The sequence below is a fragment of the Phragmites australis genome, chromosome 1 (assembly GCF_958298935.1).
Source record: "Phragmites australis chromosome 1, lpPhrAust1.1, whole genome shotgun sequence".
Taxonomy (NCBI): Eukaryota; Viridiplantae; Streptophyta; class Magnoliopsida; order Poales; family Poaceae; genus Phragmites; species Phragmites australis.
This window is the reverse complement of record NC_084921.1, coordinates 34,253,710-34,325,798: the sequence shown is the minus strand read 5'-3', so window position 1 is coordinate 34,325,798 and position 72,089 is coordinate 34,253,710. Positions and strand designations below refer to the sequence as shown.

At 43.8% G+C, this 72,089-nt stretch overlaps 3 protein-coding genes across 6 annotated transcripts; 1 reads left to right on the top strand and 2 right to left on the bottom strand.

Moving 5' to 3' along the window:
* The first annotated feature begins 6,684 nt into the window (after positions 1–6,684).
* Positions 6,685–10,343, top strand: LOC133916230 (transcription factor bHLH144-like). Of its 4 annotated transcripts, none has more exons than XM_062359835.1 (4): positions 6,685–7,029; positions 7,581–7,693; positions 7,791–7,980; positions 8,590–10,343. In XM_062359835.1, exon 4 carries the CDS (start codon positions 8,877–8,879, stop codon positions 9,606–9,608), a length of 732 nt encoding a protein of 243 aa, XP_062215819.1. In that variant the 5' UTR covers positions 6,685–7,029; positions 7,581–7,693; positions 7,791–7,980; positions 8,590–8,876; the 3' UTR covers positions 9,609–10,343. The 4 variants fall into 4 exon arrangements, with proteins under 4 accessions (XP_062215819.1, XP_062215828.1, XP_062215810.1 ...); XM_062359844.1 differs by having other exon boundaries at positions 7,565–7,693; XM_062359826.1 differs by having other exon boundaries at positions 6,685–7,046; positions 7,565–7,693.
* Positions 10,344–32,241: 21,898 nt separating this feature from the next.
* LOC133916220 (WRKY transcription factor 71-like) lies at positions 32,242–35,018 on the bottom strand. Its single transcript, XM_062359806.1, has 3 exons — positions 34,337–35,018; positions 33,396–33,539; positions 32,242–33,161 (listed from the first exon to the last, which is right to left on the bottom strand). The coding sequence occupies exons 1-3, from the start codon at positions 34,861–34,863 to the stop codon at positions 32,771–32,773; spliced, it is 1,062 nt and encodes a 353-aa protein (XP_062215790.1). The 5' UTR covers positions 34,864–35,018; the 3' UTR covers positions 32,242–32,770.
* Positions 35,019–42,887: 7,869 nt separating this feature from the next.
* LOC133916213 (beta-adaptin-like protein A) lies at positions 42,888–53,366 on the bottom strand. The gene is made up of 11 exons (XM_062359794.1): positions 53,167–53,366; positions 52,562–53,078; positions 47,785–47,909; positions 47,500–47,698; positions 46,929–47,157; positions 46,660–46,826; positions 46,337–46,546; positions 45,691–45,801; positions 45,413–45,589; positions 44,047–44,505; positions 42,888–43,625 (listed from the first exon to the last, which is right to left on the bottom strand). Exons 1-11 carry the CDS (start codon positions 53,220–53,222, stop codon positions 43,338–43,340), a joined length of 2,538 nt encoding a protein of 845 aa, XP_062215778.1. The 5' UTR covers positions 53,223–53,366; the 3' UTR covers positions 42,888–43,337.
* Positions 53,367–72,089: the final 18,723 nt, after the last annotated feature.

Genomic DNA, 72,089 nt, shown 5'->3' with positions numbered 1-72,089 from the left:
ACCCGCTCCGCAAGGGCGGAGAAGGCTTGCTCGCGGGCGGTCAGCTCGGACTCTCACTTGGCGGCCCGCTCCTCCTGAGCGGCCGCGGCCAGCATCGCCTCAGCGGCCTCCGTTTCCCAGAGAATCAGCAGTTCCTCTGGGCTTCCAGGTCCGTCGTCGTAATGCCGACGTCGGTCTCCCTGATGGCGACGTCCTCCTCCCGGCTCTGGAGCTCCTCCTCCCGGTGTTGGAGTTCAGCGCGGACCTGGTTAGCCTCGCCTTTCAGGTGGGCCAATTCAGCCTGGGAGGCTTCCGTTGCCCTCTCACGGGCCAGAACCGTCTAATCCCGCGCATGCGCCTGCCTCTCCCTGGCGAGCGCCTCGGCAGCCTGCTGCTGCGATGCCTCAGCCAGGCGGGCGGCTTCCTCCCGTTCTTGCGCGGCCTTCGCGCGGGTGCCCTCTAGGGCCTTCCGCTCCTCCTCTAGGGTGCGCCGCTCGCCCTTGTTGGCGGTGCGCGCCACGGTGACGCGGGCCTCAAAAAGGTGCCAGCCCGCGATAAGTCGCGCCCTCTCCACAGCAAGGGCGGCACGGTCCGCCTCAAGCTGCGTCATCTCCCCCGCCATGGCCACCTCCAGCCTCTTGATCACCTCCTGGGCGCTTCCCAGCACGACTGGGAGGGGGTCGGCGGGCTGGCTAGGCGACGGCTGGGCGCTGGGTCCCCTACGAGCCTCCTCTGAGGGGCTCGGGGTCCCCGAAAATTGCCATGCAGGCACCGCCCACGACGAGGTGGACTCAGCCGGCGCTGACTGATCGGGCACGACCGCTGCCACCCGCTCGGGGCTGGGCGGCGCCTGTGTTCCCGTCTCGGCCGGAGCGCTCAGCGGCTCTGGCTCCGCTGGCGCGCTTGGCTCAGGCGCGCTCGGCTCGGGGGCTGGAACCGGCCTCGGTGCCTTCGCCGGTGGCCTGCAGAAGAAAAATGAAGGTTAGTCTCCAAAGCCGCTCTGGGCGAAGTATACTCACAAAGGAAAGGGGGAAAACTTACGCAGATTTGGGTCCTCTGTATTGCCATCTCGATGCCGGGATCCTGTACCCCGGGCCCGATGACGTGGGCCCGGAGTCCTCCCTCCTCCTCTTCAACGGGGGGCTCTGCGGGGCCGCCGTGCGGTCTTCGGGCTCCAGACCAGGCCCAAGCAGATCAAAGTCTGGTTCCAGAACCGCAGATGCCGCCCCCGCCGACAGCCTCGCGCTGGACGACTGACCGCCCCGGCCTCCCTCCTCGCCAGGCGACGGCGACGGCGGGGACGCCGGCGCAGGAACAAAAGTCTGGGGGCGCTTCCATCTGTCCCACGGCGCTATCGCCGCCCCGCTGTCGGTGGTGCCTCCTCCTCCGGTCTGGCGGCTGCTGCCCGCTGCAGCCCCACCGCTGGCCTGCGGCTCGCCGCATAGGGCGCCCGGGCCACCAGTCTGCGCCGGATCATCTTGCGGCCTCCTCGCCGGCCGCCTCGTCCGCTCCAGGGATCTGAATGGTCTCGGGGTTTCGGCGCCCTGGCCTGTCGACCAGCCCCTGGGCGTTGAACTCCGGCAGCTTCGCCTGCAGCGCCACCCGGTCTGGATTGGCGTAGAGTGCCATCTCCTTCCACGGGAGCTCCGCCCGGCTCAGGTCATCCACCCCGATCACCACCCGGAGCAGGCCCTTCAGCGTTGGCCTGCCCAAGTCCCACTCCTCGCCGATCTGGGTTCGGGTGATGTCCTGGGGGCCGGTGTAAAACCAGCAGGGCCGGGCCCGCTCCCGCAGGGGTGCCAGGAGGCGGCGCAGGTAGTCCGCCACCACCATCACCGAGGTAAGTCCGGCCTGGCGCAGGAAGTCGATGCGCTCCAGGACCGGCGCCATCCACGCGTCCATCTGCGGTGGCACCTCCCAGGTCGCCTTCTAGGGTTCCGCCGCCATCTCCGACAGAGTCAGACGGTCGTGGAGGCTGACGTCGACGTAGAACCAGTTGCGCCACCAGTCCTCCCACTTGCTTCGCAGTACTTGGGGAATGTATTGCTCCCCCAGGCCGTCCCGCAGCCGGAAGTTGCAGCAGCCGGCGACGTCCGCGGTGGAGAAGCCCCTCTTCTTCCCGGCCAACCGCAGCACAAAGAAGTGCTGGAAGAGCGTCACCGACAGTGGCACCCCCACGAACATCTCGCAGAGGTGGGCGAAGACCGCCAGGATGACGACGGAGTTGGAGCTGAGATGCACCAACTGGATCCCAAACGTCTCCAGGACCTGAAGGAAGAATGTTGATAATGGCGGCACCAGCCCGGCCGCCACGAAGGAAGTGAAGAGGACGATGCACCCCGGACGGTTTGTCACTGGCGGGAAGCTCGCCGGCGTCACCACTGAGGCCCCCCGCTGGCTCTCGGGGACCATCAGCTTCCAAACACTGTCCGCCGCCTCCTTGTTCACCAGGCGGGACTCCGGCAGTATGCCGTCGGGAGTCCTGTCACGGCGGCTTCCTCCTGCTCTTGACATCTCGTCGGGGTGAGGGATGATCTAGACGGTGGGGAAAGGAAAGTGCTCTAATCGCCTAAGGAAAGTCTAGGGCTCAGGAGCGCAAAGAGGGCAAGAGCTTGATCACAAGATGGCGTAAAGAGGGTGGCAGTTCGCTCCCCTCCTCCTTTTATACCCCAGGGGAATTCAAACGTCGCCTGCCACAGAACACTCGGCGGGACGGTTTCCTCGATCAACGCAACCGCCAGGCGAATCTCCCACGGATCGTGCGGTGTAAGCAGTTGCCAGGCGTATTTTCCTTGATTTGAGTGGCTACCGCGCGTGTCGCCTGCTCTGTCATCACGCGCCGCCAGTCCTGTTGTCACACGCCTCGGGAGTCGTTTGGACACGCGTCCGTTTGGCTCCCCGTTGGGCCGTACCAGAGGCCCAGACCGGAGGGAGCACCTACTGAAAGCTCACCACGTGGCGTCAGTGCCGGCTTCGGCCTCGTTCGCGATGAAGGGCCCATCCGCAGTCTCTGGGCCATTGCCTACCAATGGGGCCGGGGGCTGCTGTCGGTGTATCAGGAACCAGGGGTCCCCGAATCCCGAGGCCAGACCAGCCATCCGCCACATGGCACCATCCCGCGGAGTCTCTCCCGCAAGATGAGAAAAGATCAAGTGCCAGGAGAAGGCGCTCGGGGCTGCAGTCCGTGGCCCCCGAGTACCCCAGTTCCCCGATGATCAACGAAATCTAAGTACCGGGAAGAAAGTGCTGGGGAAGGTGTACGGTGACCCCTGAGCACCCTAGTCCCCGGACGACCAGGAGAGCTAAGCACCGGAAGAAGCATGCCCGGAGCCGCCGGCAGTGGCCCCTGGGCACCCAAGTATCCCGAGGACTCACTGAAGGAAGTTCCAGGAGAGAGTGCTCGGGGCTGCGTGCAGTAGCCCCCGAGCACTCGGTTCTCCGAGGATCCGTACAAGTGTGCCCGGGAGAGAGTGCTTGCGGAGGTGAACAGTACCCCCGAGCACTCGGTTCCCCGAGGACAAGAAAGTGCATTCTCGGGAGAAGGTGCTCGGGGAGATGAACAGTACCCCCGAGCACTCGGTACCCCGACGACCCAGAAAGCCCCCTGGTGGAGGCCCCCGAGGGGCCCACCAATGAGGTGTCAGCTAGTCAAAGGCCCGATGCCGTATTTAAAGAGCGTGCATGGCCTGTCACCTCCAACTGCTCCCGCCGCGCTCAGCGTCAGTTCCTGCCACGTTCTGGCAGAGAGGCGTGGGTTATTAATTGCACGGGTCCCGTCCCATGCCATCCGGCCCGTCTCAGGATAACGTCGTGAGGGCCGAGGCGTTCCGTCTACCGCGCTGCTGTGGTAGGGGAACAAGACAAGGCGGGCACGTCGGGCCGCTCTGCGGCTGCCCGGTGGGCCCTCTCCACGGCGCCCATTGCCAGGCCATTTATGGTGACGGGTGACTGAGCGTGTGCCGCATTTTCCACCCCCGGTCACTTCTCCTAGAGGAAATGATGACGCCCTTTTCATTTATGGTGTCTCAGAACTCGTGCCCCCCTCCCGTTAGGGGCATGTTGCTACTGGCGGGTATTTGAAGCAGCCAGCGGCACAGAAGCAAACATCTGGAATAGATCCTTAAGCATAGGCAAGAACGCAGCACAAGAGAAACACGACCGAGAAGTGAGCAGCACGAGACATGCCGAAGAACAAAGAGCCCCAGATTCTAAGATAGACCAACATTCTTGTAACCAGCAACATCCTTGAGGGACTTCCTCAGGGCATTTATAGTATCCATACAGGAGTAGGGTGTTACACCCCCGTGCGGCCCGAACCTATCTAAATTCTGGTGCATTTACTTCTTTTTGCACTAGGTCATTCTACCACCACTGGCAGTTGCATTCATTCCTATTTATTTCTCCGACAAACATACTCAAGATCATCCCCCGGCCGAATCTCTAAAAAGGGGTCTCTCGGGATCCCTGCGACTGGAGTTAATCCTCCGACAGCGGTACATGATAGGATGATCGGGGCAAAGCGGGGTGCTTAGTGCCGAACGATCAAGGAGACCAAGCGGAGTCAAAGGTGATCCTAGCTGTACACGTAGAGGGCAAGTAAAGCATGAGATGGTGGATGAAGACAACGTGTTCACAAAGTCAAGCAAAATAGATGCTGGTGCAAGTGACAAGTCAGTTCGAGGGATTTGGAGTGGGAGAGACTTGCCGGCAGTCGATATCACAAGATGGAGTACACGCGTCGACATCGGGTGGCTTGCTTAAGATGTAAGCAAGTGGCAGGTGAGTCATGCTTTGAGAAGCGTGCAAGGCAGTTTCGCGGTTTAGCCTCAAAACCGTGGGAAAGTGTGAAGTACACGTGGCATTATCGTGAAACTTGCGTCGAGACGAATTTAAGTCTTGAAGGCGCCACGACTGTTCAATGGACGAGAAAAAAGATAGACGAAAATACCATCGGTAGTAGGTAGGAGTGTATTGGAAGAGATGAACATTTTGGGAACCATCAAGTAAACTTAGAGATTAAAGAACCTAAGCTATAAATAGAGGGGGATGGCTGGTTGAACCCTTTTAAGCCAGCCATTTGAGATTATGTGCTAAGGTTTTTGAGGAGAATAAGAGGACAGCTTAGCCTTTGTGTTAGTTTTCATAAGCAAAACTACTTTGTAATCCGTCGAAATATGACGTTCCTTTGCAAGAAATGAACTTTATGTTTCCTCTTTGTACTTGTATTCATCTACTTTTAGTTTCTCTCTATTGGGTTTCCTTACAAGTTTGCAAGTCTTTCAATTTTTTATTATGATTTTCGTTTTTGTTGAAGAGCTAAATTTTTCCATCACGTTGGAGTTGTTTTCTTATGTTGCTACAGGGGTAAGAATCATCTATGAGTCAATCTTAAACCATCCCTTACCTCTAGATCATCAACTTGGAGACTCTCTTCACCCGGTGTCTATTTCTTCGAATCTAAGTGAATCAAGTTGCAAGTTTTTTTTTTTCTTTTGCTATGACTCTTGGAATTGATTTCTATGAAACCTAGAGTTCATATTCATCCATGAGAGTCATGCTTTTTTCAGAGATTTTTGTTGTGTTTTATTTCTCTCGATTTTGTTCCTTCCACGTATTGATTTGAGGTGCGTTGGGTAAAAAGATTGAGATAGGCCATACAAGATTTTGATGAGGCTCCTATTTAACCCCTCTAGTCGACTTTCTCAGTTCTAGAACACCGATTATTATTGCAACACTCTTTCATACCAATCATGGAATAGGAAGTGGATGTGATTCTTTTATTGAATTGTGTCAACCAAGACTCAAACTCAAGTTCTTTAGCTATATAAAGTATTGACTTGCATTCATCGACTAATTGACCTTGAAGCTTACACTGATGAGGAAATAATGGGCAACAATTCACTTATTCAACATCCTGTTTGTATATTAATTACTCATTTTAAATCATGTGTAACTGCATAATTCATATTTTAATCCATTTTAACAACATCCAATAGATGACTAATCAATCTCAATATAAATGCAGAGTAAAAGAACAATTTAGACTTGGAAAAAAGTCAAATAACTTACTCATGACTTACAAATATAAAAGAGAAAAAGTATTGGTATTAAACAGGTATTATGCTCTAGTTCTCTACCTACGCTAATAGCTTAAAACGAGTCTAAAAGTGTTTGAAATATGTGAATTTTATATGTAATACTTTAGTTCTTATGGGGATTAACCTCATTTCAAATGGGCTATCAATGGCTCGTAGCAATATGTGATTACTCAAACGTGCTACCGATGACTCGTACAATCTATTTTTTTCTATGTCTCTAAAGTCTCAACCTATTATTTTTTCTCACCCTAGGCGCCCCTACCCCACTGCTTCTCATTACATCACCATTAGCACCGATAGGCACGTTGCCCCACTTGCTGCCACCACCCACTGTCATACCGACCTCCACCGAGGGCTACAAGTATCTAGGAAGTAACACTCTTAAAACTATAACCCTGTAAGTATTTCTACTTAAGAAAACACACAATTACAGACCTTTACACCTCACAGTCTTCAATGTTCACATCCAAAGAAACGCATGATCACATCCATAAACGCACATACCACGAAAACAGGCAAAGTTACAAAAGCAATTACACTTGGCAAAAAAAGAAGGAGAAGAAAAAGATAAAGGTTGACATCCACCTAGGCCTTATTATACGCCCATGCTGCAAGCTTTGCAGGCAGCACTAGCTTGACTAGCCTCAACCCCAATCTCTCTTGCACTGCACTGTGACCGCACAGTCATCACGCACGCCCCTTGCTAAGTCGCTCATAGTGCTGTGCGCGGTGCGCCTGTGCGTTTGTAGCCTTCCTTTTTGTTCCTAGTCTCCTCATCGGCCTCCACCCCCCAAATCAGCTCGTCCCCTTTCTTGGTGCTGCAGCACGAACGCCTCCAGGTCGCCACCTCGGGATCGCACCCAAAATCCGATTTTGAGCTCCCCGGCGAAGAGTTCGGGGCCGCCTCGTCAAGACCCGCCTAGCAGATCGCCCCATCGCTCTCGATTCGTTTGTAATTTTCTCTTCCTGGTACATGGCTTCTTGGACTTCTCTTTGATCTTATTTTCCCTTTTGTGACTGTGTGTTACCTGCTCTGTCTGGGGAGCTTCATCATGGTAGACTTGCGATGTTTCGGTTATGCGTGATCAGTGTCTCCTTAGCGGCTAACCTGGTTGATTTCCCGATAAGATACTACTAAGATAGATGCTTTCTTTCAACCTTGTCGGGCAATGGTTAAGGATAATTGTTTACCTCTATTTGCTGAACACGATTTGGTTCTCAAGTTAATTTGTTTTACCAAACAAAGATCCATGTGCATAGTCTTGTCTAGAATTCTGCTCTTGGGAATCTGAGATTGGTTTTTCACTTTCCCTCATGAGAAATCCTTTTGAAATTCGGGGATCTTTTAGTTGGTTACTAGCAGTAAGGATGAATTGGGTCTACTACCAAACGTCATACTTGAGGGGGTTCCATTGAGGGGTGTTATATTTGATGATAAACAGTTGTATAAGTTTCTCCCTGTCGCTAATTCTCAATGTTAATAACAGATTTTACTATCACCAGGAATATAACAGAAGTTCAGCATTGAGCAACAGTATGCCGTGGACTCCCCTGTACTCGTTTTACCGCTCTAGCCGAAAGTCTGTCCGCCTTGTTGTGTTCTTCCGCGTGATTTTGTATGACACTTTTTTCTCCTAAGAGCACTTCTTATGTTCATAATCTGAATATTCCCTAATGTAGAATGCAATCTGAATTGTTTGGCATGCGCTGCAGGTAAGGAGGCTGCATTTACAGAAGATTCCTTTTCCTTTATTGGTTCTCTATTTTTGACAACATAAGTGTGAAAAGATTGAGAATGTATGTGAAGATTGAGCTTAAGAGATTCCGTGTTGTGAAGGAAGTGGGAAGAATAGTAATGAACGTTAGGATCTTTGCTTGCTACCAGTTGATTGAAGTGTGCCAGGTGAGCTATTTATTTATCGTCCTAAATAATCCTGTTTCCAAAATAAAGTATAAATGTATAATTGTTCTAAAAAAAGAAAACAAATATAGTTTTCACTGGCTCAGTTAATGATAATTTCTTTTGCTCTATCATGATAATCTTGGTATAGCAGTAAAGGTATCATCCATCAATATAGATGGGACCCATTGTATATCGTCTAGTTATTGATAGCTAAATTAGTTGGCTTCTGGAATATATTTTGTTGAACACTCAGGGTCAAAGAGATTTTATCCTGAGATACAAAATCCTGACTTCCCTGAATTACACAAGAGAATGTGTTTAATCAAAATTTCTTATTTCCATTTTTTGTGAAATGCAGTATTTTCTATTGATAAGGATGTTATCTGGCAATGTTATTTTATCTAGTTTGGCTAATAAATGGATAATTAAACGTTCTGTTCATATGCTCCTTTCAAATATTTTCAGTGATATGTATCTGAATCAAATAGATTTATCTATAAATTCAATTTACATGTTCTTTTGATATATGTCCTTGGTTATTTCACACATCTTTCTACACCTTTATGTTGTGCGCTTTGTTCGTATTCTAACAGCTTTTTTAATTTGCAGGCTGAGTACTTCCGTCAATTGCTTAAGCCTGTCACGTAGTCTAAACACAGGACCAGGGTTTAGTTTTTCATCTGTTATTTTAGCTTCTATTTTGATAGAAAGTTGCAACAACAAATCAGTGCAGTCGTGATGATGGCTACCTTGTGGTAGGACATATTTAGTCTCCGTTGTTGCATACTGCAAGCATATTTTAGAATCTTGATTGTTTTGGGCAGTGTAGCCACTGCACCAAATTAGGTAGATTTACAGACATAAGTGCATTGGTGTCCAATATCTGCCATCGATCCATGCAGAGGGATCCAACAGATTTCACTGGAAGCCCCTCCGCTTATGGGCATGAAGCTGATGGTTGTATTGCAAATGGACTTTTGGGTGGCCAATGCAACTACAGGGTTCCTGTTTCACCTGCCTTAGATGTTCCTTCAGGCATGGCAAGCCCTCAAATCCGAAGCCCACTTGGTGTATTTGAGTTCCAGCCTTCCAAGGTATGCCCCAGAAACTACATCATCTTTGATCACACTGATAACAAAGGGTGCATCGTGTATCATCCTGCCTTGGAGAACAAGCTGAACCCCACAAACATCGATGTGTTCCCGTACCATGGTGAGGTAGTTTGCAGGAGTTCTGGCCAAGACAGTGGCAATATGGAAGAAGAGTCCTCATCTTTCAAGGAGGACACAGAAGAGATCGATGCACTGCTGTGCTCTGATGAAGAAAGTGATGAAGATGATGTCGTGAGTACGGGGCGTACTCCTGACCCCTTGGAAAGTGGTCCCTTCGATTCAACTTCACCGCCCAGGTTTAAGAAAACGAGGCATTTTTCTGGAAAGAGTTCAGTTTGCCATAGATCCATGGAAAATCTTACTCATGAAAAGATCAGGAAGATGGTAACAGTTCTTAGGGGAATAATCCCTGGTGGAGACCAACTGGATACTCCTGCTGTGCTGGAGGAAGCTGTTAGATACCTGAAGTTCCTCAAGATGGAGGCGAAGAAACTCGGCGTGGAGGGGTCTAAATAAAATCTTAAGTTCTTAACGATCCATGCTGCATGTGTGCGTGTGTATGGACTTAAGTAAAGTCACTGTCATCATTGTTACTGGATTGGCTTTTTCTGGGTGTGGAAGAAAGAGAAGGCATCCAGCTTTTGCTTCTTTCAGCAAGCCTGAAAAGATTCTGTTTATGGGATTCTGATGCTTGGTTTTCTGGTACGGTCTTGCCGTTGCCGCACTGTGGCTATCCCTGCCCCTCAAGGTGCGGTTAGATCGTGCAGCGAAGCTTTGGATGGTGCATCATGTTGGCTAGCTTCCTTTTGCCATCTGTGACGTGGAACTTCACCTTTGCTGTGATCAACCTTGCCTTAGTGAGCACACCACAGATCACCATGGGCAGACCCAGCTTAGAGGGAGCGGGGGCACAAGCCCTTGCTCAAATTCTTGTTTTTCAATGGACTTCAATGAACTTAGTTTTTTTTTTTTTTTTTTGAAGTTGCAAAGGTCCAATCACTGCTATGCCTTCGCTCATTTTTTGGGTTTTGGGCTAGATCTGCCCCTGCAGATCACTGTACCTTACTGAAGGTTACCAATGTATGCCTTTTCAGGCTCTCGCCTTGACGCACTTCTTAAAATATGTACAAGCTTGGTTTGCTGCTATTGTACAGAACAAGGTCATATCACTGTATACTACTGTATGAAATGATGCAGCTTTGGCTTTGTGAATTGTGTGAGGAAGAATATGTCTCGTTTGTTTGCTTTGGAGATGCTGGTGATGATGTTCGCCTTCGGTTAAGCATAGAGATGATTGTGATGATGGTGTCCAAAGGTATCAGGAAGTTCGTGCTTTGATTTATTCGCGGTGCTTTTTGCGAAAGCTTGAAAGCTATGAAAGCGAATCAAGCACTGGCATGGACGTGCAATCTTTTGCAAAGGCCAATTATGCTGGAGTGAAGGGTGGTGTTTTCTGGTGCTTTTGCCTCGGCATTGCTTGGCCCTCGATTTGGGGGATCTTTGCTGAACACTTCATCGTTTCTGGAAGGGGCTGCTTTTCTTGAACTGCTATTTCGGATTTGTTTTGTCTTAGTGAGGACGGCATTAGATAGGATCTTTTTTCTCATGGAACAAACTAAAAGATTGTTACATGACAGTAAATTCTAAATGCATAAACTCTTGCTTAGCAATTTTAGAAATGGCTGTATTACTGTATATATGGATATAAGTTCTACTGCTCTGTTTCCACATCCTTTCTTTCGTTGCAGACCCCTTGCTGTTGGCAGGTACATGGTTTTCCGGGTGATTCTTGCAGCCTCCATCTACCTCGCGACTCTAAAATAGTTGTCAAATTTGCTCGTGGTTAATGGAGCTTTTTTCCAGAGACCCAGACCGGCTCAAGGCTTCCAGTTCTGGCTGTGCTCAGTTTGACGGCCCAAGCCCATGCTCCAGATCTGCAACTACAAGGTTCAGCCAACTTCCCTCTGCAGCACACCAACTACAAACTGGTTTTTGATGCTTGAGCATTGCTTTTTATTATTATTTTTATTTTTTTATTAAAAATTTAAATAAATAGATTTCCTGCAGAAGAATTTGTAAAACTAGGCGCCTGCAGCCCTCTCAGAGGGCGGTTAGAGGCATTTTTTTCCTCTAAAAAGTTTTTTTTCCATTTTTTCTTCTAAAAATGTAATTTTTGTGTAATTAAAGAAATAAAAAGGAAGGGGTGTAAGAAAATTAAGAATTTAAATTTGGAGTAGGTTATGTAATAGCCGGAGAATAAAAAATCAATAATTAGTAGTCGCAGCATTTTACGTGGGTATGGGGTGCGAACGAGGACAAATATAGTATTTAACATAAGATGAAAACATTACAATACACTGTAACCGCGATTACACGATGATGAAACAAAGGTGGCATGTACGGTTCGCACTAAGATCTACTTATTAGTGCGCTGATCCTAATCATAACATGCCTTAGGGAGGGAAAGTATGTCGGGTTACATTAGGTAGTCTCTACTGCATGCATCGAGGATACTTTTCCTTTCGGAGGGCATCGGGACCTGCCGCCTTAGCACGGCGGGCTCTTTCCCGCTTCCTTTCCCTCTCAGCCTCCCGAGCCTGAGCCACGGTGCGGTCGTGTGCCGCCTTCCTCATGCGCTCTTCTTCCTCCCGCTTGAGGTGAAGTTTCTCTTGCTGTTGCTCGTACTCCCGACGTGCGTACGCTTCCCTTCTTCACCTCATGTTCATGTCGACCCACTGCTTCTGTGAGTCATTTTGCTCATTGTCGAGCCACTGAATAAAATCACAGAGCGGTGGAGGAGACTGAACAAATGGAACAAGATGAGCGGTTAGTAAAAGGGGGTGCGAAATCGGAAGAGATGAGGCGGATATCTATTACCGTACCGGTCGATAACCAGTTGTTGCATGGCGAGGCTTGTCATACTCGTAGTTGGCACACATGAAGAAGCGCAGCCCATATGTGTATGAGATATCCTGCGACTCGCGGAGCTTACAAAGGTCACCACAGAAGCACATTAGTGGTTTGAGACCTTCAGGTATGGTAGTCCTCCAATGTCTCTTTGGTGGGCTTGATGGAGCTGAGGAATACATTGCACTTGAGAGATATGAGAAATGAGCGATGCTTCAACGTAAGGAGGTTCGGCTATTTATAGTTGGGGGAGGCAGGAGCATTGGATTCGTCGTGAAGAAAGGAGTGAGGGTAGGGCCGTAGCTGGTGGCAGGAGCATCGGATTCCATCTTGAAGAATGGGAAAGTTGTGTCATTGCTCATGGTAAGAGATTCCACATTTATTGGTGCCCGTGTTGTCATTTATTGATTGGAAAAAGCTGGGTAGTGTTGTCACATCTTGTTTAAAGCCTGCGGCAGGAGGCATGTGTTGTCAAGTCATGGTTAAAGTTTAGTGGTGTGGTCACTTCTTCATTGAACGTGTCTGAATATGGAATGCATTTACGAAATGCTAAGTCGAACATACAAAGTAAACGTGTCTTAATACATAGGAGTACATCACGAAGCTAATATGCATATGTTAGTTACATAAAATGTAAAATTCTACTCATGCCTCCCTCGTTGCCGTCGCCTGTGCGCCCCATCGTGGTCCCGATGCCGCTGGTTAACCCTCACGTGACCCCTAGAGTAGGTGAGGGGGTCGGGTGGACCGACGTGTCTGGTAGGCCTAGTAGGGATCACCGGTGTCGAGGGCTCGTCCTGCGTGGGCTGTGTCCGAAGGAGAGCACTGGAAACCTAGGACCGCTGGAGGACGTCATAGTCAGGTGTGCCCCTGAAGAAGTCACGGACGATGTCGTATGCGGCGTCGGGGCCAGCCTCATCCTCCTGACTAGGGTAGGAGGACTGTGAAGGCTCCGCTGGCGTCCATGTGTACTGGCTGGAGGGGCCTACGAACAAATAATCACGTTAGATACGAACAATATGGTATTGAAAGTAGTAGTAAAAAATGTATAATTGTACCTGCATGGTACGACAGTGCAGCAGAAGAAGGCCACACTGACGTGCCGTAGTATAGCTCGTACGTTGCAGGCGGGGTTAGCCGTGGGGCCGCCGAAGATGGACCGGCCTCGTCACCGAAGTAACCTGAGCACAATATTAACTTATTTTGCTGAAAGTATTAGAAACTAGGATGAAGGGTGCCCGGAGTACCTGAGGGAGGACGCACAGGGCTCGATCTATGAGGCTGCGTCGAGACTTGTGCAGGCGGACATAATGAATGTTTAATAATAATAAGTAAAGGATATTGTTCAATATTATTCAAAAGTATAATTCGTACCATGTTGCTCCGAGCCTCCATGATGTGGTAGAAGGGGTCGTGTGGGTGCCGACACGGAAGAACGTCGGTGCACATCTGACGGCCGAGACGACTCAGCGTGTACATCACTCGACCTGGGAGGCGGCCCTGCTACATCTGTGGTAGATCGGCAGGAGGTGAGCTTCAAGGCGCGCGTCGTCTTGTCGAAAACCCGTTTAATGAAGCTCGCAACATCTGACGCACTTAGGTGGTGCCCTTGCCGGACACGGTCCATAGCAGCAGCTGCATCCCTATTTACATTATAAAGGATATCTGTCTGCGGATACGAACAGAAGTGAACAATTACAGTATACGGTTATGTTCGTTCAATATGGACTACGGACTTCAAAAAGTTACTTACTACTAATACGGCGTCCTCGTCCCAATGCACCGGGTATGCCTCCGTTGTCGACGCGATGTGGGGCCGGACATCCTCAGGGTTGTAGGTGACACGGGTCCGCGTACGTGGTACATACCACCGTAGGTACTCCCTGAAGTTCCGCTCGCTGTGGAGACGAGCCTCCTCCACGATGTCCTGTAGCGCTTGGGCCCATGTTGCCACGTAAGGGGCCAAGCTCTCTGCCCAGAGGTTGCCAGCTGGCTGGCCTTTCCGCGTGTACCTGCATTAAAACAACAGTAAATATAAGTCACAGTGAAACGAAGGTTGCTAAAACTATAATTTTGCAAATGTACCTGTGGACTTGCACGGGGATGCTACGGATGTAGACGAGCGGGAATGTCTGGTGACGGCCAAACTGCCGCATGACGCGGTGCGGTGAGTACTCTTCGACGTAGGTGTCGAAGACAAGGGGCGCCTTCGTGAGCCAGTACTCCTCGTCGCGGGTTAATGTAAAATACGTACCTGACGATGACACCATATCGAGGCCATAGTAGGCGCATCCTCGTCCGGCTCGCCGTACCATTCCTCTGGGTACGGGGAGCGGTCCACCACCGGCCTGCCTATGGCGAAATGCTCGTACGACCGCAGCTGAAGAAGAAGTGGACACCTAGCGAAAGTGGCTAGTGCCTTCTTCTTTGTGCATGCGTTGCAGAGCGCCCGATACGTTGCAGGAAGAACAGCGGATGCCCAGCTGAACTGCGGTACGTCCTCCGCATCAGCGTCCGCTATCGACCGGGCGTACGGCACAAGCGTCTTGGTAACTAGGTGGCCTTGGCCACTAGTGAACATTACCCACCCAAACAACCAAAGCAGGAAGGCCTCCAAATGTCTCGAGACCGCGTATGTGTTGGCGTGTGGGTGTATGTACGCCGGCTACACATATGACTGATGTCAGAAAGGATCATTACGACATACTATATTAGTATTTGATAGGTTGTATGTTACCGTACCTGGAACTGTAGGATCCACTTCTTCGTTGGCCCTCGTGCATCGGATAAGAACTCAGGCACGTAGGGGAGTGCGTCCGCCTTTCGCTCCACCGGGCCAAAGCGCTGATGCATGTTGTTCATCCAGTCAGCCTGCATATCGATGACCCCAATCGCTGCTCCCGTGCAAGGAAGGCCTAAGAGGTAGGAGACGTCCTGCAGGGTCGGGGTCATCTCGCCGCACGGGAGGTGGAACGTATGTGTCTCCGGCCTCCAATGGTCGACCAGTGCTGCTATCAGCGACTGATCGAAGTAGAAACGATGGGCCGCAACCTCGGGGTTCTCCGTCGATCGGGCCTCGACCAACCGGCAAAGCGGTAGGAGTTCGGCCGCTGCCAACCTATAAGTTTTGCAGTATGTCAATAATATGGAACAACAGCAGTGATATGGCAATTTCGTATCAAATTTTTGAAGTACCTGTGCTTCCATCACTCGTCTATCGTCAACAGCTCTCCAGGGCCTCGTGGTCGAAACACTCCTAGCTCCGTCTGGTGCTCGGCGGATAAGAAGCTGGGATGCTTCTTGTCCACGGCAGGGTCTAAAAGCTCGGGGGTCACAGGGTGAGCCATATATGCATTTGAAAGATATGTACATTAATACATTGTTAAATAAATACAGTAACAATATACTTTAAATGCAAATTAACTATATGCGAAATTAACGAATATTAAAATGGTACAAAACAAGCACAACGCACATAAAACTCACCTAGACAACAGGTGCATCACCGCATGCATTTTTGGGACAATATTTATAAGTGTGACCTACTTCATTGCACTGACTGCATCGCTTAATCCTAGGGCCAGCCTTGGATTCATCCATATCGTTGCGAATCCGACGAGTTTGTCTTCGGCCTGGTGCGTTCTTCATCTTTCCCAAATCAGGCACATATATTCTTGTAAGCCCTGGGTTACTTGTAAAAGTGTCAACAATGCCGTAACCATACAGCTCCTGGTTCCAGGTGTTGAGTATTTGATCTTTCATAAAATACTATGACACATATTGCCTGGGAAGCATGTGGTGCTCCGCGCACACAGCTATGACGTGTGTACAAGGTTTGTGGAGTAATTGTAGCTTCTGACAACTACATATGCATGTCCCACTCCTTAGCACACACTCTTGAACATGCCGCTCACGTCTGCCCTCTCTCCGACCCTTATCCCAACACAGGACACTGAACCTGTGCTCTGCAGTGCCCTCTTGATTTGCGCGATGTATGCGGGCCTTCTTATTAGCCTTCTCCATATACTTACATAGCATCCGCCCATAAAGCATACGATTGTCCTCCATTACAACTTTAGCAGCTGCATACTGATCAATAAAGTACTTACATGTCCCATGCAAAATGCCTTCTACAATTCCAACTAGTGGTAAGGATCTCATTCCTCGCATGACCCAGTTATAAACCTTTGCAAGGTTTGTAGTCATTACTCCATACCTTGCACCACCATTGTCGTACAACAGAGCCCATTTTTCATTCGGCTCATTGCGTATCCACTGTGAGAAGCTCCTAATAGATGAGCCTGATCTCCTTACAATCTACGGAGTATCGGTTGGGAGAGGACCGAGAGCTTTTGGTTCATCACCGTTAGGTGCAGCCTCCGCAGTTTGTTTTAGAGTCAGTTCATCAAGTCTTGCCCATAATGCATTGAACTTACGTTGCTGGTTCTGACTGCACAACTTCTTGAAGAGCTTCATTAACTCTTTGTTTAAACTGTCTGTAGAAGTTCGCACCCATATGGCGCATGCACCACCTGCTTTTGAGATCGGGCCACTGTACTGCTACACCCCGTCGCACGCTACCATGTTGCATATCCAACATAGCCTGCAACAATCCTGCATGTCTATCATGAATGAGACACATATCTGGTCGGTCAAGAACAATTGCATGTTTAACCCGCTTTAGGAACCAATACCAGCTGTCCCCGTTCTCACTCTCCACGAAAGCAAACCCTAGTGGCAGGACTTGGTTGTTACCGTCGACCCCTATTGCAGACAAAATCTGCCATTTGTACTTCTCAGTCAGGAATGTTCCATCTAGGCATATGATGGGTCGGCAATATCTAAATGCTTTGATAGTTGCAGCGAATGCAAAGAAAGCACGCTGCAACACTCTTTTTCCGCTGTACTCCACATCAGTAGAGGGGTAATGCTTGATATCATAGTAGCTGCCTGGATTTTTTTGCACAAATTGTGGCTAATTGACGAGGTAGATTGTAATATGAATCTTCATATGTACCGAACCTCATCTCAATAGCCTTTTGTTTCGCCTTCCATGCCTTCGTATAGTTTATTATGTACTGGAACCTTTGCTCAATAGCACGAATTATTGATCGTGGCTCATACCTTAGGTTGTTCACAATCTCTCCGTACATAACATTTGCAATAAAAGTAGAAGACAGGTTCCGGTGGGCGAACTCTATTTCCTCAATGTGACAATTATGTTCCTTAACTATTGAGCATTGCCAGTAGTCTACCTATTTCCCTCTGAATACGTGCACCCGCAAAGGGTACTGAGGCACCAAGCACTTCACATCGTACTTTCTTTTACTTGATTTAACAACCTTGAATTGCCTACGAAGAGACAACTATCAGAATTTCACGGCATCAATAACTGCCTCTTTTGTAAGGTACATAGCACCCTGTGACACCTCATTCTGATGGTACTGCCAACGGTGTCCGGTCAGCCTCGCTAACCACCAACTTTGAAAATTCATGATCCCGCCACTCTGCAGGAACTAGAGCATTAGTCTCCTCATCAGACGAATCCCCATCGGCAAGGCCTTCCTCCAACTCTTCATCCTCCAAATCCATATCTTCAATGATGCTAGGGATGTGCTCCCCTTCATCAGCTACACCCATCGGTTGCAGCTCTGGAACATCACCAACTTCCTCCCTGGACCCTACATTAGCCGCCTCTGACTCATCTTCCACTGCCTCACTTGATCCTGCTACTGCTTCTGCAAAGTTCACCTCATTTTGATCTTTCAGGTACGCCTCAGCTAACAAAACAAGCGGCAGGCCACGTTCACAGCATATATCTACATACTGTCTCCAAGTTGATGTGGCTTCGATGGGAACAAGCTCACCAAAGTATCCATGACTAGCACGGCTCAGGATAGCTTTCAACTTCAGCTCATATTGCTGCGGATCCAGTTGGAAAAACCGTATGAACCATTTATACACACCCACAATAGTCCTCTCATTAGCTTACTAAACCCCTTCATGATATAACGAAATCCAAACAGATCTACACCGTTAGGACCGTACCTAATTTCACCCTCACCATAATATATCTGAAAAATTAATTTATCTGCCATCCCTAGAAACACCCGCAAACATAACCCATGTTAAGACAACAAACTATATTTCTGATTATCGTATAAAATAATTTCTAAATGCTACCCTAGGTTCACAAATTATCATCTACTGCTGCCTTCTACGTGCACAGATACAAATAATATACTAAAAGTAATATACTACAAATAATATACTAAAAATAATACACTACAAATAATATACTAAAAATAATATACTACAAATAATATGCTAAAAATAATATACTAAAAATACTATTCTATATTGAACTGCTATCGTACCATTTTCTAAATAAATTTGACAATTTTTTAAACCCTATATCATAAATATCTAAAATCTATGTCATATACTACTACTGCACTAATTAACAACAATAAAAAGGAAAAAAAGACTTACCCGAAATTTTGCTTCAAATCCGCGGCCCAAATGCAGCAGGGTTTCGCCGACCTCTCTTCCTCTCATCTCTTCTCCTCTCTCTTCTCAACTTTTCCTTTTTTCCGGATTTTTATGAATTTTTGGCCATTTTTCGGCCTTTTTATAGCAGAGGCGGCCGGGCGGGCACTGCGGCGCGGTGGGTGGGGAGGACCCCTTACCGCCCCTTGAGAGGGCGGTAAGGACCTCTAACCACCCTCTCAGAAGGCTGCAGGCGTCTAGTTTTACAAATACATCTGCTGGGAATCTATTTATTTAAAGTTTTACTAAAAAAAATATAAAAATAAAAAAAACTCTGAGCATTGCTTGATATTTTCTGGCTTGAAAGCAAGCCCACCTATTGGCCCGTATGCAATGCAGTTTTGAACATGTTGGGTAGTTTTTGTTACTTTGCTGATGGTAATTTAGTCCAGCCCGGGTCCCGGCCATGGCCCGTTTTCGTGTCACCCAAAAATGTTATGGAAAAGCCCAAACTGAAAAGCCCGGATCCACTCTCACAGTAATAGCTCTCGGTTACACTAAAAAAAGGGTAATAGCTCCCAGTTTGCTTCTATAGAAGCCTCCCAGGCTAAACTTTGCTCCCCGAAGCTGAGCCTGAGATATTGCTTATCTCAAGAAAAAATTGACGGAAGAACTGTGGGGCTTCATCTTATATTTGAATTTCAATGCTACTTCTACAAGGATTGAAATTTCAGATTGACAAGAGTGGATTCCATAGTGCCCGCTGCACAGGCTTCACGTTGTTAAAAATTAGCAAAACCTTTTAGGAGAAGTAAGCCCGATCTCTACTTGATTGATTTGTTGCCTAATGAAGTCTTACAAGATTTGTACTTTTAATTTTTTTTAACAATTTTTCAACAGTTTACTACGAGATATTTAACAATTTCCAAGAGTGAAAAGGCCGTCAGCCACATTTGTTAATCGCCAGGAGATCTAGTGGCTGAGGGTATCCCGTCGGTGATGCTTGTTGGATTAGGTTAGTCAAAGATGCAACAAATTACCACGAGTGTTGGTAATCATATTGTCGGCAAATTACTTTGAACTATAAAAAGTATGGTCACATGCTGATTGCTGAAAATTTTAACTCGCGGCAGTTTATACCTCCTGTCGATAAAAATTTGATCTTGTAATGTGTTCACTACAAATTCCTGTACTTTTGCTTTGATGCATCCAATAAAGGCCAATTGAAGAATTCCTATGTTTTCTTTTTCCGTGGGGTTATTGCACAATCCGTGTTTTCCAATTCCAGCATGATCATTATGATGCCCAAAGGAATCTCGCTCGCTCTTGTTTGATCCATGGGCTATGGCTGTGAATTTTCGTCAGGACGTCCTGGTGTTGTGGGAGCTGTTTGGATTGAGCTCACGCGCCCCGCCAATAACTGGCTTGCATAAGAATTAACGAACAATTTCGCCGCCCCTGTCTCACCCGCGTGTGAATGCAAAAATAAATGCACGAGGGTACACTGGCCTGAACGAGCCAATATTTTAACGCTCAACCAAACTACCACTACGGTATCAGCGGTCATATTTTAGCGAGTTGGCTATGACATCAAACCAAACATATCCTAAGTTCCTGTTGCATATGGGCTCTGTATGCCTCCATGTGAAGACCGTACAGGCAGACCCTACTATCAGGAAGACTTTTTGTTCTTCATGTGGTTGTCTATGACTCCCTGCAAGCGTCCAAGACCGATTTGTTGAGTGAATCGTTGAAAGTTGGAACTTGAAAGGGAGGCTTCACCAAGCTAGAAATATTCAAACATTTCCTCTCGAAAAAGGAAATGTACAAAGCGGTAGCACTCAGAGTCGCCATCTAAAGCCACAGCCCAGAAAATTGATGTTTTGTAATTGGTAGTTTCTCCTAGGATTTCTAATTTCTACATGTGCTTAGATGTTCAAGCATCTTCCAGGAAACATGTCGCCCGACCACATTATCCTGTAAAGTTCTGTGCGAGATTTCTTGTATCTTCCTCTTTTTTCTTCTTCTGAATGTGAAATATAGCACAAAGTCCTGAAAAATTGGTGATTTTGTTCCACTGTTACCCTCGCAAAGCCACGAAATTATCCCTGTTCCCCTTGCAAACCTCTGAATAATTGTTTCTAATCCTAGATTAATTTTTGAATCATATATTATAGGTAACTACTTTTTGGTTTGTGCTCAAATTTTGTTTTTAAATAGTATAAGACGCACGCACACTCCAACCACTCACACACACATATGTGCTTGTCCCTTGAACTGACTGAGAATTCAATGATGCACCAAAGCCTCGTGGAGCACAGGTGCTAATGACATCTCTACATTGGGTTAGTTATAAAGTTGTCTATGTGACTCCCACGTATCTTTAAATTGTCTCTTAAGCGATCTCAAACTAGCAGTACAAATTTCAAAGAGTCGATCTTTTAGCTAGGGGTGAAAATGAGATAGATATTTTCTGCTTGTTCGATCATCTGAAAGTTTACGAAGTAAATATGGGATAAGTGATATATGTATCCGACACAGTTTGACATTAGTTGTGTCTGATTATAGATCTAAGAAAAAATACAGGATAGATAAAGTATCTGAATGTTAGGTGTTACGAAAAAATCTATTTTAATTTTACTTTAAAAACATGATAATATATATAGATTATCACACATCCGTAAACAGATAATATTGGATGTTCTTATTTTCATATCTCACTAATTACTCTCTGTACTCATTTTGATTGCATCCATATATTATTTAATGTGTTGTATAGGGATGCAATGAAATGAAATTTTTTATCTATTTGACTAACCAACATCTATTCAACTATTCGCTCCGACTCCGACTCCGAGAAAAAAAAAAGATAAAATATAGGATGAAGAAATAATTATCCAATACTATTCATATTCAATTTTGTCTTCGAGAAAAAAAAAATATAGAATAAGATGCATGAGTTATATCCATCCGTATCCGATTCGTTTTCAGCTCTAATTTTAGCTAAGAAACAGTATATATAATATTCTCATTGTCATCTCTATCTACCTAGAATTTTGCTGATGTGGCATCACTTTACCATGCGAATAGATTTTAGGTAACTAATGTGATAATTAGAACTCTCCCACGTCATTTGGATGATAAATCATAAATGAATCAGATGGTTTAAAAATATAATCGTAACAAACGCAGATGGTAACCACTTATCGTGCCATCATCACAAATTCACAATAGGCGGCTACAAAGCCTTTACTTCCACTCTTTCCGTCCCAAGATCTCGCAGGCCCTCCGGGAATCCCCGAACAGTGTTCGCACGCGCCGTTTGGCATGCAACTTGCGAGGTTACAATCCTCTGGTTAGTCTAAGGACTTCTTTGTTTTAGTTTTATATTAGTAGATTTCAGTTTAGCTTGTAAAATCTGTAAAATATTTTTTATTAAATTATTGATGACGAAATTTTATAGTATAATTTAGTTTATAGATAGTAAGAATTATTTTTTATACTGTGACTATTTATTTTTGCTTTTAGGGTTAAAACTGATAGTCAAAATAAAAAATAAACAAAAACAAACCACAGCACTTTTAGAGCATAAACAATGCTATGTACTTATGACTATGTGCTAAAGGAAAGAGAATGTTAAATGTCTATATAAAAGTTGTAATTTTTAATGTAAATAAAAACTATATTGCTTAAATATGATTAATTATCTTGTTAGCTAAACAAATGTGTCAATACGGTTGAGAAAAAAACATAATTTTTTTATAAACACTTCCTTTAGACACCCAATTGTACACTCTTGTCAGTGATAGATTGATGGACAGATGGATTGACGCCTGGTAGTAAGAGTAAGGCGCCCAGATGTCGATCGATCGAATGCTTCCTTTTCACGATAAACTAATTTCCCTTATCACGTCGTCGAAAAAAGTCGGCAAATTATCCATGATAGCTGGGTAGATTGTGTTGCAATGCAGCAACTCGAATTTATTTGTCCTCGAGCTGAATCAGATGTATTTGAGTCAAAATTTGACCGTAGCCGGCTGGCTAGCTAGCTGGAGTAGGTCGTGAGCTTTCACTTTCTTACAGGATATATTAGCCTTGGTCGTCACAAAGTTTATTTCGCATGCGTGCTCGTTGTGGTGGCACCAATATCGTCACTATATCAGGATCCTTTCCAGCGGCTAAAAGGTATGATATCATGAAAATTGTGGACGGTTACACCCTTGGATCACCCTTGTAGCCCTGTACTATATATATTACTACTCTCTGGATGCATAATTATCAAGAAATTTTGCTCACCGTTATATACATGTATTGTTATGATGTAGACCAAATCCACTTATCTTATTATTTTTTTAAATAAACATAGTGTTTGTTTGCTTCTGTATGTTTGGCGAAAGACATACAACTTCCAAATTTCTGGAGCACATTCGGTTACAGTGTTCAAACGTTGGGGCATTTTAGTATTCGGTTTCTCTATTTCTTGCACTCGGGAAATCAACGTGAAAGTGTAGCTGCAACACCTTGTATTTTAGCCATTTAATGTATTTCACTAAAGATTTGAACTTTTTAAATTTTTCAACAAATCAAATCAAATAAGAGTTGGGTTGGGCAAAGTACTCCAAATAGGTGTCAAATTTAATACAAAAATTGAATTTAAAAAATATGCTCAAACCAACACACAAGGCACTTAGGAGTTTTCTAAATTTTGTTTAATTTAAAATTTATAAAATTTGAACTTCTCGTCCTTCCAGAAAAGTTTAAACAATTTCAAACCTCAAAACATTCCCAAAATTTTCAACTGCCACCACAATTCGCGGCCTCCAGTGAGCTATCCCCTCTAGGCAAATTAGAGCGAAGTCAAGGTGATCATCCCTATCATCTCTTATTCTTCTCCCACTCCAGCCACCTCTCGGACCTTGCTAGCCTCTAGTAAGCACCACAGGGTCTCCTGTAGTGAAAATAGCTCTATTAGACTATGATTATGATTTTAATGATTAATAACAACATAGTTATTAGGACTAACATATTTGTCAAGAATATATGTTAGTAGGTCATATGGATGCTATACATCAAGAAGCCACCACTGCCGGAACAAAGTTTGATTAAATTGGAAAAATCTCAGAAATATTTGACCTCACCAGATGGTATGGTATTCAGGGGTTGAACTCACTAAAGTATTTTGTCCAGAGGCAAAGTGAAGGCTGATGACTTCACCGGATGGTCCGGTGATATGTGTGTTGAACTCACAGGAGTGTTTCTGATAAAGGAGGAGAAGGCTGAGGATCTCACTGGATAGTCCGATGATCTGTAATGTGTAACACCAGAGAATTTCATGCAGAGAAGAATGCAAGTGCAGAAGATTGAAGATCAATCCACCGGATAGTCCGGTGCTTTATTTGTATACACCGGATTATAGCACCGGAGCATTTTTTGCAGAGATGACTGCAAGTGTTGAAGAATGAAGAACAACACATCAGAAGGTCCGGTACTCTGAAGATGAATACACAGGAGCATTTTACACAGAGAAGCTATAAATGATCGGATGGTTCAAGATAACTCAACGGAAGGTCCGGTGATGGATTTGAAGGCACATTGGAGTGCCCGGTGTTCACAGAGGTATTGAGTGGAGTTCCAATGGCTAGTTTCTGAGATTGTATTCTCACTGGATCATCCGGTGTTAACAACTTTTCTGAGTCGTTGGGAAAATGGCTAGTTGGTGGGTTTGAGGCTATAAATACCCTTTCATTCAGTCATTTGAAGGTGTGACATGCTACTGGAGTCTAGAGGACGCTCATACACACTTGAGTAGACATCCAAGCCACCAAAGTGCTTAAAATGATCATCTAACGCGATTAAGCATAAGATTAGAGTGTTTAGTGCTTATAGGCCTAAAGTGAGTTATAGCTAGGTGCTGCAGCTTGAAGAAGGGACCAAGGAGTGATTCTAGCTTGTACCGAGAGGTACACCAACACCTTGGAGGCTTGGTGACTCGCCGACATCTTGGGCCTTAGTGGCTCAAGCTTGTTGACCCTCCGACTTGGTGTGAAGCAGCGGCAAGACACGTGTATGGGAACACGAAGACCCTTGCCTTAGTGGCTCAAGTGCCAAAGTGATCATGGCAGCAAGTGACCGGAAGAGAGACTAGTGGTGAGACCTTGCCTTGGTGGCTTGGTGACTCAAGAGTCATGACCGGGTGGCGACCGAGAGTATATCTTTAGTGTAGCTCTAAAATGGACTAGGGGTGACAATTCATGCCACCGATACCACGAGATAAAAATCCCTTATGTCGAGTTTGTCTCTCTACCTTATTTACGTTTTCGCATTTATATACTTCCAATTTTACCATGCTAGAGTAGGTTGCAATCTTATTGAGCGGTAGAGTAGACACACTAGATAAACCTATAACACATTTAGATAGAAATTGAGATAGATTTATCTTGTGAAGTTTTTGGAGCCAATTTGGTTTAGGTTTCTAAGTGTCCTAATTCACCCCCCCCCCTCTTAGGACGTCACCATTCCTTACACCTCCCTCCCCTTTTCCGAGCTTCTGTGTGCGGTCCTCTAGGCTGTAGCATGCACACACAAGCACATCATTGTGGCCTCACAACCCAACACCATCTTTGCACATCGCCGGCCACTGACGAAGCCGCTCCGGCCCGGATAGCCCCACTGGAACACTCCACGTACCCCGTAGAAGCTCCCAGTGCACCATCATAATCGCAGGATGCACAAACATGTGCTTTTGTTCTTCACTGCCACTCATACCGACTCTGACAAGCCTCTGTTGCCACGATGTAGGATCTAAGATAGCTACTAGATGCGGGTGAATAGACAGTTTCAAAACTAATTGCTTTTCGATTAAATAAAACTTGCAGAATTTAAAGTAGAGATCACTTAGAGCAATATAAAGAAACTAAAACTATATTTTAGGAAGATAATTTGCATAAAGTAAATACATGAATATAAATAGCACAAGAGATGGCACCTGAATTTTATCCTATGGTATTGGTGATTTGCCAATCACCCATAATCCACGTTGAGACGAGTTGAAGCTTCTAACCGCTCATCTATCAAGTATGCAATTCTCACCATAAGAAAAGGCTCAAACTGAGGGGCATAATTCATATTATCATTTAATTACCAAAACACAAATGAGGGGCCTAGATGCTTCATACTCTAGCTGGAGTCCGGCGTCAAGGCCCCCTCCACTAGCTTCACTACGACACATAGACCCTCGACTAGTAACTCGTTGATGTAGCTGTTGTAACACCCTGATTTTGAAATTTATCAATTTCTTAAAATTTTCCTAGAATTAATTAGGGTTTGAATAAATAGAATAGGATAAAACCTATTTTTCTAAATTAAATCTAATTTGATATATGATATATTTTGGTTGAAATGCATTTCATGCTGGATTAGGCATGTAGGGTTTTAATGGTTTTTCTTGGCTTCCATTTGGAGTTGTTTTGCGCTAGTTTGGAAAGGATTAGAAATAGAATAGAAATAGAAAACCTAAGTCCTAAACCAGCCTTAAACCTAATCTAATTCCCAGCCCAACCCTTTCTCCCTCACCGGCTCGCTTCCTCTCCCTTTCGGCCCGCCCAGCCAGCTGGCCTGGCCTGCCTTGCTCTCCCCCGCTCTCGGCCTGCTTTCCGCGCCCAGCCCAGCTTGCCTCTGTGCCAGCCCGCGCTGCCACCCGCGCCCGAAGACACCTCGACCGCTTCCTGCTTTTGAACCCGTGAGCGCCCATCGTCTCTAACACAGATTCCACCACCGTCGCCGTCGAGTCTGAGTGGAGCACGAGTCCACCACCGCCCTTGAGTCCTGAGACGCCCCAAGAGGCCCTCACCCGCCTATATAAGTCCCTGCCCCCTCCCGTTCTCATCTCATCCCAAAACTCACCGAATTCGAGCTCCACCACCACCATGGCCGCCACCTCCATCTAGCTCACTTGCTGAGCTGACCTAGACGCCGCTCTGACCCAACCGAGTCGCCTAGCAGGACCGCTGACCCTTCCTAGAGCCCCTATTGTCGTTGGTTTGTTTCCCCGATCGCTGGAGCCGCCTTCCCAATGAGTTCCTGAGCTCCTCCTCCGCCCTGTCGTCGTCAAGCCCCTTCCAAAGCTAAGCCACCTATGGTAAGCCCCAAATCGAGACCCATATGACCTCCTCCCCCCGTTCCACCGCTCGTTGTCATTCTCCGCATGCCGAAGCGCCATCCGGTGACATCTTTGGCCTTGCACCACCGTGTCTCCCTCGGTCTCTGCCGTCCCATCCCTCTCTGACCGCCTCCTTTCTTCCAAGCCATCGGATCCGATCTACACGACCATGATTAGATCTTAGAATACCCATTCAGAACCCAATCACGATTAGATCTTAGAATGTGTACCCAATCACGATTAGATCTTAGAATTTGCAACTCTTGTTAAAAGTTTCCAACATTAGTAAGTAGCTTCACTAATAGAATAGGTTTAAAACCTATTTTCATAAATAATCAATCAATATAGATTATTATTTTATGTGCATTGCATGTTGAGTTTTGCTATGAGCCAGGTAAATGCATTAGAGTTCCTTTTCTTTTTCTTTCTCTTTGGTGTTTTGAGTTAAAAAGATTTTGAAATGGGATACACGATACGGCCAAGCCGAACGCGATGGCAGTCTGTACACACTTTTCGGTAATAACACACCTCTAATACTTGTATCTCACTATTTATGACGAAGAGTCTTATTGAACTAACAAATATGTCTCGTTTTTTTAGTGCCACAAGCAAGGTTTCGATATCATTCTTTTGTGGATATTATGTTTGCAAGTTTCTTAAGGTAAATGGGAGGTACAAAACGAACCCCGAGGACATAAGTCATCATTGCGCTTGCACATTCTTATTTGGTTCTATTTTCGTTGTCAGTAGTGGTTTAACTCTTTTAGTTGTGTTTTCATTTTAGGCACGGATGATCGAACATACCAACACATCTCTCACAAACAAAGATATCCAAAATATCCAACGTGACATGTGCATTCATTATGCACGAAGTCATCAACAAGAGTGACAGATTCTTTGATCTCGAAGGCGAATTAGCTAGCCATCCGAGGCTTTGTAAGTGGGAGAGGAAAGACTCTTAGCAATGTTGGCTTGTGATGTAAATTGACCTGTGATGTAAAAATATTGTACTTGTGAATATTGGACTTATGTTGATTCAAATGCTGTTGAAATCTATGATGTTTGAAATATGTCTTAAAAATGTGTTAAAATTTGGAGTGAATAAAATATATATCATTCTTAATTTTTTAATGAAATACATACCACAAGCGAGTCCTTATTTTACTCGCCTGTGAAAATTTATCTATCTATCTATAGACAGACGCTAAAGTGTGCCGCCTGTAAAAACCATTTCCACAGGCAGTTCACTTAAGGCGCCTATGGAAATGGTTTTTCACATACGGTTCCTTAAGAGAACCGCATGTAGAAATAGTGAACTACCTGTGGAAATAGATTTTCACAGGTGTTCTATTTTGTACTTGTGAAAATCGTTCATTTTTATAGGCTTTCGATCACAGACGGTTGCGATAAACATCTATGAAAACCAGTTACAAACTGCCTCTAGAAATTAGTGCCTCTAGACGAGATCAGTGTCCTTTCACCCCTAGCTCCATATATATATATGGGGGCTGTCGTATAGCATCTGACTCCTTTCCGTGTAGAACCTGCTTACGAGCAGTTTTCATATATCCAGAGACTCCTTTCCTGGAGACAGAGATATAGCATGAGAATATAGTAAAATCTAGGATATTCGGATATGATAATTCTATACTACTCATCTTTAGGAATCGTTGCACATTTCAAAACACGGCAAAGTCTCCTGACCAAGTTGCAAACCAGATGGTGGAAGAAATTCTTCTGCAGCGACGAACACTGTTCATGCAAGGCTGATGTCACGTCTGAGCTTTCTACTTTTTTAGCATAGATAGACTAGGCGATGTTTTTTCTTTGGCTGAGCCACCGTTTGTGGTGGGTATTTTTTTTCCTCGTGTAAGTACACTCTATTTCTCTCTTAAGGGATCCTAACAGTGCTCGCGCTGTTTCCACAAAAATCGACGGAACATATGAGCATGGATTGTGTTGATGGAAAAAAAATGGCACGGCTAGATTTTTTTATATATACAAGATAGTCCGGTGATCAATGCCGTGTTATCGTCAGACTATTCGGTATTTGTAGTTCGATTTCGGTCAGAAGACATATTTTCTGGAAAAAATAGTCCGATGAGGGGCTCATTGAATGCCGGGCTATCCGGAGAATGGGATGAAAATTTGGTGCAACAAATCATGCTCTCTGTATAAAATAGTCCGGCGAATGATGCAGTGAAAACGCCGGACTATCCGGTATGTAGAAGGTCAATTTGCGCCGAAAATTTGCTCTCTGGAAGAAATAGTCTAGTGGAGATTCCGAGGTATCACCAGACTATCCGGTGAGAAGAAGAAGGTTTTTAGCCCAAAAAATGTTCTCTGGTGAAAATTGTACAGTGAGGTCTTTGATGATCGCCGGATCATCCGGTGCGTTCAAAAAGAAAACTTTGCAAAAAAAAAAGTGTTCTCTGCAAATATTAGTCCGGTGAGGGTGTCTGGTGTACACCGAAGCATCCGATAAGGGTAGATGTGCTCTCTTGTCAAAAGTTGCTATCTGCAAATATTGGTTCAGTGACATACTCCGGTGAATATAAATGTGACATCGGAATATCCAGTGTGTGTAAAATCGAGTCTTAGAGTTTCGGCTGAGTGAACTCGTTGGATGGTCCGGTGTTCTGCAGTTTGTTCTAACCGGACCATCCGGTGTTCAGTCCGAAACTGAATCGAAGTGGATTCGTGGATTTGTTCGGATCTCTTTTACGATTTTAGCCGAACAGGACATGTTTAGGGTTGGAATAGAGTCCTACCTCGATTCCCTAGGTCAAGACTATACCCCCTTATAAATAGTCGAGGGGTGAAGGCCGGTTGCATATCCATCAATCAATCGCATTTATTGCATCTACTTTTCATTTTGCCTTTACTTTTCTGCAATTTAGGGTTAGTTCTTCGCTGCTACTTCGAATCCCTATGGTTCGAGTGATAGTTCTTTGTCGATTTGCTCGTAAATCGTCCAGGCGGCGATCCCTGAGGTTGCCGATCGAAACCTTTACTTGTTTGCTTGTAAACAAGTCACGCGTCACTGCGAAAAGCGACAAGTATCCTTGATGAACCCGTATTGACGAGGTGTTGCCTAATTCCGCACCAACAGATTGACTTGTTTTTTTCTTCTTTTGTTTTCCCAAGGGCTACCTACCGGCAATCCTATTTCTGCACCTGGTCAATATAGGATGCGTAGATAGGAACTACTAATTTATGCCCTAGCTTTCACGTATGTGTCTTAAAGTATATAGCATAAGAGGGGAAAATAAGCTTGGTCAAAAATGGCGGCAGAGGGAATCGGTCGAAGACATGGCACTTAGTCTTGACTGCCAAAAACTAGGGAATTCAGCTAGATCAAAGAGGAAAACTGGAACAAAGCTGCAACTTTACCGTGGCAAATAAGATACAATATCAATTCTAGGGATCGAGTAGAATAAGAAGCTGTTCGGCCGTAAGTTTATCATTCCATGCATGCATGTGTACTCGAAGATAGCAATATACCCCGCATCAGCACTGTCTGACATTAGTTCGTGAAGCCAACTAGCTAGCCAAGCGTTAAGGGGTTTAAAAAGTTTCCTTCAACTCGAGAGTAAAGAATATAAACAAGATCTTGAAATGAATTACAGAGTATTAATTAAAAAGAATAAAAATATAACGTTTTTTAAAGCAAAGTTCATGCATGCTTAAATCTACTATACCTACTCCCTCCATGTCACAAAATAAGTGATGTTTTCACTGATTATTAGTACATATTTAAATATTGAGACTAAATATTTGAAAATTATATGATGATCATATTTGTCTTGAATAGTAATTTATAACATTGTAATTTTCCTATACTTTGTAAATATATTACTATAAAAACTGTGCTCAAAATTATGTCTTGAGGATAATTTTGTTGTCCTAAGTGTCACTTATTAGTGACTACAGGAGTACCCAATTACCTATCCTATAAAATGTCGCAGCTGAATGATTAACTATATGCAGTATATGCTAATTTGACTAGAGCAGGAAACTGTATCTACCAATTGACTAGTACTTTCGAATCACTACTATATAACACCATATATGTAGCGTTATGTCAGTACCGGTTCAACAGTAATCGGCACTGAAGACATATCAGTGCCGATTATTAAACTTCCACGCGCAAACAACGACTGAGAAGCAAAGAACCGGCACTAATAATGATTGTATCAATACCGGTTCTAGACATGAAACGACACTAATACATCAGTTCTGGTTCTAGCTACGAACCGGCACTGAAGATTGCTACTGTTACAGCTCATTTTAAAAAATTCATAATTTTTTCGCACGAAGTCGGATGGAGAAAAACTTTATATAAAAATTAGAGCTCTCGGTGAGATCTACAACTTTGTAGTTGATTTTTTTTTTTAATTTGTGGTCATTTAAATACCCAAATAGTTATAATAAAGTTGTATCGATGATCGATGACAGCTCACATTAAAAAATTCATAACTTTTTCACATAAAATCATATGGGGAAAACATTATATGAAAATTGTAGAACTCGACGAGATATAAAACTTTGGAGTTGACAACTTTTTCATTTGAGATCATTTAGATGTCTAAATAGTCATTCAAACATTCAGTCAGAAGATGTCAAAAGGATTTATTGTGCTATTATACTCACGAACGGACGATAGCTGAGATGGTTAGAGGGGTCACACGTGCGCACAGACTATAAGGTCTTGAGTTTGAGTCTTGGTTGCCACATGTGAGTGAATATCATGTGACTTGCGAATATTGGACACGTTCGGGTGGGCACCCTCTGGTTGGGTGCCCCTGGTCGTGAAAAAGTTTTTTTTAAAGCTTTTTCCGTCCAAAAATGTTGAATCGAGATTGAGACTATCAGTGCCGGTTGGTAGCTCCAACCGACACAGATACCATTGAGCATTGATAGTCCACTATCGGTGTCGGTTGGATCCACTAACCGGCACTGATAGTGATTTTCAATGTTGGTTCTATACCCGATACTAATATTCAGTGACTATCAGTACCGAGTAATCAGTGTCGGTTCAAAATCCGTCACTGATAGCGATTTTAAACCGACACTGATGAGAGTTTTTATAGTAGTGAATCTTTGCAAATTAATTTGTCCCTGCACTGAAACTATGCATGAACTAGAATTTAGAATACCATATAAAATTTTGAAACTTTCTACATGTAAGAGAGGGAAAGTGTACAAAACTAGATAAATCTTCACATGTAGCAATATCGTGCAAATTCACACCAGCGATGAACATATATAATGCCATAACACACAATTGACAAATTTGAGACCGGACACCCATCAATTCTTTTATTTTCATCTCGATCAGTATAATAACATATGCCGGTACCAAAGAAATCAAATTAAAATCACAGCCTCATATATGAGAGCAAGCTAGTCCACAGCTATCAGCGATAAATATCACACGGACGGCCGGGACCGACACCCCCATCAAATTACTTATTCTCCTCTCAGTTGTACACTTGTACTCCTGCCATCGAACGACGAACATTGAACCAAATCACCACAAGGGCAGCTACTCCCAAAAGAAACCATTTCAGTGAAATAAATCAACACCAAAGCAATCAAAATTTTTTCTTTTTTCCCCATATACCGTCGTCTCAGTTCCAGTTTTATACACATGGACAAAAGAAGCTGAACCAGTCATCCACGGAAGCACCAGCTTGTTTGTAAGCATGCTATAGGAACAAGCACAGGTGGAGATGTCATCTTCTTTAATTTCACACGGGAACTAGGGAAAATGAAATACTCCTCTTTCTCACAAGTGAGTCAATGAGGTCACATGATATACTCTAGTACATGTACAAGAAGTCTAGAGGTGTGTACATAAATTATGTTGCCGTTCAAGTTAAAGTCATAAAGTACTCCAATCCGCGGGTGAAGTTGACAAATGGAAAAGGAAGAAATGCAAGCACCAGTTTAAGATGAAAGCTTGCAGCAGATTGATTACTCTTAATAATACCAATACCTTCACCATGGAAGACCAAGCTCAAGTACCGGGTCAGGTGATCACAATTGGCGCAATTCGATCAAGTATTTCAAAAGCATCGATCATGTCGATCTAGTCTAGCTAATTGTGTGTAGCAGTTAGTCATGGGTTGGTGGGCATCGTGGAAGGGAAAAAGTCTTGCAAGAGGGCGTAGTCAGTGAAGTGGTGCTGCTGAAGAGGAGGAGCGGGAGGTGTTGGTGCCATTGGAGGAGGAGGAGGCATACTTGGCAGGTACATGCTAGGGCTTGCGCCCATTGGGATGGGGTGCATCATGCTCATCAGGTCCGGGCGGAAGGAGCCGGACGGCATGAGGTGCTGCTGCAGCGCGTGCGCGCTGGGCATGAAGAGATGCGCGCCGCCGGTGCGGAGGCTGGTGGGGCTGTGGTGCGTGTGCTGCCCCTCGTACGTCGTGATCACCGTCGACGGGTCCTGGTACGACCTCTCCACGCGCTTCTTCACGCCGCACTTCGGCGTCGTGCACCGGTAGTAGCTCCTGCATTATATTGGCCGGAAAATTCAAATATGAGAAAGTAAGGTACAATGCATTGGGCACCTTCGTTAATATTGCTCGTAGCATATATATATCTATATATCTATATATGTATATATGTATATGTGTATATATATATATATACATATACATATACATATTTATATTATAGCTCATGCAATTATAATGGCTACATATACGATGGAAGAACAAGTGAAACTGTGAAAGTATATAAACCTTGGATAAGGGCTGTTCTTGACTGCCTTCTGGCCGTATTTTCGCCACCGGTAGCCGTCCTCGAGGTGATCGACCTCGCTCTTGGTGAGGAAGGCGACTCGGGGCTGCTTCTGCCTCTTCTCGGCTTTCTTCTTGGGTTTGTTCCTGCAGTTAATTACAAGGGCAATTATGAACACATCAGACAGATTTGATCTGGATGCAAGCTAGCTAGCTAGAGTTAGATGGAGTAGCTATTTTATGTCACAGATTTTAGCGCCAATTAGTCTAACAAGTGCTGTAGATCTATAGTGACCTGGTGTGGCAAGACTATATAATGGGATCGACCGAACATGTCATATCCAGATTAGTTATTTTTGCAGAAGATATTCTAGATCTGTAGTAGATTAATTTAGTTGCTTTGGGATATATCATTTATAATCCTCTAATATGTTATAAAAAGAGAAAAAATCTTGGATTAAATCTTCAGAGATGAAGCTAGTTGGTCAAAATTTGAAGCTGCAGCACGCACACGCAGCAATTGATGAATTCCAAGGAAGATCTCTTCTGGAGAGTACGTCGCTTATTAAATTTAATAGTACCAAATGATCTAGAAAGTCATATTGGAAACGGAACAAAAAAGAAACGGAAAGAAAGGCTAAAGAAGAGGAAAACACAACTACGTAATCTGGATTCTGGAGCTAGCAGGATCTCAATTGGTGTCTTCGTAATGAACTATAAGAACCCTAAAGTAGTAATCATAGCAAACCCTAATGTTCACACCATGTAAAAGAGAAATAAACCTAGCTAAGGGAAAATTTATGTTCATATAAGCAACAGTAGGACTAGATCTAACATGCACCAAGAAGAAGCAGCACTCCTGAAGAGAGATGCACTTAGAAGAAATAAAGCAAGAACTCAAGATGAACGCAAAGATCAGTAGCATCAAATTGATGAGAACCTACGTTTTCTGGGAACTCTCCCCATCTTCCTGAACTTTCTCATCCGCCTCCGCTGTCATCTCCTCCTCAGCCTTCGCCCTGCCCTTCTTGCACCGGCGAGGCTGGCCCTCCCTCTCCCGGTCGCTGGACGAGAGAGACACCGACGAGTTCGGTGTGAACAGGGCCGCCCCTTCTCCGGCAGCGCCACTTGTGCCCTGACTGTCGTGACTCACATCGACAGACAGCTCGTTCTTGACCGGCGCATCCTCCGCCGAGCACGGCACGTCGAGGTGCCGAGCTAGCCCGGCGGGGTCCAGGAACCCCTGCAGGTAGTCCGTGATGCTGGTATACGGCGGTATGAGCTCATCGGCGCCGGTTATGCTACCTCCACCGGCGCTCGCCGCCGCCGGCTGATTGAAGAAGAAGCTCTCCATGTCGTTGCTGTTGAACACGTACTCGGCGCCATCGGCGCGGGCGAGGTGACCATGGCCGTGCTGGTGGTAGAGGCCATAGCCATGATGATCTCCGCCTCCGCCTCCTCCAGAAGACATGGGGAGTGGGAACCTGTGTGGAGTTTAGTGTGGAAAGGGAGGAGAGGCGTGGAAATGAGGGTTTGAGCTTTCAACTAGTCTCGACTCTCTGCGCCCATTTGTTTTTTTTTTTTCGGCTGCAAAAGCGTGCTAGGATAGGCGCAAGATACGACTTTTCGGAATGGAGAATATATAAAACTTGTGGGTGCGGGTGTCTGTTGATCACGATCAATATACAATACGGCCCGTCAATTCTTAATGCGAATGACGTGTTAATGAACTTATGAAATCAGCGTGCTTAATTTAAGATTCTTTTTGCATGTGATCGTCTGTGATGTACAGTACTTAACATCGGTGTCAGCGTAAACTGTAGGCTCAAGTACTATGTTTTTTTGAGGCTCAGTTGGGCGTTGAATGACTGCTACTGATTCCCGGCCGGCCAATTGGTCATTTTCTAACGGAATATATATTAGTATAGCAATGCAATGTACAGAGTATATATACATGCATGTTGATTCATCCTTAATAGACTTTTGGCATTTAATCAACCTACTTTTAATACGTCTGGTGCAAAATAAATGTTGTCCTAGAATGCCCATAATTCAAAACTACTTTAACCACCACTATACATGATAAAATACTTAGCTTTGAACAAAAAACAATGTGAAACCACTTATATAAGCGATTGCTTGCACGATCCTTATTGTTAAATATGATTTGAGATACCTGCTGAAATGAAGCCATCTCCCACTGATTTATGCCTCAAAACCACTACTACGGAAAGGCATATAGATACTGGTTTTTAATCGACACTGATAGTTGGACTATCAGTGTTGGGTCTAAAACCGACACTAAAAATTCTTTTTACTGCCGGTTCGTGGCTCCAACCAGCAGTGAAAAGTTTTTGGGAGCAAAAAAATAAACGAGTCAGCTTGAGATTCTCAAGCCAGTTCGGTTGCTGCTCCTGTCGTCGGTGGTGCTCTGGCCGCCACCACCGCCGTATGCTCAAATCGAACACATCTCATCCATACAACACATCTCACAATCAAATTCCATACAACAATATCGGAAGCAACTTATCTCGTTCATATAACATATCTCACAATCAAATTCAATACAACAAAGCAAAGAATCACGCATCCACGCGTATAAAAACGCAATCAAGAAACCAAAGCTACCTAGCTGTAACTCCTCCATGCTCCTCCCAATCTTCTTGGCTGCAACTCGGCTACCTAGCTACCAAGAAAGCAAAGCTACCACCAGCTATAAAAACGCATGTTGTACAGATCCTTCGCGCCGTGGATGAGCTCGCTATGGTGGATGCTCGCACCGTGGACGACCTTGCCATGGTGGACGCCCGCGCCATGGACGAGCTCGCCGTGGTGGATGCACGCGCCATGGACGAGCTTGCCATGGTGGACACCCACGCCGTGGATGAGCAGATCGAGAGCTACAATCGAGAGCAGAGACTTGATTCCTTAGAGCACAGAAACTTAGAGAAAAAAGATTGGATGAGAGAGGAATGGAGTGGATAAGAGATGAGCGAACAAGAGATGCTAGAAAATATTAGCCGATCAATGGACGTGAGCCAAAAGTGTTGAAACAAAAATTTAGGTCCATTCGTATTAGTGTCGATTCATATTACAAATCGGTACTGATGTATCAGTGCCAGTTTGTAACACAAACCGGTACTGATGTATCAGTGCCGGTTTGTAACACGAACCGGCACTGTGAAAGGATCGAATGGCCCAAAAGGGGGGTGAATTGGGCATAAAAATAAGACTTCTACCGATTTCTAGAATAAGTAGTAACCTTAACCTAGATGAAAAGAAATACGACTACATGAACAAGCTAGGACAAGACAACTAAGTAAGCAAGCAAAAAACTAACACATGCGGAAATAAGAAGCTTGCAAGTATGGAAATGCTCAAAGTAAATGCGAAAATGTAAAGAGTTAAGCAAGAGGATATCGGATTTTTTTTCCCGAGATATCGAGGAGTTGGCACTGCCCCTAGTCTTTGTTGGACCATCCACTAAGGATATAACTCCCTCTTGATCCACCAAGACTCAAGACTCCCTCATGATTGCCACTTATCCATCTCCAAATTGGCAGACATCAAATCGAGCACAAACCTTCTCTTGGGGCTCCCACAAGATTCCAAGAGCTCACCAAAGTACCTCCAATCACCAAGACTGGCTAGTGTTGTCAACCACCAAGAGTAACAAGCTATAAGCTTCACTTGACCAAGATCAAGTCTAAACTACATCTAGATACACACTTGCTACTCTCCAAGCATAAATGAAGTCCTTAATCTTCAATTAAGACTTTGCTAATCACTCAAATGCTCTCTCTTGCCTTTAGATGACACACTAAGTGTATTGGTTTCTCTAGGGTCGCAAGAGATTGCAGGGAGACGAGATGGGGAGTATTTATAGGTTAGAGGTCCAAAACTAGCCGTTGCCTAACAACCTCCATTTTCTGTGAACACTTGAAGGTCTGGCATGCTCTGTCTCCCCATCACCAGCACATCCGGTGCTACCTGGTCCAAAATTTAGCCGTTAACTAGCTGTTGGAATCTGTCATTAGCCGTTGTAAAACACTCCAGCGAAGCATAAGTTCCTACGCCAAATCATCCGGCGAGCAGAACTCTATCAACCATAGTTGATGCAATCTTCTCTGCAAGATTTACTCCGGTGATATACTCCAGTGTCACAACACCAACCGTCGAACTATCCGTTGAATATAACCACGCCGAGTGAGCTTCTGCAACCTTCTCTGGAAAAAAATACTCCATCGTGTACTGCACCTCAACGCCGGACTATCGGATGAGTATAACTCTTCAAACCGGCTACTGCAAGTAATACTCTGGTGACATCCAAACCGATCGCCAGACCATCCGGCGCAAACTTCAAAAAAAATTCAGGTCCAAAACGCATAGGAAAAGCTCCAGCGATAATGAATCGTTAAGCAACGGAACATCTTGTGATCTCACTGATTTTCTAACTTGAATACTCTTGTGAGTTCAGCTAGAAAGTTGCCGGATATTCCGATAAAGACAATTTCCTTAAGCTCGACCAATTCAACCTTTCTTTAGCTCTATCTTCTCAACAGTTCAACCATGAGCTTCTATTAGCTACCTAATGCTAAAAATTCACAAGTGTGCATCCAACTAAATCTAGACACAACTAGATCAAGCTACTACTCATAGTCCCTCTTTATAGTATGGTCAAAAGATTAAAGAAAAAAGCGACATATAGTACTCTAAGTTATTTGGTCATTCATCTCCTTGTGACACTTAGAACTAGAAGATTCTTAATCTTAATGCAAATGTCATTTGATCGTTTATTAAATCGATATAGGGACCAAGATTACCCATATATCATTATAAACTAAAATTTTATACCCTTCAAAATACACTTGTTAATCACAATGATACGATTATCATTAATCACTGAAACAATTACCACTTACCTAGGCGCCTAGATGTTACACACTGATAGTCAGGTATCAGTGACGGTTCTTAGAGATTCCATCATAGTTCGTGCGTGGAAGTTTAAGAACTGATACTGATACATCTTCGGTCGTGATTACTGTTGAACCGACACTAATATGACGCTATTTTTGACTGGTTCTATAGTAGTGAACCGTGTATAAATTTCAAAGTGCATTCGACATTATGAATGTGCAAGCAGCCGAGGCGTCAATAGATTTGTCATCGTACTTTAGCACCTTATAATTTTGTTAGATTTGATAACGTATACTCAGGAAAAAAGTAATGATTATGTGTGTGCATTGTATCCTGTATGTATCTATGTACGTTCGAAATGACCAGTAAATTGGACAAGAGGTAGTATCAAACGTTTACACGGATATAGAGGGTTCGATCGTCAGAGTTCAGCTAGCTCCCTCCCCTAGGTCGAGATTGTAGAGTTGTAGAAAATGAACTATACATAATGCTGCTCAAACGACCAATGTGTTAGACTGGATTATTGGATTTATTAGCGTTAACAGGAGGGCATCTGCTACTGACCAAAACCAGCAGATCGTCACCCTTTCACCGTCAACCACTGGACCAGTCCAACCTCCTCACCATCCATCCGTGCCGCCAGCGACGATCTAGCCCCCAATTTTCAACAGCCAGAACCATCGATTCAAACTTGGTCCTAACCGTAAATTTTGGGAAAGTTTCACCCGAAAATTTATTACTGAAATATATTTGAAATGTTAGCCTTCCAGAAAAACTGAAATATTGGAAACAAGAAAGAATGGCGGAACTTATCGATTATTTAGTTCATGATGATAGTATACGGCCCTACCTTGTTTAGCCCAACGTGTCCTGTTGGTTAACTACTTTATGTACGTGTGTGCAACTGTGAGCTGTGGATGGGTCTGGTCTAGCTAGGCTCCAGCCAAGAAATTTTGTTATGTTTAAATGGCTTAATTTGTATATATAGTACATTAGAACTATTTCTTTTCTTACATACGTACAATACCAGTACCGCTTAATTTGATATTTGAAGGATCAGATACACACGTAACTCAATACTAGTTGGGGCATGGACGTACCGCAATCACGCACGGTATCACGTGCTCTATACGTACTGGTACGTGCCAAACTACCTAGATCGTGTGTGCCACACTAGACATATTTACTTTCACTACAGAACGCACCAAAGCTGTTTATGCATAGTGTAGACAACCGAAACAAGCAAGCAAGGCAACCGTATATATATACTTTCACACTAGACATATATACTTTCACTACATATATACTTTCACACTAGACATATGATCTTGCTGAAGGCAACCGAAACAAGCAAGCCGCGTTCAGAACGGCCAGAGCGGGCGCGGGCCACGTACAGAAGTTGGTGCGGTCACGGCTCCTCACAGGTCATGACGAGCCGATGACCAGCCGGCTGGTCCCCGGCGAGAATGGAAGAAACCAATCGCTAACCGGCATCGCGTCACACCACGAGGTAGCGTGGTGGTGGCGCCCGCCCGGTACGCACGGTACAATACATAGCTGGAGCGGCCCTGGGCCCTGGCCGCACGGCTGTCCCGTCACACGTACGAGCGCCGCAGGAGTCAGCCTTTAGCCCGCGCGCGCGGTCAAGCCTTACGGCGCGGCTATGGGCCTCACCCCGCCCGCGCTCACGTGCGCGATTGCCGATTACGCCAGGCGGCGCCCCGACCTGCCCTCCGACGGAACCTACTCGAGCGCACCGTGCGCAGGGGAGGAGTAATCTACGGCATAGCGTCACGACGCGCGGGCCAGGGGCGCGCGAGATGGGGGGCCGGGATCAGGTGCGGTGTGTGGCGTGTGAACGGGCGGGCGCTTTGGGGGCGCCGCGATGGTAGGATGCGTGGTGGGATCGGATCGACGGGACGGGGCACAGGTGGATGCGCGCGGGATTTGGCGATGCGGATGCGGACGATTCGCGTCTGGTTTCCGGAGCGTGTCCGGCTAATTGTGCACGCGGGGCGGTGGGGTGCGGGGCGTCGGCAGGCGGGCGATGCCGATAGATGTGCTTTGCGCACGAGGAGTAATGGATTTAGTCTAAAAATATAAATAGAGTAGAATCAGCCGTTTAACTATAAATCGATACAATTAAAAATATAAAATATAATGTAAAGTGATTAACATAAAAATCTCATCGTTGAAAAGGCAGGATGGCCACCCAACTCATCCTATTGGTCGGTCTGTCTATGCGCGCGAGGATCTTGTGCCGTTGTGCGTGCGTACCAGGTGCAGCCGCGGTATCGTGGCGCGGGGTGGTGGTGCCGAACCCGGCGGCGCGCGGTCCCACGCCCGTGCCCGTGCCCGTGAGCGTGCGCGTCCGCGTGCGCTAATTTTCTGTGATTTGATGCGTGTTCCCGGTGTGTCGATGCCTTGTCGGATCGACCAAAGACAGCTATTGCGGTTGCGCTCCTGTGACTCGGACGGGCTTCGACTTTCGACCTTCGAAAATGCTGTGTGATGTAGCCAAGGAAGGGGGGATCCGCGGGCGAACTGAGCTAATTTTGGCGTGGTTCAATTCCTCCTTGGTTAAGATGCATGCATGTGAATATGTGATCCGTAGTCCCGTCAGTTGCATGCAGTAGTGCGGTTTCGGAATCTTTTTATGAGTACCTTTTCCCCCTTCAAGCCGAGTAGTACGAGCGTTATAGAAGCTCGCTGCACTTTAACTTAGACGTACTGGTATGGTCGTGAAACTACTTGGCGCGCAGCTCTGCTGTTCTTCGAGTAGGCCGTAGCAGAGGAAAGGAATACGTGGAAAAGTAGGCTTCAATTCTAAAGTGTTCAGCAACTGATACACGACGTTGTGGCCGTGCTCGTAACTACATGCGCGATTTGTTTTTCTTGAAGAAAACATTGATGACTCTTCACGGTGCAAATTCTCTCACAAAAAGGAACAGATAGATATCTGTTACTCTCTCTCTCGTACGGCGTCTCGAAAATCTCTTCGTTGTACGGACTCCAGAAATTTGATCTTTTTTCTACCGGAACTCCACATATAATGGTCCTTTAGAAACTCAGTCCAGAATATCCATCTCAAAAACACTGGCAATTTCAGCCTTAAATATATTAAATCCCGACCCAACATAAAATTGCCTTTCTGAGTCCGCCATGCCTTCTACGTAGAGAGATCCTATATTAACTATACGTGTGATGTCTTTACTGACATGTGGAGCCTACTGATAGCTAGCCTATGTCAGTGAAAATATCACCCCGGCAAAGGAACCGCGTCCTTCCACGTGACCTGCGAGTGGGCCAAGCGTCCTAGTGGCAAGCCACTATTAACACAAGGACACCGTATCAGCCGTCATCAGATAAAAGAATCCTCAGCTAAAAAAAGGTAAAATTAGATGGATATCATCACAAAAATGTCAATATTAGAAAATACTATCAGTGTGAAGATGACATGTGGGCCTAGATGTCATCCTCGCACTGATGGCATTTTCTAACTTTTGCGATTTTTACGATGGTACTTAGCAAATTGCTAAAAAAAGATCAAAGAATCCCCAAACACCACAACCCTAGGGTTTTTGCTTGGCGAGCTAGATCAAGTCCAGGCGATTCCCATAGTGTCGTGTTCGTTGCTAAAACCGAAGGGGAGCAGGGGCGGGAAGAAGGGCCCCTCTACGGTCGAGGAGAACCAGGGGGCGACGGTGGCGGTGGCGGTGTGGGTCGCGAAGGAGTGGGCCACATGGACGATAAAGAAGGTGAAGGTGGTGGTGCACTACGGCTTCATCCCACTTATCATCGTCATCGGCATGAAATCCGAGCCCAAGCCCTCCATCGCCCAGCTCCTCTCCCTCGTCTGATCCAGTCCCCTGGCAAGGCCGAGATGCGGTTGATCTGACTCCTTTCATACTAGTTCATAGCTGGTACTGTTTTGGTATGGATATGCTATTAATGTGGTGATATGAACTATACTCATGTTTTGATACATGTTCTGTATCTGTGCCTATTGCTGGTCCTTCTTGATTTTTCGATTGAACTGCTTGATATGGTTTTGGGGACTAACTTGTTTCAGCTTGCATCTGGAGCAATTTCATTGGACTTGGTCGATGTGAGATTGGTGGTTGACCAATTCGTTTGAATTTGTCGATGTGAGATTGTGGTTGTATGTGATTCATACCGCCTCTAACTTTCAAAGCTAGAAGCTTGTTACCCTGGCAGTACAAGGGAGGATGCTGATCGATTAAGTGCAATGCTTGTAACAATCTTTTTTAGTTTTCATAGGCTTCCATCCACTGAAAACGAGTGGAATACCCTCAAGGGGGGCGGTGCTGCCGGGTTAGGGTTTGAGGTGATGTCCCTTGGCTTAAGGGATCACCGAAGCAGTGGCCAGACCAACGGTGGATGGAGGTGAGATGATAATGATGGTGCTAGCTGCAACAGGCAGCAGGTGCGCGGTGGCTGCAGCCGCTAGCGGGCAGCTGGTCAACGATGACAGTGATGGCCGGAGGTAAGATGGCAACGATGCTGCTAGAACCATGGACAGCAGATGAGCGGTGGCCGCCGGAGACGAGGCAAGCATTAGTGGTAGAATGAACAGCTTTATTGCTCTGTGCAAGTAAAAATAATATACATGAAAGTTGAATGTGTTGTTTCTACATCCTTAAAAAAGAGGTGACATTCACCCCCAGAACAGACAAAAAGGGGCGACATTCACCTCCAGAACAGACCAACACCATCAAACCAGCAGAACCCTGAACAACCAGTTGTTCCTCTGGATGACGTATTCGTAACTTAGCCCAGAGAACACAAACAAGATAACCCCTACCACAAAACTCCAGTACTCTCCTTGCTGAACCTGCTAATGCTGCTACGCCGTTGAACAGCAAATTTCATACCATTCTCTAATATTTTGATTACATATGTACTAGAAAAGATTACTCGAAGTGCTAGGATAGCAGACTGTGGACATACCGCGACAAGCCAGAAAACTGTAGACCAAGACATCATCAAGGCAGAAAAGGCTCAGGATCAAGAAAGCCCAAATTTGGACAAGGCTGACTGAAACAAAGTAGAGAATGCCTCAGCAGCTGCCCCATCCGCCTTAATTTTGAGTTGTGCCTTCGCTGATGCTGTGTTAACGATACATTCTACAAGGAAGAAAGCAGTAGCCCCATCTGTCTGAGCATAGAAAAAAAACTTGTAGTTTGGAGGCTGACCACCCGAAGCAATACATTGAATGTAATTGCTTTGCATATGACGGATCAGTGATTGGGGATTCATTAATGATGCTGCTCCTTGTGGACTTAAAGAACATTCCTGTCAAATACAACGAAACACTTAAGAGAGAAACATTTAAGATCAGGAGGATAAAATCATAGGCCAGTTAATGTTAGACATTTCAACTGGAGATTAATTTGAAGGTAAGACATATATTAGACATCGGTGGCACCCAGGAATTTCATTCATTAGACCACCTTGCTAAAAATCATAAGAAACTCCAACGAGGCAAAATCACTGCTCAGCGGTCAGAAGTTGGAACAGAAACTTCTAGTTTCAGGCTCTTCATCAGAGACAAATTTTATGGGGAGAACAAATAAGAGTATATTAGACAGTAGCATCAACAAAAATTCTCATTAGACCACTTTGCAGAAACCAGGAAATGAGAAAAGGCAATGTGGAGTATGTTGCGCTACGGATAATCAGAAAATGCAAGGACAAAAACCTGAAAGTAGCATACCTGAGATAGCGATAATGCCAGCTGACCCCATTTCCTCTGGAACGTGCCAGGATCTAACACAGGCTTTGAGTTAAGGGTCAGTGCTGGTAGTGGTGGAGGTGCTGGAGCTTCAGTAACACCAAGCCCAAGAAGGTCATCGAGACTAAAGTTTGATTGCGAGGAATATGTCGGCCCACCAGTATTTATTAGTGCAGTTTCAGCAGGTGTTTGCGAACTTAGCAATGAAGGGCCGCTCAAGTCGGAAGGAGCATTGTATGTAGAGATGGAAGAACCGTTGCTGGTTCTCGTACCATTGTCCTCTTTATCTGAAGTACTTAGCAAAAGATCGTTATCATTTTCTTGATATCTTTGGGCAGAAATTACATTTTCTGGAGCCTCTGCCCCAACAGTCAAGTTTGTAAGATCCTCTGAGTACTCAAATGGTCCACGATGCTCCTTATCTGTAAACATGTAGGATGGCTACCAAATAGATAGATGTTAATACCTTTTATGGATAGTATATAGATAATAAGATTTGAGTAGTTGCCTTGCTAGGAACATATGCTCTAGTCGTATCCAGCATTTGTAAATTGTAGTAAGCACACATCACAGAAATCTGGATTTTTCTCACCCTAGCCATAAAAGAAATGCATTTGGCATGACAGAAAGATGCAAACAAGTTCATCTCTCGATAAAGCTCCACACAAAATCAATACATAACAAGGACATGAACTCTATTTGAGTCACATGAACCTAATTCGCCTCAAGCAAGGGTTTTGAAAACTGCTTATTATTGTCTCTGACAAGCTATGCAGTTGAAGACAGTGCTTAATCTCTTGTATGATGAGTTGAACTAAATGTACAGTGCTACCCAACTTCCAAAAAGTTCTTTCATTCAAAGTCGTTATCCCATGTCAGTTATCTAAAGAATTCGCAATTTGTCAGGACTCAGGAGACAAGTTGGTATTGCTTGAAACTAATCACCAGTTTGACTACATAATTGATATTAGTTACAGTCAATAGTTGACCAAAATCCACGAGCCAACTAGTATTCAGCAAAGCACTACATCGAAAGTTTGAAACCCCTCCCCTAACAGCTGTTGGTTTCTGTAAAAATAAATAAATATTGTATTATAGCAACTGCATCATTTGTCATTCATGCCTTGCAATGCCAAAACGTTAATTAAAGCAGCTTCATCACTGAAAAGATAGACAACTTGACAGGAAGAATACTAAAGAAAGGGTGGATACTTAAAGGGTGGATACTGAATTCAACAATGATAGGGATCCCAGCAAAGTCCGTTAACATAATAATATGGTATTCAAAATGTGATGAAAAATATCCAGTAAATGGTGTCCACATTACGATACACATTAAATTGCGTACCTTCTGATATACAACTGATAAACTGTTGAACTCATCAAATATCCGATCTTTTATTTCACTGCTCTGTTCATCTGCAAATATGGAGACAGCTTGTTTGGGAGGGTTTACTATACGTTCTGCTACAGCAGGATCGTATTGCAAAAGCCTGTAGTAGAAAAGCGCTCTGTCATGAACATCCTGTGAAAAAGTGCAGTTTAGCTAGAGCAACAGTCTTTTCACCACTCATAGAAATGGTATGAATAGTCCAACTGTCATAGTATAAACAAAACAATCCTGACCTGGTGCGTATCAGATAGACCAACTGCTAGTATAGCTCCTAATGCCTTTTGCGTCTCCGGAGGTCTCTTAAAGAAACATTTCATCAATGCAGTCAGGAGATGCATGCGGACCTGCAAAATGCAATATCAATGGAAAAACTAAGTGGACCTCAAGAACGAGTAGCAAATGGCTAGGGCCATGACATAAAGATTGAAAGAAAATGCATGGAATAATACAATAATGTCAAGATAGCCCTACTAAGTTCAAGAATCAAGATGACAGCTCAAATAAGGGAACAAAATCACCCTTACTTTTAAATTTTAAGTGCAATGGGAAGTGAATTTCACACACAACACAAAGCCACACCTTTCATTCCAGAGTAGAAATTTCAGTTATTAATGCTTTAGTCCTTATCTTAGATATAACTTCAGGACACAAAATTGTAAGTCATACAGTTACACCATTAATGACAAAAACAATCTTTTGGTGTACACAGTACGCATAAGAAAAAGTAGAAGATCCTCTCTTTTCTTCCATGGAAGATAATTTCAGCAACTTGGTTAATCTGGTATGAAATGTATGAAAACTACATACAAAATATGGCAGAAGGCATACAGAACTATTGGGAAATCTGAACAGTGTAAAATAAGGAAGAATTGTTGGTACCTCAGGAGAGTGCTCTTCATCCCAGTTTTCAACAAGACTTTCAAGAATGTATGGAGCATCATGCATATCTTGTGAATATTCTCCCAACATCCATATGAGAGCTGCTTTTCCTTTTGGCTCCTGAATATTTTTGCTACTGATATTTCCAACAACAGCAATACAATCATGGCTCCATTGAGGATATTTCCTCAGAAGATCTTTCACCAAGACCTGATTTTTAGTTTTTAATCAGAAACATCGAGGTGCAAGTTGAATGTAATCCTATAAGGCTAAAAGACTGGACCATGAGTAAAGGATCAACAAATAGCATTACAAACACTTACTAGAGTTTCAGCAGTCACATAATCCTTATCCATTTCAAGAAATTGTAGAAGCCTGTCCACAATGGCATTAACATCATACTGCTGCAGTGCTATTTTTCCAACTGCCCGAATAGACTCTCTTGCAATTGGTACATCAACATTTCCAGCGTATTCACACAGCTCAGTAACTGGTGGGAAAAAAACATACAATATGGATACTTTAGGAAAATAATGGCAACTAATAAGTAACATATCACATATTAGAGTTGGAAGCTGGATATTTGGCATACCAATTTCATAGGTGTTGCTTTCATTTGCTATAGCAGTCAACATTTCAAGTTTAAGCTTCTTCACATACGAAGGATCACTAAATTGGCAGTAGAAACTTTTGTAGTCGGAGGAAAATAATATTGGAGCACGCATCACCAGAAGATGTAAATGACATAACACAGAGTATGATTGTTCAGGACTCCCAGCACCCACTAGAGTAAGCAAAGGTGCTTTTAGACGCTCATAAACCTAAGATGGAGGATTTAAACAGAGATTAAAAAGATTTTCAATCAAGGCCTAGTGAAATAAATGAAATCCATGGAGCACAAGAATATGACCATTTTCAACACATAAACATGAGAAGCCAAATAAATCAAGTGTCCTCAGAATTAAGAAATTTCCAGACTACATGAACTTCCAAATAACAGCATTGTGTACAGCTAATGGTTATGTGAAACGGCATGTTCAGTGTATCTGGTTGCATGACACAACAAAAATGTACGAACGCTTCCCCTCATCTAAGCAGCATAATATTGCTGCATGAGCAAGATTACATCTCTGGTAATATAATGGGAGTAACAACATGCGCACCTGCTGATGAACATCAGTCATAGACATTGTCAAGTGGAGAAAAACTTTGATTGTTGCCAAAACAACAGCTCCATTTGCATGTTGAAGTCTATCCTCAAGCAGGTTCATTATGTCAAAAATTTCGCTGTTATCAGATGGTAGGAACTTTGATGCCAACTCAAGAACAAGGCACTGTGCCCACTCACTGAACTCTTTGATCCTGCAATTAAACCCCCAAAAAAATCTCAAGTAAATGCACATAGGGACTGTTGCCAGAAAAGGCTCCAGAGACAGGTTGAAATTCACCTGTTTAGCAGGTAAAATACCACTGGCTTGCTATATAGTGTCTCAATCTCCCTTGCTGCTGCCTCAGAATTGGCAGCTTCTAGAGTCCAAATCTCCTGCAATGCATGCAGGCAATTGGCAACTACCTGCAAATACACCAATACAATCAGCTTATCCCAAAAAAGAACGGTCTTTCACATGATAACATTCAATCATTAATCAGTTGAACCAAAGCCCCAATAAAATTGACCTCTCCAGTGGAACGGCTCAGAATTAAATAAAACCATCCTCAACGCAGCACCTCATGGCTCATAAGTCATAACTGGCACATAAAACTTACAAAACAGCCCTTTCTAGTGGAAGCCACAACAAACATAAGCTGTATTAAGCAATTGAGTTTTCATGTTCCAGAAATGAATAACAATGGATTGGTAAACTTGGGGCTGAAAAGGTAAACTTAAAGTATTCTGCAGATAGCTTCTGCTGTACACAGAAGCAGGCAGAAGCAGTGAAATTCATTCATTTTTAATAATTTTCATTTATACACTCTGTGAAAGTACTCAACAGCACAATTAAAAGTCAGCAGAACATTATATGAGATACAAAAAAAAACAGCCACCATCCAACATGGTCTGGTAACAAGCCCACTATGTGGAGACAGAATGCTGTCAAGGAAGGTTTCTTACGGACCTTGTTCACCTACAATCAACAAACTTCTAACTCAGCACTCAACACTATGGAAAACTGCAAGTTCTCATGAAACAAAAATTACCAAATGACAGCCTATGATGTGGCAAAGTTAAGATCTCTAGAAGCATTGGCTGAGTTTAAAAAGAGCTACGACTTGCAGTGTCTTTCTTCCTTATTAAAATATATGCAATACCCCATTGATTTTTTGGACCAAGTTAACCGACACAAGCACAAATGATCCAAGATTATTGAAAGCACTGTGAAACAATAGGGAGAACAAGTAGGAACACGCCACTTGCTATTAAAAAAGGGTCAGTTGAGTGAAAAGCTAGACTTTCATTTGATACGGTGACGCTAATCTTCCACCAGCTTCAACTAATTACAATATCCAGTGTGTATTAAGTTTAGACGGTATTACTTTGTAGTTTGTATTACCTTATTCAGAAAGAAGAATCCATGAAGGATTATATTTAATGTGAGTGCCATGGGTCAAGATCCAGCCCATGGCCCAATAAGACCGGCCGGCCCAAAAGCCCACTCGTGGATACTGTTCACTCTCGTGAACAGTACCGCGTATACTGTAGCAGCGATCGGGTCCGCACCGTTTCTCAGCCGTTAAGTAGATTAGGATTTTCCAGAACTTTCCAAACTGTAATAGATTACTTAGAGGTCAAGTTAGCCTCTATATAAAGAGAGGTAAATCATCAATAAAGAGATAAAGCAAGAATTAGAAGTAAAACCTTTCTTCTTGCCGTCCAGGCACAAGGCGCCTGGCTGACCCTCGCCCTCTCTCTCTCTCATGCCGCCGCCCACCTCCACGGTCGCCATCCCCCTCCTCTTCTCCCTCCAATAAACAAGTGTCCACTATATCTGGTATCAGAGACCACTCTGATATCATGGATTTCGTCGAAGAGATTGATCATGCAGTTAACTCAAGATCTACATACGCAGATGTGATCACGAAGGACTGCATCGACCTCGACAACAACAAACACGGACTTGTTGCTCACATGAACAGTACCATGGTACTGCCATCGCATGAACAGTACCTGTATGTCTGTTCCGTCCATGAACGGTACCTATGGCGCTCTGATTTCCTCCAATCTTCATGCTCCACTCGTCGCTGACCCTACGCCTTCATCACGGGATCTTTGCAAGCAATTTGAGGAATTTTGTCGTGAATGCCGACAATGTTTCGATGAGTTGTTCACCGTCCTCAACATTCCTCGGAATCCAAATGAGGCACCTAAGTTTTCTTCCCCCTTACCGCACCGACTGCTAGCCTCAAATGCATGTACCAACAAAGATGATCTACAGCAGGCTGCTTCACCACCGACGACCGTCATCCTGCCAGATGCCATCGTCCCGTCATCAGTAGCTTCATCGGAAGTCGACAATCATCGGCAGATGAACACTCCTGCAACATTGCCTACACATCGAACATCAGCATTCCCTCTACGCCGGCCTTCCACCCTATCTTGACGCCAGGCGATGCTGCCCATGTCTCCCTAGAAGGTCAAATTATGCACAACGAAGAACCTATTATTATGACAACCCCTAGTGTTCAGGAGAAACATACGGCCGCTACACAGGATTTGTGGTGTCCGCGGTCACGACGCCCCTCACCGAGGCTTATGGCACTTCAACAGCCGCAGACTCTCGTGTGCCACCTGCGGCCTACTTGGAGATCACGCCTGGGGCAGGAGGCCCTAGGGCATCTCCAAATGCTAACCCCACATGACTGCTGCCGATCAAGCACCTCACTAGAAAGGAGATTATGGAGAGGTGGTGTCTCAACCTTTGCCCTTAGTGCGACGAGAAGTTTAGCGACAATCATGATTGCAAACACCTATTCTTCATCGTGGTTGGTCGTGACTTCATCGATGATGATCCACACTACACGCCACCATCAGCAGTAACAGGTCGTGATGTTGCTGCAGTCAAGGCCAATGATGCCCCGCTCCATGGCATGGTGTTCCAAGGTCCAGCTGCAATAATCTACAATGTTATGACGATGGGAGCTACCAGTTTCTCCAGCATCCACGACTTCGTCAACACCAAGCTGGGCATCACTACTCCAACATCCACTTCAAGTTGTGAGGATTACTCCGTTGTCACCTGCCGCATTCATGCGTGCACCGGCGGCCACACCATTGCACGGCCTATTGATCCTGGTGGACCGAATGATGTGGCTATCACCAGTTCCTCCATCTCCACCATGACATCTGGCGACCACGGTCACTCGACCTCCATTGCATCCAGTAGCCATCAGCGTTTAGGAGAAATGCACGTCCACCCTTCCCATCCACACCATCTCAAACAAGGTCGTCAACATCGTCACGCAACATGATTTGGAGATCGTTGTTCCACCGGCGGCCTTGCCTACAACCATCGTGCCACCAATCTCCGCCATCCGGATGTTATGCAACGCACCAACCTTCACTTGTCAGCCATTCACCGCTCTTAGGATCGTTCTAATCGCCTACCTGCTTGCCTCGTTCCCATGGGAACCAGGAGAATTGTGTGTTGCGTGCAGGATCTCCAATTCCTCTACCCAACATTTGTCGTACTACTACTGCGTGACAGATATCAACATCCATAAGGTACACATTAACTCTGTCTTGCATGAATTCAACAACGGGCACAACAACGATGTACGTGGATTTCAACATCTCCAGCACAAAACACAACGTCATCATGATCCACGTCTTCATCATGCTCATCGCCGAGTCTACCTCCTTTACCTACATCAATGGTGATGCAATCATCTACGTGCTCCTTCGACTCCAGGCCACTGACATCATCATCAACACGAGGCGAATGGAGTTCTCCATCAACCATCTCCGACCCTGCCTCGTCACGCCAAGGAGCCGCATGGGAGCAGAACTCTTTCTTCAACATGGAGCTTCCTCGGGCTTCAACCATGACCCCTACCTTACAGCATGCGGAGCTTTCCCCAATTAGCAGCTCAAGGACAAGCTACAAGTGAATGGAGGGAGAGATGTCATGGGTCAAGATCCAGTCCATGCTCCAATAAGACCGGTCGGTCCAAAAACCCACTCGTGGATACTGTTCACGCCCGTGAACAGTACTGTATAATGTAGCAGCGGCTGGGTCCACACCGTTTCTTAGCCGTTAAGTAGATTAGGGTGTTCCAGAACTTTCTAAATTGTAATAGATTACTTAAGGACCAAGTTAGCCTCTCTATATAAAGAGAGGCAAATCATCAATAAAGAGATAAACAAGAAGTAGAAAGAAAACCCTTCTTGCCGTCCAAGCGCCTGACGCCTAGCTGACCCTTGCCCTCACCCTCTCTCTCTCTCTTTCTCACGCTGCCGCCTCCTTGCACACAAACCCTAGCCGCCGCCCACCATAACCGCTGGTGACCTCCACAGTTGCCATCCCCCTCTTCTTCTCCCTCCAATAAACAAGCGCCCACTACAGTGAGCATAATAATGCATATCAAGATCGAGATGATACTAACACTGTAATTTTGCATTCGCTAGAATATTTCACAAGATGCTGCTATAATTTGTTAAGTCATTATGCATGTCAATGCAAAATCTCTTGGGCTATAAACCAACCAATCACTTAAAATTTTTGTCACGCATAAGAATGGTTAAACTTCCTGTGTGACATCCTAGGCAAAAAAAAAAATGATGTTTACTCAATGTATTTTATAACTACACAAGGGTAGGCAGCTGAAATATTTAGAAAACAACCAATACATTCAAACAAACCAGGTTAAAGTCAAACTTTTTTAATTGATAATATAATCATGAATATGCAACTTTATTAGTCATTTCCATTCATCTATTCAATTAAACAAGCTGCAAATCAGATAGCAACGGCAGGCTACGCCCAGTTCTAGGTAACAGCTTCCAATGGCATGCAGTGCCTAAATTCAATCAGTGCTGAGAATGGCATCGGTGCGTAGTGAACTTAATTCCAGTTCCAGGTTGAGTCCGCAAAATGCAAGTAGTTTACTTTTAGGTGACAATCAAACAGTTCAACAATCAGTTTGTGGTAGTAGTCATTGCAAATAATTACTAGTAACACAATCACTGCATAGCGGATTCATCAAGCAGTTTGTGGCAGCTCATCTCACCTGTGCATCGGGGTCGGAGAGCATGAGCGCCTTGAGCGAAGCAGGCAGGTCAGCATCAAGGCAGGCATTGGCCGATATGTGATACAGCTTCGCAGCACCAACAGCAGCGATCATCCGGACGTAAGCGCTGGGGTCCTTGAGCCCAATAGTGAGCGGAGTGACGAGGTACTCGACAAGGTTGGGGACACGGAGGGAGCAGAGGCTGCGGAGCGCGAGGCCGCGGATGGTGGGGTCCTGGTCGCGGCAGTCGCGCTGGAGGAAGTTGATGGTGAGGAGTGCGAGGTCCGGGTGCGCGCGCGCGTGGGCGCCGACGTAGAGGTAGCACATCTTCTTGGTCACAACGTCGGAGGTGGCTGAGCAGAGCACCATCTCACCGAACGCGGCCGACACGTCGATGCCAGCCGTCATGCAGGAGATCACCCGCTTGAAGATGTCCCTGCGCTGGTCGTCCGCGTCTGGCGCGCGGCTCCCAGCTAGCTGTCGCAGCTGCTGCTTCAGATCCGCCACCTCGCTCTTCCTGCACTCACGGAGTCGCCAATTGGCTTGTTAGTTAGGGTTCGGGAGGCGGGAGGTCTCGGGAGTCGGAGCGGGAGGGAGTGGCGTACCCGGAGGGTTGGGACGGGGAGGCGGACTTCACCGCCGAAGGGACGGTGGGAGCCATGGCGGCGATCGGCCGCGGCGGGGGGTTGGATCTCGCCTGGGGAGCAAGACGACAGCGACGAGCTTGGATCTGAGCTGGGACAGTGAACGGGAGTACCAGAGGCTGACAGGTGGGTCAAGCAACATACGCCTTCGTGAAGGGAATACGTATTATAAACAAAGAAAGCAGTGGCACGTAAACGGATCCCACGGAGGCGCGCTCCATTAACCCGTAACTATTCAAGCCAACGCTTTCTTGTCGCTGGCTGTGGCGGCGCGCCTTGTCAGGGAGGGCGACGCCCCGCGGGGGCAGACGCTGTGCGATCTCTCCCCGGGTAGTCGACGAAGCGATGCTCGCCGCTTCCACGTCTGAGCCTCGGCCTTGCGTTTCTTCGTGGTTGGTGAGCCCGTTCTCCAGAACCCCAATCTGATGCTTCTGCACTGCGATTTCTGCTCTTCAATGGGCAGTGGCCGTTAATTGTGTCAACGTATTGATCAAGGTTCTCAGTTATTGGACTTTTCTTGGACGCCCATGGATTGGGAACTGTGTTTTGCAACGTGCACTAGAGTGTTCTCGTCAATGAGGATGGATTCTATTCTGTGGAAATTGGGAATGCGATTGGTATTTTTTTTTTTCTGCATTCTGTTGCTTCATTTGTCAAGTGGTATCTGTTAAACGATACTATTATGGTTTATCTTCTTGTACCTTTAGGTGATGCTATTGGTTGAATGGAGTATCTAATATTTAAGACTGGGTTATGAATTCTGTAATTGCACAAAATCTGTCTGAATTTGTCAGGAAAGAGGACTTTCAGACAACTGGAGAACATTCAGACAAGTGCAGAAGCGAAGACTCGAGGGTAAAGCGCTATTACTGCATCGGCACCGTCCATTCTCCATCCGACGGCTATCGTTCATTTACTTTTCAGTTAGCGCCTAATCAAGCAGTCTGTTGCTTTTCAGCTCGTTTACGGACGTTAAACATTGTTTACTTGTTAATTAGCATTAGTGCTAAGTATGTTTAAGCCTGGAAGTCAGAGTCTGTAATGGTTAAGAAATGAAACTTCCAGAACCCTAGCTAGTAAAGCAAAGTAGTTGTAGTTCTTCCAGGTCTCCTGATCCGTTTCTATCAATGCAGTTGCCAAATACTACCGAAATCTCAGTTGTTCTATCTTGTGTGAGTTTTGTTCTTGTCAAAGGCATCGGAGCACAACGATCCTCGGCATTAGCGGTGAAATTTTCTCACAATAAAGGTTTCAAGGCTTGTCCTTGTGTAAAATCCCCGAGCTGCAGTTGATTTGGATCCATGGTAGTGACGGTGTTGATCGGGATCCAGGCAAGGGTTGCAAGGCAAGTCCTAATGTAAAATCTCCGGAGCCGATCTCTCAATCCTGACGGCGGTAGATTGGTCTGTGTGTGCGACTGGGGAGGAATCTTTTTGAACCAATCCCACAAATGGCGAGAGCAATAGATGGAGATGATGGTGATGACAATACCTTTGCTATAGCAGCAGAGGTGGATGGATTGAGGAAGACACTAGATCTATTCATGAAGAAACAGGAGGAACATAATCATACCATGCTGATGAACTTCGAGCAGATTATGGGTTGCTTGAACCAAGTGGCTGGCCAACCAGGAGCGCTAACACCTTCTGACAAAGGATCTCGCATGCATGGTAATGACTCTACCCCCATCCTTGAGAAAATTCCCACCCAACCCATCCCAAATGCACACAAAGCTGTTAATTTTGATGTGAGTCCATCGTAAGTAGTTCAGAAAGAGTATAGGACCCTTCCCACTCATACCGTCACAAATCATGCTCAATATATTATAGATACTAATCCAGTTCACACTAATTGGTCCACTATGAGAATGAATTCAGGAAGAAATAATAGAGCAATAGCTTTCCAACAACATAACAATTTGGCAATATATGATGAGGATACACACCCAGACCCATCATTATTTGATCACTACTCAGAACCATATTTTCAATTCGACACCAATAGACAACCTTCTTCTAAGCATCCACATGAGTATCAGCAGCATATGTATCATCAGCACATAGCTGTAGCAAAAGGTCCAAAACTATCATTCCTTGAATTCGAAGGTGAGGACCCAGATGGTTGGATAAGGAAAGCTGAGAAATACTTTCAAATGGTGGGTGTTCCAAATGAAGAGAGAGTTAAAATTGTTGTCATGTATGTAAAGGGCCAAGCTGAATATTGGTGAAGAGGAACTGATTGCAACTCTCAAACTTTACCTTGGCACCACTTTTGCAGAATGCTAGGGGACAAATTCAATGAGATATTCGCATATGAAGTGATTGGACAATTTCACCAGTAGAAACAAGCATGATCAGTATGCCTACATAGACAAGTTTGAATAACTTGTAGGATTGGTGAGGAGAACTAGTCCTTCTTTGGATGATGACTATTATATTTTTAGCTTTGTATATGGTTTAAAGGACTACATTCAGAACCATCTTCAATGTTATAGACCACGGAACCTAATTGAATCCTATTGTATGGCAAAAAGATTGGAGCAAGCATCTCCATTCAACAAAATATTAAGCACCTACAATCCAATTTCCAAACTTGTCAAGATATGGCCCAAGGAAAAAAGAGCAGCATGACACTAGCAATACTGTTATACAAGAATTGAGAGATGCAGGAAAATGTTTTAAGTGTAGAGAACCTTGGACTCCTGGACATGCAAAGGCTTGCAAAGGAAAACAATTGTATTCAGTAATATTGATGCAGACTAAGTATGGCAAGGAAGAAGTGGCAATGGTAGAAGATACCAATGATTTGGATAATATTGATAACAACATCCCTGAAGAGATACAAACACTGCAAATATCAATGCATGAACTTCAAGGAACAAGTTCAGCGGCTACTGCATTCACACTGAAGGTCAAAATTGGTCACAAGATTGCTATAGCTCTATTAGATAGTGGTAGTGATGCTCATTCATCAGTGCTAAAATGGCAAGAAAGTCACAAAGAAAAATAGTTAAAGTTACCAAAGTGAAGGTAGTAGTAGCTAATGGAGGGGGTATGTCTAGTGAGATTGCTTGCATGGGATGCCAATATAGCATTCAAGGCCATAAATTTGTCTCAGATTTCAAATTATTGGAAGTTCAGGGATATGACATTATTTTGGGAGCTGATTGGACATACACTCACAGTCCAATTGGGTTGAACCTATAAACTAGGGAACTTTCAATCACAAAATATGGAGGACAACTAATCACCTTCATAGATGAAACACTACCTGATAAGCAACACATGGTAGGAGCACATAAATTATGCAAAATGCTTAAGAAAGGATCAGTGGGAGTAGTAGCAGTTTTGAATCATAAAAATCAAAGCACATTAGCAATACCCTAGCAGCACCTCCAAAATTATCAGAAATACTACAACAATATGTTGATATCTTTCAGAACCAAAGGAACTACCACCAACAAGGGCAAGTGATCATACTATCCCACTTATACATGAAGCCAAAATTGTTAACCAGAGACCATACAGACTACCACACCTTCAGAAGAATGCTATGGAAGAGTTAATTGCTCAAATGCTGAAATCAGAAATGATAAGACCCAGTGTATGCCCATATTCATCACCGGTGATCTTAGTCAAGAAAAAAAGATGGCGCTTGGAGAATGTGTGTCGATCATAGTCACCAGAAATGGGGTCGAACTTGCATTCCGCGACCCCAGGACACCGTCCCAAATCGAGGGTCGGGGACGGACAGGGTCGATGTCCCCATTCCAACAAGGTCACTGCCCCTTTGCCATCTCTGCCACTGCTGCCACTTACCATCTCCGCTAGTAGCAATGAGGCTGAGATGTAAGAGCACAGGACGGGGAGATTGTCGGTGTAAGGTATATGGGGGTCCCCTGCCAGGACGGGCGTCAACGACCAGTTTTTGCGGGACTAGTTCTTTTTCTCTAAACAGGGTCCACCGCGCGACCACTCGACATCGCACGACCACACTCCCAACCCCCGCTGGATTTTCCGTAACCAGTCCCTACTGGTCGCGGGGCAGGTACTCGTCTAAACCAAACCACTCTCATTTAATACTAATGCCCATACAGTTTTCCTTTCTCAGGCGCATCCCACCGGTCGAGGCGATTGGGCGGATGCAGAGCTTTCGTGTTCCCTCCCGCGACATTAATTGTTATAGGATAGGTTCGCGGACATCACTAAGGGCGTGGCAGGCACACGTGGGCGACTAGTGATGGGACGGAGCAGGCCGGACGACCGGGACTGATAAGTGCAAAAGGATCTGATGGATGGGACATGCCTCGCAACGCTCTGGAGCTGACGTGGCACGTGCGTGCTCCGTAATGATAGCCTATTGTTGACAGTCTAGATAGGGATATGTCAGTTGGATGGGCCCACTTGTAAGAATCTTTCCCCCCTGGGCTATAAAGGGAGGAGAGGAGAGGGCTCCGGGAAGGGGGGCTAGAACATCATCTGTAACTAATTGAGATCACAGAAAAAGAATACATAGGATGTAGGGCTATTACCCTAAGGGGACCTAAACCTAGATAATCCTCGGTGTTCTTGAGTTGCACATACACAAACAAATTTAGTAGACACTCCCCGAACAAAGATCACGCACCCGTCGTCCGATACACCCCAGAATCATTGTCAGGGATTTTCCCATGATAGAGATGAAGACGGTGTTGGAGGCAAGCACGTCGTGGCAGCAAAGTCCATAGTATCCCGCAAAATCGAGGGGTAAGGAGATAACAGGTGGACACGTGATATCCATTTTGCTATTCATTAATGAGAGATGGTGGCTGGTGGCTAGGGATTTAGGACGGCGGCGATCGGCAAAGCTCTTTTGTGGAAGACAACGATGGGAAAAGAAGGATGGCGACTGTCTCTCTTGCTTGCATGGGTGTGTGCGGAAGTAGTCTGTTAGGGTTTAATAAGGAGGTGGGCTAGATGGGTTGCTGGACTGTTGGAGCAGTAAAGGTTTAATAAGGATGTGGGCTAGATGGGCCATCAAATGTCAGCTCATCTTATCCATTATTTCTTCTATTGTCCTTTTCTTTTTTAGCCTTTATGTATCTAGTTGATAATGGGCTTTAGTTGAAACGTGACTACTATATTTAGTAAAAACAAGTCATCAACCTGGCTGTCGACTTGAGGTCACGTCCCAGATCCTAGATAAACATCCTGAAGAGGTATACCCCTGTCGCACCGCAATTTTGTTAGGGTCCGTCCCGCGTCCCTCGACCCTGTTCCTCAACCTGATCGTCCCCAAGTTCTGGTGACTATGGTGTGGATTACAGGCAACTTAACTTCAATACTGTCAAGAACAAATATCCAATAGCAATCATAGAGGACCTATTGAATGAGTTATTTGGAGCAAAAATATTCTCAAAATTGGACCTGAGATTTGGTTATCATCAGATAAAGATGAAGATATACACAAGACTACTTTTAGTACACATATGGGCCACTATGAATTTGTGGTTATGCCATTTGGGCTCACTAATGCCCCAGCCAACTTCCAGGCATTGATGAACCATATATTAGCTACCATTTTAAGAAAATTTGCACTGGTATTTTTTGATGACATACTCATATATAGTGGAAACATGGAAGATCACATCTCACATCTGGGTACAGTTTTTGAGAAGTTGAGACAGAATAATTTATATGCCAAGATGAGCAAATGTACTTTTGGTCAAGCACAAGTGGAATATTTAGGACATGTCATTAATGCTGAAGGAGTAGCAACTAACCTAGTTAAAATGGATGCTGTTAAGAGCTGGCCAACTCCCATAAACGTAATTGAGTTGAGGGGGTTCTTAGGTCTGACAGGTTATTATTGAAGATTCATTCAAGGATATGGTATAATATGCAGACCATTATTTGATTCTCTCAAAAAGAATTCCTTTAAATGGGGAGAAAAACAAGAACAGACCCTTCAGCACCTCAAGACAGTAATGACAACTGCTCTAGTGTTAACACTTCCTGATTTCAGCAAACCATTTATCTTAAAAGCAGATGCTAGTGGTCATGGCATTGGTGCAGTCTTAATGCAAGAGGTCACATATGAAAAAGAAGCTATAGCAATACTTGAAGCATTAAAGAAGTGGAAGCATTATTTTGCAAGTACCTCACTGACCATTTGAACTAATCAACAAAGTCTCAAGTATATACAAGATCAAAGATTAGTTGAAGGTGTCCAACATAAACTCGTGATCAAGCTGCTTGGCTATGACTACAAAGTGGAATACAAAAAGGGAAGAGAAAACAAAGCTGTTGATGCTCTCTCAAGAACATGCCATGCACCCCAAATTACTGAGTTCATTCCACAACTCAGCTTTAGGGGGACATTCATGTGAAAGAGCGACTTATCACAGACTGAAACTTGTATTCTATTGGCGTCACATGCATCAAGAAGTCAAGGATTATGTAAAAGAATGCCCAGTATACTAGAAAAATAAATATGAAAACACTCCATACCCAGAGCTTCTACAACCTCTACATGTACCTGATATGACATGGACACAGATTTCAGTAGACTTTATTGAAGGTCTTCCAAAATCTCATGGTAAAGATGTGATCCTTGTAGTTGTGGACATATTTACTAAGTTTTCTCACTTCATAACACTCAATCATCCAAACAATGTTCAAGATATAGTTACACTGTTTATTGATAATGTGTTTAAACTACATGTGTTGCCTACACTCATAGTAACTAATAGGGATAGAATTTTCACAAGTGATTTATGGCAGCACTTATTCAAAACATTGGGAGTCAAGCTTAGATTTAGCACCTCATATTATCCTGAGACTGATGGTTAAATAGAAAGGGTAAATCAATGTTTAAAAAATTATTTAACATCCATGTGTTTTGCTAGTCCCAAAAGGTGGTTTCACTGGATTTCACTAGCAGAATGGTGGTACAACACATCGTATCATACATCTTTAACTATGACTCCTTTTCAAGCCCTCTATGAGTTTCCACCTTCAATGGTAGCTAAAGTGGTACCACCAAATTACCCGTATGATGATGCTAGAGAAATATTGCAAAAGAGACACGTGGCAACTCAAGTCATCAAGGACAATTTGCACAAAGCTCAAGCAAGAATCAAACATCAAACTGACAGACATAGATAAGAAATAAATTTTTCTGTGGATGACTTGGTATATTTAAAGCTCCAACCATATAGACACACTTCACTCAATATTCGCAGATCCTTGAAGTTGCATTCAAAATTCTATGGACCATTAAGAGTTTTGGAAAGAATTGGAAAGATTGCATATGAGCTATTACTGCCAGCAGGATGTAATCTCCATCCTGTGTTCCATGTCACTCAGCTAAAGAAACATTTGGGACCACAAGCAATCCCAACTCCGGAATTACCCTTGATTGATGATAAAGGAAATATCAAAGTGGCACCTGTATCAATTCTAGAAAGAAGACTAATACGGAGAAACAATGAACCGGTAGTTCAATGGTTAATTCAGTAGATGAACCTACCATAATCAACAGCAACTTGGGAGGATGTTGATTTCATCAGGCGGTGTTCCCAAGCTTCCATCCTTAAGGACAATGATGTTAAGGGAGGGGCAATTGTCAGGAAAGAGGGCCTTCAGACAACTGAAGAACATTCAAACAAGTGTAGAAGTGAAAACTCAAGGGTGAAGCAGTATTACTGCATCGGCGCCGTCCATTCTCTATCGGACGGCTATCGTTCATTTACTTTTCAGTTAGAGCCTAATCGAACAATCTGTTGCTTTTCAGTTTTCAGTCGTTTACAGATGTTAAACAATGTTTACTTATTAATTTGCATTAGTGCTAATTAAGTATGTTTAAGCCTGAAACTGTAAAGGCAGACGGAGTCTGTAATGGCTGAGAAATGAAACTTCCAGAACGTACCGTAGCTAGTAGAATAAAGTAGATGTAGTTCTTCCGGATCTCCCGATCCGAATCTATCAATACAGCTACCAAATACTACCAAAATCCCAGTTGTTCTATCCTGTGAATGTTTGTTCTTGTCAGAATTCCCATAAAATGTTATCATCGGACGCACATGTCCGGCGCACTGTCTTCTAACATTCTAACAATGCAATACGTCCTACATTGTTTATTTAGAATTTAGATATAGATTCCTCTAGATATAGTTTGATTTATTACTGGCTCTTCGACTAACAGAAAATATCTGCTTATAGCAAGAGAAGCCTTAAGACCTCTAGATGATCTGGAGCCTGTGTATTGGTCGAAAATGTTTACTTCAGTCGCCGGTCAGACTTGGTACTAGCATCCAATAGGGCATCAGTGTATATGCTTCTCTAATCTCTACTCCTCATTCCTACGTCCATTGCAAATTATTTATGCTTTATGGCACTTTTTTAGCTTCTGTTATTTCTATTAAATACCAACAGATGTCATATTTATTTTTCTGCCATCTCAATGATATATTTAACTAGAAGCAAGATTTATGCCTATGAAGGTTCAGTTATAGGCATTTCTGTGGGTTAGGAACATGGTCATCCTGAGTACCTAAGCAAAAAAATAACCTAATAGTATGTGCCAACTTATTCGCTTCAATTTTACAAAAGCTTCTTCAGACGGGCAAGCATTTGGATTCTTCGAGTGACACGGTGTTAAAATGCTTGGAATCTGGTATTTTATTTCTCTTTTGAGATGAAGAATCTGATTTTTCAATCGGTTATTGAAAGGTACTTGTTTAGACTCTTATATTTGCATCATTCATGATTCCCTATACATTTTGGATACCAACTAATTCCCGCTACATTTTGGATACCAACTAATTCCTTCTGCTGATTTTCATACACAGTAAACTTAGACGGCAAATGAAATGTGAAGGATGCGTAGTTCAAATATTTTACAGAGTCTGGAACTATAGATGATCACTTGGTTTCTCTATTAAGTTTAGGCATATATATACGAGTTTTTTTTTTTACTTTTTTTTCTAACATTAATATTAAATAAATAAACCCCTGATAAAAAGATTTATACAAATAAGCGTCTACCGCTCTCTGAAAGGGCTGTAGGACGGTTAGACCCCACACTTCCACTGTCACCCTCTTAGGGGGCGGTTAGTCTAGTTTTATTATAAAAATAACAAAAATTTCAGAAGTTATCTAAGATAAAAATAACAAAATTTTCAGAAATATTAAAGTAAAGATAGAATAAATACATGTAAGTGAAATAAAAAAACACAATGAATGTTAGATAGAATGTGTACATGAGATGAGTACATGAAATTTGAACATTACTAATAGTATGTAGGCTACATCTAAGATACATACACAACTTAGGTAATAGATTAAAAATGATATAACCACATTGAATTCAACAAGTACAATATTTAGTAGCATAAACATTACAGACGAAATAGTCATTAAAGCTGTTTGTGCCTTATCTCCCGTTCCATCCAATGGTAATCGTATTCTAGGGATTTTGGTCTTTGTGGTGCCGGTATATACGGAAAATAATCAAAGTTAGGATCCCAGTCATCTGCCCTGTTGTCAGAGGATTCACAACGGCGTGGAGCTCTCTGAGGAGTAAGCATGAAGTCATCATCGTCGAAACAACCCCTTCGGTTGTGGCAGAAGTGGTAGAAGCACATCCTCTTGTGGTTGTTGTCGAACGACCACCTCTTTCATGGCGGCTCGAACCATCGCCTCTTTCACAATGGTGTGAAGGTCTTGAATGACCATATTTGTGTCTCCAGTTATGTCCGGGTAGGCAACCATCACCGAATGGTAGATGCAGCCTAAAAAAGTTCCCGATGAGTTTGTTCAGCACCTTTTCATCACGAGGGAATACCTAGTATACAAAAAGAGTATATGGAAATATAAACATGTCTTAGAAGTGCAACATAACAATTAACTGGTACATATAATAATGATGAACATACCTTAATGTGCTCCTCATACTATTGAGGGTGCATAAATATCGTGTGTGCTCGCTTGCTAAAACATTTTGCTATATTAGCTAGTTTGCACATCTTGTCTCTGACGACACTCTCACAAGTGTGTCTTTAGATCCATGGAGGTCATAGAGCTTACCGTTCGCTACCATTCCTCCATGGTGAAACAGGGACAGTGGGTCATGGTCTGCCATTTCGACAACACTTTGTTCTCCTCCTTGAACACATCGTCACCTTTTGCCTGGGTCTCACTCATAGTCTGTAGGGCTATCATTGAGAATTTGGATGTCCATGATAAATGTCTAATTAAGGAGGCAACCATAGTTTGGCATTAGGTATCAGATGGTAGTGTTGTTTTGGAAAACTGCGATGTCATAATCTTCTTGTTGCCTCAGCCTCGCCTTTTATAAGCATGAATCGATGATGTATGCACCAAGTGTAGGTATATAATTTAGAGACAGCGCATGCATTAGATACCTTCCCACGATATCAAAGGCGATGGGACAGTGCATGCACTGCGATGTCCAGTGACCGCTCACTGTGGGAAGGTATCCAATGCATGCACTATCTCTAAATTACATATCTATACTTAGTGCAAACACCATTGATCCATGCTTATAAAAGGCGAGGCCGAGGCAACAAGAAGCCTATGACATCGCATTTTTCCGAAACATCACTGCCATCTGATACCTAATACCAAACCATGGCTGCCTCCTCAAGCAGATATTTCTCATGGATATCCAAATTCTCACTGATAGCCCTACAGACTATGAGCGAGACCCAGACAAAAGGGGACGATGTGTTCAAGAAGGAGAACCTGAACAAAGTACTATCAAAGTGGCAGACCATGACCCATTGTCCATGTTTCACCACGAACAAATGACGGTGAATGGTAAGCTCTGTGACCTCCATAGACCTAAAGACGCACTTGTTAGAGTGATGTTAGAGATATATCAGGGTGTGCAAACTAGCTGATATAGCAAAGTGTTTTAGCATGTGAGCACACACGATATTTATTCACCCTTAACAGTACGAGGAGCATATTAAGGTACGTTTATAGTTATTACATGTCCTAGTTAATTGTTATGTTGCACTTCTAAGACACATTTATATTTTTGTATGCTCTTTTTGTATACTAGGTATTCCCTCATGATGAAGAGTTGCTCAACAAACCTATCAAGAACTTTTTTGGGCTGCATCTACTATTTGATAATGGTTGTCTACCCGGATATAACTGGAGACGCAGAGGTGGTCATTCGAGACATTCACACCATTGTGAAAGATATGGTGGTTCGAGCCATCGTGAAAGAAGTGGTCATTCAACAACAACCACAAGAGAATGTTCTTCAAACACTGCAGCCACAATCGAAGGGGTTGGTTTCGACGATGATGACTTTGTGCTCACTCTTTAGAGAACTCCATGTCGTTGTGAATTCTCTGATGATAGGACTGATGACTAGGATCCTAACTCCGATTATTTTTCGTATATACCGGCACCACATAGACCAAAATCCCCAGAATACGATTACCATTGGATGGAACAGGAGATAAGGCACAGACAACTTCAAAGGTCATTTCGTCCGTAATGTTTCTACTACTAAATGTTTTACTTGTTGAATTCAAGGTGGTTATATCATTTTTAATCTATTAACTAAGTTATGTATGTATCTTAGATGTAGCTTACATACTATTAGTAATGTTCAAATTTCATGTACTCATCTTATGTACACATTCTATCTAATATTTAATATGGGTTTTTTTTATTTCACTTACATGTATTTATTCTATCTTCACTTTAATGTTTTTTGGGTTTTCTGTTATTTGTATCTTAGATAACTTATGAGATTTTTATTATTTATAATAAAACTGGGCTAACAGCCCCTTGAAAGGGCGGTAAGGCGAAGGGGGCTGGCATGGGCGCTAACCACCCTCTCAGAGGGCGGTAAGGGGAGTGTGGGGCCCAACCGCCCTCTGAGAGGGTGGTAAGAGGTATCTGCGCCACCGTGATATGCTAATTGAGAAACTAAGTTTAAATATGCATTGGTTTACTTGTGATGAGTGATTGACATTGTTATTTATTTGGTTTGATGATCTTCGTTTTTGCATGAGTTTTGATGTGATTTGGGATTTCATTTGAGCATATTGATTATGGGCTAATTGAAATTGGAGTTGGAGATATGCGTTTGCTTGTCTCATGGTGTGCTGGTGATGGATGCAACTTGGTGGTCGACGGCGGGATGATCGGGGACAAACGGAGTGCTTGGTGCCAGCCGATCAAGGAGGTCGGGAGGAGTCAAGGGTGATCCTAGTTGAACACGTGGAGGTCAAGCAAAGTATTGAAGGCGGATGGAGACAGCGTGTTGATAAAGTCAAGCGAAGGGGATGCCGGTGCAAGTGACAAGGCGGCTCGAGGGATCGGGAGCGGAAGAGACTTGCCGGCGGTCAGGATTGCATGACGGAGTACATGCGTCGACATCGAAGCGCTTGCTTAAGATGTAAGTAAGGCGGTGAGTCACGCTTTGAGAAGTATGCAAGCTGTTTCGCAGTTTGGCCTTAAAATTGTGGGAGGAGCGGAGGAGTACGTGGCACCATCGCGAAGCTTGCATTGAGACGAAGCTAAGCCGTGAAGGCGCCGCGGCCGTCCGATGAATGGAGAAGAAAATGGACCAAAATACCCTTGGTGGTAGGTAGAATTGTACTACAAGAGAAGAGTATTTTAGGAAAAAACTAGGAAAGTTATGGATCAAGTTTCATAGGTCTATAAATAGAGGGATAGAGCTATGAGAGAATTTGAACTAGCCACTTGAGCTCCCTTTGTGCCACCTATTTGAGAGCTTAGAGCTAGGGTTTTAGAGGAGAGAAGAATGAGTGTTTAGCCTATGTAATAAGTGAGAGTTTTGAGAGATAAATCTTTGTAATCCGTCTAAAATAGGGCTGACCTCTTTGAGTAATGAAGTTTATGTTTTTCATATGCTTGAATTTCCCTCTTTCTAGTTTCTCTCTATTGGTTTCCTTGCAAGTTTGCAAGTTTTTCGGTTTCCGGTTTTAATTTTTGTTTTGTTTTTTGGGCTGAAATTTCAACACCTTGTGAGGTCATTTTTCTTGTTGCTAGAGGCATAAAATTCGTGTACACACGCTTATGTGATGGGGTCTTGAATTCTCTTGCCTCTAGATAATCAACTTGGAGAGTTTCGTTGCTCGATGTTCATCTTTTCTTGTTTCTTTGCAAGTTATGATTTTTCGAGTGCTAAAACACATGAATTGATCTTAAATGTAACCTATGGTTCATACACCATCCGTGGAGTCGTGTTGCCTCGATTTTCTCTCGTTAAACTTCTCTCTAGTTTTGCTTCCGCTTGAGTTTTGAGGTGCGTTGGATGATCCAAATAGGAGAAGGCCGCCGATTTCGCAAGAAATTTATTGATACGTCTATTCACCCCCTCTAGTCGTCAATCTCGTTCCTACACTAATCTTTTTATCAGAGATATATTTATTTAAATATTAATGTTAGAAATGTAAAAAAAACTCGCATATATACAAGAGAGAGATGGGCCACATGGGCCATGTTAGTGAACTCTAGACTATGTGGACCACATGGGCCAAGTTAGCTGTACAGACACTGCCCATATACTTCCACAAAAAATGTCTTGAATCCCAACTTCTATCATTTACAGGTTCGTAACTTGGGATGTAAATTTAAGCTCGAGACATTGGTCTGTATCTTGTTATCCAGTATTCATGATAAAATGCAGGTAATAGTACTGTGAATGGAAGACATAGTTTATAGTTGTGATGGCTGAGTAACTTGATTAGAGAATCCAGTTAGGGATGGTCAGTGAGCCAGTGATTGCTTCTGAATTTAACTTGATGAACAGTTAAATAAACTATCATCAACTGGCCATATAATTTTTTTTCTTCCTTTTTGGGATAAAAATATCTTCCTGCTCCTGATTCGGGGGTGAATACTGTGCTGCGCTTCTTTGTTCAATATGATGTTGAGGTCTTCCCTTTGTGACAACTGACAAAGATGTTCTGCAATGGTTTGCCAGAAAAGATATCCTGTATTAGTGCAAAATTGTTGCCGTAAGGCTGACATCACAGTTTGGTCTTTGCAGTTCTGCAGAAGCAAGTCTAGAGTTTTGGAATGAATATGAATGATGTGTTCTAGATATTTACTGATTTCTTCAATACATATCAGTAAATATCGTGTTCCTTTTTATTGTGTGATTTTGTTGTTTTCCTCTTCATTGTGATATTCCGTTACTCTTCAAACTTCTTCGTTGTGTGATTTTGCTGAATGTTGTACAGAGGAAAGAGCATTGACTCAAATCAGTTGATGGAATGATTAGGAGCTGGTGTGATTCTGTTGTTTTGAAGTTTTTCAGAAACTAAAGAAAAATCACTGTGAAAACCTGTCTTGCCCACCACCTAAATCACCAGATATGTTGTTAATGCTAGTGTCATCTGTCTGTTCATCTGCCTCTCTCACAGGGTACCATTCACCGCATTAAAAAAACGAGATCAATCTAGGTGGTACTAGGTGATTTTTTCTTTAAAAGAAAATAGGCACCTAAATTTGAGTCAAAGAAGACTAGAACTTAGGTGGTGCTGGAGTACACCCACATCTCTCACCAACTCAACTAGTCTCGGATCCTAGAACTTATATTAGGAATAGCATATCTTTGTTCTTCAGAATTGTTAACTCAGTACCATGCTGCACATTTTTGTTCATATTAGAAAAAAATAAATGCAGTAAAGAACACTTCATTTTCCTATTGCACTAGTGAAAACCGAAAATCAGAATTTCTAACTCATTGAACAAGACCATGCCAATTCATGTTTTTTTTTTCATAATGTACAGATATGCTGACTTGATCATTTTTTCATGAGAAGAAATCCTGCAAGAAAACAGCACCAAATCTTATATTATGAGAACAATGACATGGCAGTCCTTTTGACCAGCAAGGAAAAAATAACCAAACGATTCTTGTGCAAAATTCGTCATTGAATCAATTGTAGGTAAAATGTATTCCTGACATTATTGTTATGCAATTATTGCTCCCTATCACTTTCTTCTCTCATGATGGTATTGAAGTGGGGCCTCCGTTTCTGTCAATAATGTTCTTTGATCATACAAAATTATATGTCTGATGTAGCACACTCTCTTGTCAGTTGTGACTTTCCCTGCTTACCTCCTATTTTGTACAGTTCTGCTTCTGCAATAGCAATACCTGGGGTTTGGAGCATTGAAGTAATACGATTGATGGACTTGTGTTTACTTCCAAATCTGACTGATGACTTCATGAGACAGTATTCCTTCTCATTATGTGATTCTAGTGATTTTTTTTATGTCAAAAGAAATACTTGGCAGAAATTGTTTATGTCATAATCAGATGTATTCTTGAATTTGTGTTGACTCTTGCTGCAAAGATTTAGGCAAAAAAACAGTGAAAACTTCTCATATTAAGCACCTAAATCAGCATATAGTGGTCAGTTATAAGCCATCATTGGGTCCATCAACATCTCTCGTATGGTACAGTTCACGACAACTAGAAATGAAAGAGGATGCATATCTTCTTTCGTTTTTGCCATACGTCCAAACACAGTGTTAGCGAATAATGGTAAACATTGATAGCTTTTCATCAATTTTCTTGTGCAATAATAGTTTTAGGGGTCATTACACTGCCTACCTTTTGAATCTCCTCCTCCTAGAATGCCAAGAGGAGCAATGGAAGTACTATATACTAATTGTCAATGGATGTATTGAGATAATCGTACGGTATTTCTGAATTACTAGTTTGTGGTTAGCGATCTCTATACCACCTTGATCACTGCCAGTTTTTCCACAATTAACAAGTTTCTGTACTCCTCAATTGGGAATTTTGTAGGTTTGGGGGGGGGGCGGGGGATTGGGAAGTTTGGGGGTTTGGATGGACAAAACTTACCGAACAGGTGTAGCAATTTTTTTTCCATGATAAGTTTGCAGAAGCTACTCAGAGTTGGAACCTTTTCTTTTATTCCCTGTTGATTTAACAGGTACTGCTCAATTTCCTAACTAGATGATAGAAATTTTTGTACCTGGCTACATACGCTGGTTGCTGCTGTCTTAACTATTCTGACTGCTGATATAGAACGACTCATCATTGCTAGTACCTCTTGTTCTATCTGGACCCATCCATTACTGAAGTTTCATCACGGTTTTGCTAGCTTGGTATATGAACGAATCTTTGCTGTTTTTTAAAGGTTGGCTTTTGTAATCATCAGGTGCTTGGATGCAGACATGCAGCAGGACTATCTCTACAGCTGGAACCCTACAAATCAGGGAGTGTATTAACGGCGCCGATGTTGATTTTCAGGACCAGAGTTCTGTTTGCGTTCATCGATTGCGGTAAGCAGCGCCTTGTGAGATCACATGCATTGTATCTATCTTCCTGACAAATTGCATAGCCTGCATTCTTGCTCCCAAATGCGTCCAGTGATTGATCTTACACACTGATTAAAAGTAAATCAGGCTTGAAACCGGGTGATGTACCTTGGCATGACACAATGACATTTGCGGCTGTTGGAGGCATCGCGAAACTGTGCAAGTAAAGGGCGTCTAGCTATCACACCATGTTACAGACTTGCAAGGCATCCACCTCAGGTGTACTGCACGGAGCAACAGTCAGCTGGTGCATGGTACAGAGCAGGGAGTTAGCATCCAAATAGGCTAAGCTGAGGCCCCGGCAGCAGGCACGTGGTCGTGGATGTCCAAGGACGGTTCTTGCTGTTCCCTGCGTGTTGTTCTTTGAACCTTCCTCTCCCGGCAGGGGCAGTGACCCGTCTGGACCGCATCCGTTAGACGACACCGGCTACTAGTCAGTTCTGCCTTGTGTGACCACTGAGGCGCTGGCCATAGCATGTTCAGTGCCATTGTTTTCCACGTGCACGGTGCACCTGCTGAAGATCGCAAGAATGGGCGTCCCGTTAGACACATAAGTCATAAGATATAGCTGTCAACTGTCAATTGGCATATGTGTTCGGTGCCATGTGAACGTGGCATGCTAGCGTGTCGCCTGCAGAGGCTGCATTTGGAGCAGTCAGCGCAAGTAGACATATATCAACGCAGCATGCATGGCAGCGTCTCGTGGTGCTGCAATGAATAGATGTTACTATGAATGAGTAGAAATATATTTGTCCAATACTAGCTCGAATTGAGAGGGTGTAGTCACTTTTCCTAACGATATGCCAGGCCTTTTCTTTCTTATTCGCATGCAGAGAACGCATGTAAGGACCGATCATACCATAAGAGGAGGTGAATTAGGTTTTTTAAAAACAATTTGGCTCAAATTAAGAAGATAAATCTAAATTATTTTTTAAAATATGAATCTAGATTTATCTAGTGTGATTACTCTATCGTAACAAAGTTTTGTATCCTAAATTCTAATCCTAGCAACTATACATATAATTCTAGGAAAAGTAAATACGGAAGATAAAACAGTACAATATAAAAAGTGTAAAATGTAAATGAGATAGAGAATACAAACTCGGCATGATAATTTTTCCCATACTATCGGTGAGTTGCATCTCACTGCAAGTCTATCTTTGGAGCCCCTCACAAGAGCCAAGCTTCTCAGTCGGATAACTCTGTGTTTCTTATCTTTACACATGTGGGTCTCCAACTAAGGTGCAGTTGGATGCTTACCGCCGTCCTCACTATAGTAGTGCTTTCTCGCTCCAGCATGGACCACTCTTGCTCACAACGCTTGCGACCCCTCCACAAACAATTGAAGATCTCGCAAGACTCACCGCTACCAAACCGTTTAGGTGTAGGCAAACACTAAGAGTAATAAATGTGGATCACTCACTTGATCGGATTCTAGGCTAATTACCTAGCTATATGCACACTAGGCCTTAAATAGTACTAATCAAGTTCTTAATCTTGTGTTGATTGCTTTGATATTCTACTTCAACTCCAAGGTATCTCAAATCCTCTCCAATAAGTGTCTATGCCTTGTTGTGGTGAGCAACCTCAAATGGCTAGTGGATGAGGTATATATATAGAGCCAACCCTGAAAACTAGCTATTGGGAAGGAATCAATGAAATTTGTAGTCACCGTAACTTCACTGTATCATTGCGGCGACCCCCTTTCCAACGGTCTAAAATTCGACTATTGGAACTTGTTAGAACCTCACCGCATCATGCAGTGACCTTCTTTTCTGAAGCCTAGATCCTTTTAAAAATGAAGTACACTACACCCATCCTATGGTCACCGCATCATTATCGAGACTAGACTAAGAAACATTCTATGATCATCATCGTACACACAGTAACTTCATAAATGAAAATCATAGAAATATATATTATTTAATGATAACAACGTCTTCCAAGTGGGACCTTCAAGGGTCAAAAGACAAAGCAGTGGAAAACCAAAATAAAGCATTCAATTGCTTTTAGGCGAATCCTACAAACAATCGACGAAGAACATAATCTAGAAAGAACCATTCTCGACAAAGTCTTCAAAATCTTCCCTAACTGAGTAGCATAATTTTTATATGGCAAGTTAGTACAAAATGCACTGTGCAAGTTGTGCTAAAGTATACATATGTAGGCTTAAATTAAGGATAATGCTAACAAGGGTTTATTTATAGAAAAGCATAACTTAATTGTAAACAACAAGCTAAAATCATGTAAATAATTAATGAACTCAATTAAACAACAAGATAATATTTTCACCATCTTAACTTAACCAAGGTTCCAACCACCTTATCTTAACTAGGGTTCCAACCACCCTAACTATTAGTTCCACCACCATAGTTACCCAAAACTAGTTTACCAATTTAATTAATTCCAAAAAGTTCATGTTCCCTTGGAATAATCCCAAAAAATTCTAGAAAATTCCAAAAAGTTCATGTTCCCTTGGAATATTCTGTCATATTTCCCTGACTTAATCTTCTAGGAGCCCGTTCTCATCTG

Bases quoted from the DNA above. Each gene is read 5' to 3' on its own strand.
- LOC133916230 (XM_062359835.1), top strand. From the start codon at position 8,877: ATGCAGAGGGATCCAACAGATTTCACTGGAAGCCCCTCCGCTTATGGG.
- LOC133916220 (XM_062359806.1), bottom strand. From the start codon at position 34,863: ATGTCTTCTGGAGGAGGCGGAGGCGGAGATCATCATGGCTATGGCCTC. The intron at 33,540-34,336 runs GTAGGTTCTCAT...AATTAACTGCAG, and splicing joins GGGGAGAGTTCCCAGAAAAC to GAACAAACCCAAGAAGAAAG. The intron at 33,162-33,395 runs GTTTATATACTT...AATATAATGCAG, and splicing joins AAGAACAGCCCTTATCCAAG to GAGCTACTACCGGTGCACGA.
- LOC133916213 (XM_062359794.1), bottom strand. From the start codon at position 53,222: ATGGCTCCCACCGTCCCTTCGGCGGTGAAGTCCGCCTCCCCGTCCCAA. The intron at 53,079-53,166 runs GTACGCCACTCC...CCGTGAGTGCAG, and splicing joins TCCCCGTCCCAACCCTCCGG to GAAGAGCGAGGTGGCGGATC. The intron at 46,547-46,659 runs GTAAGTGTTTGT...ACTAAAAATCAG, and splicing joins ATGTGACTGCTGAAACTCTA to GTCTTGGTGAAAGATCTTCT.